This window comes from Lithobates pipiens, unplaced genomic scaffold (genome assembly GCF_037356315.1).
Source record: "Lithobates pipiens isolate NorthernLeopardFrog02 unplaced genomic scaffold, aLitPip1_a1.2 Scaffold_18, whole genome shotgun sequence".
In the NCBI taxonomy this organism is placed as follows: domain Eukaryota; kingdom Metazoa; phylum Chordata; class Amphibia; order Anura; family Ranidae; genus Lithobates; species Lithobates pipiens.
In genome coordinates, this window is record NW_027507758.1 from 243,687,711 (window position 1) to 243,759,799 (window position 72,089).

Here is a 72,089-nt window from a genome sequence, read left to right on the forward strand (position 1 = left end):
TACTTACAAGATGGAAGAAATTGTAGCAACTAAACATGAAAACAGCACAAATTTTAACAAAATCTGGCAACCATGGCTGGCTTTCACACTTTCTCCCGAATTCCGAACACTTATTGGTTAAACTCCCCAACATCTTTTGATCCTTAACATGGTAGGAGCTAAGTCCAGACCGACAAAGATTATCTGTAATACTCTGTGTTATATACTAATGTAAGGGGCACATCACACCCTACACCCCCCTCCCCTTGTCCCCTAACAACAACCCCCCCCGCCCATATACCCCATTCAATACTCACCCATCCTTATATATTGTATGCTAACTTATGTCTTCAATTGTGTAACAACCCCATACTTTAACAATAACCAAATCAGAACACAGTAGAGATGTAATTATATTTCGTATTGTTTACAGATTAACTACAAAAATACGTGTATTCAAACAATGACTGTAAATCTGACTTTGTTTTCAATAAAACTTTTGATTGTGAAAAGAAAAAAAAAGTAAAATTTTAGTCTCATCAGACCAGGACACCTTCCTTCATACATTTTGGGAGTCTCCCACATGTTTTTTTGCAAACTCAAAACGTGCTATTTTATTTTTTGCTGAAAGTAATGGCTTTCTTTTGGCCATAAAGCCCAACTCTATGGAGTGTACGGCTTATTGGCATCCTATGTACAGATACTCCAGTCTCTGCGGCCATCTCTTGGCAGGTTTGCTGTTATGCCATGTTCTTTCCATTTGGTTATGATAAATTTGATGGTGCTCCTAGGGATCATCAAAGATTTTGAGTTTTTTATAACCTAAACCTGACTTGTACTTCTCAACAACATTGTCCCTTACTTGCTTGGAGAGTTCCTTGGTCTTCATGGCAGTGTTTGGTTAGTGGTGCCTCTTGCTTAGGTGTTGCAGCCTCTGGGGCCTTTCAAAAAGGTGTGTATATGTAATGATAGATAACGTGACATCATTTCACTAATTATGTGACTTCTAAAGGTAATTGGTTCTACCGGAGCTTTTTTTGGTCTTCATAACAAAGGGGGTAAATACATACGCACATGCCAATTATCATTTTTTTATTTCTGAAAAATTGCATAATGTATATATTTAATGTAATGTAACAAAATAGGTAAAACGCCATAATATTTGGATGAAAAGACTGCTATGACAGGAAAAATAAACTAGGAAGGGAATATTAATAAATAGGGGGTGGGGGCTGGAGGAATGGGGGATGTATAGGGCAAATAGAAGTATTAATAGGACATTTTTCAAGAAATCAATTACAGTGTAATTGGCTAATTAATCAATTAAAGATTGAAAATAAGGGTTCAACTATGTTATTTAAATGAAACTTTTTTGGTGAGAATGGCACAAAAGAATGGGGCAACATTGCCGAATTCTGCAGAGCTAAAATTGGCAAATTCAAACATGATCTAGAGGATTACAATTCCGATAGGAATTTTACGTGGAATAAAAAGAATTATCCCAACATAACTGCCATAGCATTTATACCTCCAGCCCCTACTCACATTCATCAACATTATTCTAATATCGCTAGATCATCATGTTCTTCCACTGTCTCCTCCCCTGATAAATCTACGACCCTTTACTCCGATTGTCCAGATATCAGAGGATAGATCCACTGCCTTCAGTTTTACGTACTAGATCGCCCAATTTCCTTCTCTTATTTTTTCAGCTTCTTTTTTTGTGCTCAGTCCTCAAAGCTCTTGACCAGCTAATACATGCACAAGATGTTGTAATAAAGTCTGCAGACAAGGCATGAGGGATTGTCCCTCAAGACAAGATAGACTATATAGAGGAAGCAAATAGACTCCTTTTGGACAAAGTAGCATATATTAAACTTAAAATAGACCCTATGGCTGACTTTGCCAAGGAAGCCGATATATTGATTTTGAAATCATCCCCAAGACAGAGAGTTCCTTTATATGAAAAGCATTCTACAACATACCTTATTTATCTTATTTCTACCATCTCCCAAAGATACACAAAAGCATATACCATCCCCTGGGCAGACCCATTGTAGCTGCAATGGATAGTATCACAACAGGTTTTAGTTTACACATAGATCAATTTCTACAACCTATGGTACATCAACTTCAATCATATATCAGTGATGGTACACATCTATTGGAACTTCTGTCCCCCTACAGATGGGAGCCAACTTATGTGTGGCTCTCACATGTCAATTCTCTCGATAAATCTATTCCCCACAGTTTCAGCCTAATGGATTTGGAGAAATTTCTGACCATGGATCCACCAATAAACCCTCCCAAAGACACTTTTATTGTAGAGCCTACAAAATGTTGTTTGACGCACAACTACTTCATCTTTGGTGAAGATTTTTGCTTGCAACAACAAGGACCTGCAATGAGGGTAAACTTTGCCCATCATATGCAAACCTGGCCATAGGTTTTTGGAAAATTACGGTAACCATATCCACAAAAATAATCCCTTTTCAGCAAATATTGTTTTTTTCGAAGTACATAGATGAGATTATCATCATCTGGGATGGTACTTCTGGCCTCATTACTTAATTTGTTCAGTACTGCAATGATAACATTTATGGACTATCATTCACTTTTCAATAAGTGGGATTTTTCCATTAGTCGTAGTTCTGGCTGTTGGCCACTAGGGGGTGTGGTGTGCACCTTTGTGATGGCCGAGTCAGGTGATCTGGCAATCAGCCACACACCTGTCTGGGATGTGTATATAGAGCAGCCCTGTCTAGCTCTACACTATGGCATCCTTCACAGGCGGTCGGTTGGATTGTTGCTGTCTGTTGCTTCCAGTTGCTTACAAATTTTCTGCAGATCAAGGTGTGTTGCATTGTGTAAGACTTGCAGGTTTGTACAGCATGGTCAAAAATCCTTCAGCACAATGGGTAAAACTTACCCGCTTAGGGAATTTTACAACTGTTTATCAGACTATGGTGACTATGGCCTCACCTGCCCCTGTGGCTTGGTCTTTGTTGGCTGAAAGATCTGAGCCTTGCGGTGGAGGTTTGGTGAACTTAGTTCATTGAGGAGGGTGAGGACCCACACAGTGTCTCAAAACACCTTGCAGAGGTTCACAATAAATCCACTGTTGGATTAAATGTGGGGGTTAGCGACCCCCAGATCATTTTCTGCAGCCGAAAGATTAAAAAAACTGTGTGCTAGAGAGACCTACTGGATATACAGTCTAGATGTTCTCTCACCAGGAGGTATCAATAAGGGAAACAAAAGCTACCTATTTAGATACCTATACTTCTCAGGTTGATCTTCCTCTGGGGGTGGCGGGCACTCGTAAGTATGTGTCAGAGGATCAACAGACATCAACATCGGTGCTTCCCTGTGCGCCTGCGGGGTAGACCAGTACAGAGGCGCAAACGGGTGCACGATAGGGCGGGTTTGCACATCACCTGATCACTCTGGCAGGACTATAAAAGGCAACCATTTGCTCTGTGTCTTTGCTGGTTTGTCTCCTCAGCTCACCTATGTTCCTCTGCTTCCTGTTCCTGTTTACCACTTCCTGTTGTGACCTGGATTGCCTGAAGACTATTCTGATTCTATCCTGACCTGACCCCTGGCTTGTTTAACGGACTTCCTGCTCTTAGCCTTGCTGGCTCCCGGACTGATACCTGTGTTTGACCCTCAGCCTGCCTCTGGAATATCCTCTACATTCAGCCTTGCTGGCTCCTGAACTGATTACTTGTGTTTGACCCTCGGCCTGTTTCTGCACTTTCTTACCTGTTTTACCTTCTGGTCCAGTCCATCCTGCACGAGCCCTCTTCCAGACCTTCACACATGTCAGGTGTTAGACCCCCTGCTGGGCGCTCTCTTCAAGTATATCCCAAGGCCATCTGCACGGGCATCTCTTCCTTCAGAAGACTTCCTGCATACCAGTCACCTGCTGGAAACCCGTGCCCCTTCGTGCCCTGTACCCGCTGTTCCACCCTCAGGGGTACTGTGCACCCAGTTGCAAGGGAAGCCGCTCTCAGCACTTCGGCCCCTGGTGAGTACCTGACAGTATGGTTATGTCCAAGGCTTAGCTCTCTCCCTGTTTAGGTGTAGCCACCTTTCCTGGAGGGGACAGAAACCATGTTCCCAAACACTGGAAAGACACAAGGAGAGAGGCACCTCTGGGTGCAGATATAGAACAAGTTTTAATAACACTTTTTTAATGTATTTATTCCATTTTCACAAATTATTATTACATACAAAGAAAGAGATACATAGAATCTTACAACCAAGAGAAAGCCAAGGAGATACAGATAAAAAGGGATACCAACATATTTATCCCCGTGGATATTTTAAACTAGTCCTTTAAATAGGGGCGGGGGACTTTCCCCCAAACCCTTCCACGCTATTATATCCATTCCTATCTCCTTTACTTTACATTCTAACAAATATCTCTATTCTTCCCTTCCCCCTATCCCTACCCTCTACCTCTCCCGGCCCTCCCGGCCCTCCCATCCACCCCTCAATTTAGGCAGATGAGAGGGAGGGGAGCCCCCCCCTCTCTCCCGCCCCTGAACCTTAGCATATTTCTTTGTCAATTTGAATTTCTTCCATGCCTTCCACTTCCTCTGAGACTTCCTACCTATGTCTTCCTCCCTAAGTTCTTCCTTCCTATATATTTCTTCGATTTTTTTTCCCACCATTCCCTTACTTTTGGGGGTTCCACTTCCTTCCATTTCCTTGGGATTAAGCCCTTTGCCGCGTTAATAATGTGTATTATGAGGGACTTTTTATACACTTTCAATGGTAAATCTATACAATGGAAAAGGCATGCCCATGGATCTTGAGGTATTTGTTTTTTGGTTATTCCCTTAAGGTTTTCTAATATCTCTCTCCAATATTGCTTAATATTGGGGCAGTTCCACCATATATGTCCCATAGTCCCCAGGTGTCCACAGCCCCTCCAGCATTCTCCAGATTGCTCTATTTGATATTTTGCCACCATGTCTGGTGTCCTATACCACCTTAATAGGCATTTATAGTTCATTTATATCATCCTATTATTTATTGAGGACCCATGCACCAGTCTCAATATTCTATCTAAATTTTGTTTAGCACCCCGTGGTCCTATTTCATTTTCCTACTTTTTTATGAATGTCGGCACTTCCATCTCCTCTTCCCAGACTAAGATCCCATATATCTGTGAGATCCCACCCCGTGCCATTTTTCCTTCACAGATCCGCTCGAATGCTGTCAATTTCTCTCCGTCTCTCAACGGTCTTGGGATCCTCGAGACAAAATGTCTGAGTTAGGCCGCGTACACACGGGCGGACTGTTCGCCCAACTTTGTCCGCTGAACAGTGTTTCAGCGGACAGTCCGCTCGTGTGTGGGCTTCAGCGGACAGTTTCAGCGGACAGTCTGACGAACAAAGTTTTTCGGAAATCCCGTAAAACTGTCCGCTGAAACTTGGTTTGAGCGGACAGTCCGCTCGTGTGTAGGCTTGTTCGTCAAACTAAGTCTCGCGCATGCTCAGAAAGAATTTACACGCCGAAGGTTGCATTGCAGTGTATAGGACGTCGTTTTTCTAGTCCCGTCGTACGTGCCGTTCACGTCATCGCGCACGGTTTCAGCGGACTGTTCGTTCATCGTGTGTGGTCAAGTCCGCTCATGCTAATTTTGAGCGGACTGTTTGTCAAACTGTTTGACGAACAAGGTTGGGCGAACAGTCCGCGCGTGTGTACGCGGCCCTAGAGGTACTGCCATTCATTCAAGTCAAACATATCTTTTTTTCTTTTTAATGCTTCAAATGTGTAGATTTCCCCCCTTTTAATATGTGTCTTAGTTGGATGTTTTATTTTTTTATCCAATTCCCGCCTATACTATTTTTACCTGGTGGAAAGAGATCATTCTCTTATAACTCTCCACTAATTCACTTAAATTTCCATTTATTGTGTTTGTGCACCCCATCCCACACTCTTATAACATTTGTTGTCAATGTGAGCTTCCCCCCCCCCCCCAGTGTTCTATATTGTGGCGGTGTCCATATGTTTCTCCCTAAATTTATTTCCGCTGAACTATACTCTATTTCTACCCATCTTTTTTTACTGTCTGGTTTTGGCCATTCCACTACCCGTGTTAATATTACTGCTTTATAATATTTTTTTAAGTCTGGTACACTTAACCTTCCTTGATCTTTTCCCCTTTGTAACATCTTTAAAGATATTCTGGGTCTCCTATTTTGCCAGATGTATTTTGTAATTAAGGTTTTGATGATTCTAAAATACGCCAGTGGAATATAGATCAGTAGCATCTGAAGTTTATACAGTATTTTAGGTAGTATTATCATCTTAAGGGTGTTTATTCTTCCCATCCAAGAGACAGGTTTTCCTATAATTCTCCTTATTTCTTCTTTTAATTTATCCAGAAAAAGTATAAAATTAACCTGGTAAATCTTGTCAATTGATGATGTCAGTTTTATCCCCGGATATTTAATTTCCCTCTTCCATATAAAGGGGAATTCCTTCTGGATATTCTGTTCTTCTTTTGGTTCTATATTGACATTTAATACTTCTGATTTCCCCAGGTTAATTTTAAAATTGGATAGTTCTCCATACACTTTGATTACTTTTAACAGATTTGGCATTGAAATTCTGGGGTTAGAGAGGTAAAATAACACATCATCTGCAAATGCGGCAACTTTATGTGTCTCTTTCCCCACTTCTACTCCCCTAATATTGGGGTTTCTCCTTACTACTTCCAGAAGAGGTTCAAGTGCCAATACAAATAGTAATGGCTACAACGGTCACCCCTGTCGGGTTCCGTTGTACAACCTGAAGGGTAATGAAAGCATTCCATTAACTCTGATTACAGCGGTTGGGTTTCTATAGAGTGCTTCTATCCAGCTCAAAAACCTGGGGCCAATCCCCATACCTACTATCCAGAACCTCAGGAAATTGGGTCTCCAAACAAGAATCGATTAAAAGCAGAAAAGGACAGCAGGTATCCTTTATAGAGAATGGCTACGGTTAATTTTGTGACCTACAATGTTAGAGGATTAAATATCCCTGCAAGGAGAGCTAAAATCTTGAAAGAGATTGAACAGTATGATGCAGGAATGATATTCTTGCAGGAAACTCATATATTGTATGAAAGTAAGGTTAGATTGTACTCCCCGCGGTACCCTAGGTGGTACTATGGAGACTCAATCACAAGTAATTCTAGGGGAGTAGCTATAGGGGTAGGCAGGGAGGTATATTTTTCAGTGGAAGGTAGGTTGTCTGATCCGGAAGGAAGATTTTTATTCTTAAAGGGGGAGCTGTGGGGAACAAAATACACCATAGCCAATGTTTACTGCCCTAATAGGGGGTCAATGATATTCTTAAAGGAACCTTTGGAAAAATTATGGGAGTTCAAGAGTGGGATGGTGATAGTTGCAGGGGATCTGAACTTCTGTATGAACCCAGAATGGGATAGTATGTCGCGAGTCCAGGGGACAGTAAATATGCAGCTGAAAGTAATTAAGCATCAGCTCTATGAGTATCAGTTGGTGGACGTGTGGAGAACGCAACACCAGAAGAGTAGAGATTTTACGTTCTTTTGCCCTGTACACGCGGCGTACACAAGGATCGACTATTGGTTGGTGGAACACAGGATGTTAGATCGTGTGGTGTCTACAAATATAGAAATAAGAACTATCTCGGATCATGCCCCAGTGACTATGAAACTGAGAATACCAGGCCTCTAGAGACCAATGCTCTCTTGGAAATTGGATAAGGAATTATTGGATGAAGAGGGGAGGACAGAATAAGAAAAGAACTAGAGCTCTTTTTTCATGTTAATGAAAGGGGGAAGACTACAAACAATATGGTATGGGAGGCCCACAAGGCCTACGTTAGAGGAATGTATATCTCATTAGAAGTTTTAATAACACTTAATACAAATAACTCACATTTGATAGTAGGCATAAATAAGTCCCAAACATAAGGGTCATCAGTTTGTCATTCCATTCCTGCAATGCGCTCTACAAACACCGCTGGAGGATAAAAAAGCCAGCCAGTTCTCAAAACGAGGCTTGGGGCGCAGTTGGTATGCAGGCAAAGAGGGATGACGTCACTGTAAAGCGTCCCGTTTCCTGAGCGTACAGGCTGTGTGTGATGTGACAGACGTGCTTCTTCTTCAAGCTAACGTATTGGACTCGGAAACCACAATATAAAGTGTACAAAGGGGAGGGAAGGGCCAGTATAAAGGATCCATAGTGATTGGCAGCACACCAAGTCAAATGGCTCAACTGCAGTCCAGCACTATGTAATGGCAAGTGATGACAGATACAAATGACATCAAGGGGCAAACAAACAAATGGATCTTACATGATTGAATAAAAGCATTAATATTAAATGGCTAAATAAACAATATGTGGATGAGTTCCTCCATCTCTTCTTCTTTTATTTAATCAAGCAAGCCACTCATATGTCATTGGAACATGTGTTGATCTCCAATCAACCTTGGAATAAGCAGTCACATTAAATTTACCATATGCATAGCAAGAGAGTTGGAGTATTCCATTTAGAAAAGGATGTGTAATATAAGAGATACAGTATAAAGCCTGGAAGGTAGGAGGTGACACTAGATATGGTATCATGAACAGTCTTCCAATACGGTTGCAAGAGCTCACAACTCTACCAGATATGTAGCATGATGCCTTCCTCTTGACCACAGCTCCAACAAATATTGGAAGAGGCTGGGTAACACTTGCATAAAATAGATGGGGTTCTGTACCATGTGGTTCTAATTTTGTAGGAATTTACTTGAATCACAATGTTTAAAGATCCTTTATGGCCATATTTATTAATAATATCCCAATAATCATCGGAATGAGAAAGTTATAACTCTTTTTTCCAAGCTTTTTGAGCTGTATTAGTGTTCCACAAAGGTTCTCTTTTAGAAGTAGAGAATAAATGAGTGAAATCAAATGGTGTTGGGGCATCCTACTGTGCATAAGGCTTCGAAAGATGTGAGAGGCCTTATCCATGGTTTTTCCAAAGCCAAGAACTTTGGAGAAGAACATGGAGAAGAAATCCCACCAAGGAAAACCGCTTTAACTACAAAGGTCTCACTGAGAATTATCGCAAAGAAAGCCAAAAAGGATCACTTCTTATATACAATCTCAATGGCCGTAAACCAACCACGGGAACTGTTTAAACGAGTCAATCAATCAATGAATCCGCTATGCCTAGAGCCCCCCCAAAATGAATCCCAGGATTACCGTGACAAACTGTCGGATTTCTTCATCGATAAAGTCGAAACCATCAGGAAAACAATTTGTCAGAAGAAAAAATCCAACCTCAGCCAGCAAATACATAAAGAGGATGTCTACACCAACATTTCGCAACCGCAAACAATTTTTCACTAACCCCAATTACCGCAGACACCACAAAAAACATCATTAATAAACTTTGTGACAGTACCTCACCAATTGACATCCTCCCCACAAAACTACTGAAAGAATGCTCCGACACTGTGGCTCCAACCATAACGCACCTCATAAACCGATCATTCCACGAAGGGATTGTTCCCAGCATCCTCAAACAAGGTATCGTCAAACCTCTACTCAAGAAACCAAACCTGGACCCTCAGGACCCAAACAACCGTAGGCCAATTACAAGCCTCAACACCATTTCAAAGATCATGGAGAAAGCAGTAGTACATCAGCTACAACACCACCTGGATACTCACAAACTCCTGGACCCATTGCAATCAGGCTTCCGCCCGAGTCATGGCACAGAAACAGCACTCCTTAAGATTTGGACGAAGCTCTCGGAGCAGCAGATGACGGAGAGCCATGTCTCCTTGTACTGTTAGACCTATGCACAGCGTTTGATACAGTAGACCACAATACTCTACTCGTCCGCCTCACAGAAGTAGCCGGAGTCCAAGACGTAGCTCTCCAATGGTTCGCGTCCTTCCTAGGAAATTGTTCAGACAGTGAACTAGGAAAATTCCTCTCTGAATCTCGGGCAGTCACCTGCGGTGTCCCTCAAGGATCTCCTTTGTCTCCCGTTCTCTTCAACATTTACATCCGCCCACTCCTCCAAATCATCAGATGTTCAGACCTTTGCTTCCACTCTTATGCTGACGACACGCAACTCTATTTCTGTATCAATGGAAAAAAAGATCACCAACAACAACTTGAAACCTGCCTCAAATCAATAGAGGACTGGATGACCACTAACTCCCTTAAACTCAACGAATCAAAGACAGAGCTTCTTATCTTACACCCAAATCATAATCCCGTAACCAAAACCCCCTGGACTCCACCCACCGTCTTTGGGCAGACCATCTCCCCAAGGACCAACGCCAACAGTCTCGGGGTTATTTTAGATGCACAAATGTCAATGGATGCACAAATAGGAGCAATAGTCAGTGGCTCTCACCATCTGCTATGCATACTTCGCAGGCTCGTCCCTTTTATCCCAAAGAATGAGAAAGCAGTGGTAGTTGGAACAGTCATTAATTCACGACTGGACTACGCAAACTCGCTTTACATAGGATTACCACAATATCAACTTGGGCGATTACAACACAACAATGCTGATAACAGGAAAAAACCCCTGGGAATCCATCTCTCCTTCCCTGAGGAGCCTACATTGGCTAACCATAAAAAATCGGATCACATTCAAGACCCTTTGCCTCACCCACAAATGCGTGCATAAAGAAGCTCCGCAATACCTAATGGAGAAAATAAATCATACACTAAACTGCAGTCTTCGATCAGCCAACAAAAACCTCCTTCTCGTGCCCAAAGCCCATTATAAATCCAAAGGGGATCAGAGATTCGCTGTCCAAGGTCCTCGGCTATGGAATGCTCTACCAATCAACATCTGTCTGGAAGAAAATCACCTGGCTTTTAGGAAAAAACTCAAGACCTTCCTCTTCTAGCTGATCAAAGCTCGTAACAGCGCCTTGAGGTGATTCATTTTGCATTGTGCGCTATACAAGTATTTCATTCATTAATTTATTCATTCAACCCCAGGAAGTATTTAAGTTGCCTATATGTCCACAAAGGAAAGGATCCTGTGGAAGACATAGATTCCAGTTGGGCCATGGAAAATAACTTTCCTCCAGAAAAGAAGTTATGTGCCAAGGTGGGGTCACTCACTCATCAAAAATTGACAACATAAGCCTGGAGGAAAGTCTAGCTTATGTCAGGGAAGATGAAAAGGATGTAGATTTATATGCAATTCAAAAGCATCATAGAGATGGGCCAATAAGCGGATGTTCCAGAATTTACTTCGTAAGATGATGGGGTGGAAGGCAAGGCAAAAGGCACAGGGATAGATTAAGCATTTTCTATGGATGCCCATGACTTCCTCGGAGAATGGATGTTCCAATCCACATTGCAAACCAGGTAGCACTCCAGATTATATTTATAAAGATCTGGCAAGCCCAATCCTCCTTTTGATTGTGGGAGAGATGAGCATATTTAACCTGTGGTGTGTCTTTTTCTATATGAACAATGAGCAGGCGCCTTTATACATGAAAAAGAAGTTGGACAGATTGATCAGGATAGTTTTTTATTAAAGTGGTTGTATAGCCATTTTTATAAGTTTAACCTACAGGTAAGCCTATAATAAGGCTTACCTGTAGGTAAAAAAAAAATCTCCTAAACCTGTACGGTTTAGGAGATATTCCCCTCGCAATGCGCTGCTGACTGCAGCGGCGCATGCGCACTGGGGATTCTCGGCTGAAAGTCCGGCAGACGCGGACCCTGCCGGAAAGAAATCTCCAGCGCGCATGCACAGGAGTGAGGATATCGTGGCCTCAGCAACTCACAGTGCCGGAGCTGCGATACCCTGAAGACACACCGAGGTAAATTGTCAGCTTCCTTGACGTGGATCGGGTCAGATGTCGGGGCCTCATTCTAAGGTAATTATTTCATAATGAGCTAGTATGCGGTGCATACTAGTTTATTATGCCTTTTCCTTTGTAGGTCAAAAAAATGTTAAAAAAAACCTCAGCGGGTTTACTCCCGCTTTAAGTATAATAGTGTAGGAAGCACATTCATTTTATTCACCACAGAACATCCAAATCAGGGAAGGTTGAGCCCATCCAGCCTTTTAGGTCATCTTGGATTTTGCAGAGAAGAAGGTGAAAGTTCCTGTCAAAGAGTTCAGTAAAGGAAGAGGGGATCTGAATGCCTAGATATGTAATTGCACCTGCTTTCCAGATAAACTAAAATTATCTTCACATTGAGACACCACGGATGTCGGAAGGGAAATGTGTAATGCATTGTATTACAAGTAATTGATTTTCAGATTCGATAGGTGACTAAAGTGATCTTAGTCTTTATGCAAATTGGGCAAGAAGACCTGTGGCATAGAAAGGAAGTAGGGGGCGTGTCCAGCCGCGGATGAGTGCGGACGTACAGAGACAGAGCTCCGGGATGGAGATTGCTATCCGCCGCCATCCGGAGCTCGTACGACTCGGACAAGCGTCCATCCTGTGCGGGGCTACTATTGTGGCCATCGGACGACTCCTCTCGGGGTCATCTGGCAACCGGGAACGGTTTTGGAGCTGCGGGACGCCGCAAGGCATAAGGACGACCGGACGCCATCTTGAAGCCTACGGGCAGGCCGCATCGCGCCACACGCCACCAACGAATACCGGAGCCTCCGTATTCCATCCCCGCATGTCCGCGACCCGCCAACTAAAGGGGACTCTGAGCAGGCGTGGATCGTAGCCGACGGGCCCCTCTCTACACCCGGGGGCGGCGTAAACGAAGTAGGCCGCAGTAGACTTCCACGGGCGCCATCTTGGGGCCTATGAACCGGCCGTTCCGTGCTGACCTCCACCGCCGGGCACCTGAGCTACAGGCATCCCACATCAGCAGACCCTGAGCACCCGACGACCGCTGTTGAGGAGCCCCAGGATGCAACCAGGACCCGCGGAAACGCCAGCCATGACTTGGGCCTTCCACCTGGGCACACAGTGAGTAATACAGAGCCCATCTCACCCCCCTCACCCTCACAGACAACGTTGCCCAGCACCCGGTTCCCCCTGTCATCCCTTCCTACAAGCCCTGGGTCATTTGGGGAACAAGAGCCACCAGTGGGACAACAAGAGCCAGCAGGCCTATTGACAGAATACCAGCGGCCATATTGCTACACCCTGAATGCTCACCCCACTTCTAAACCTACCTGCAATAGACTGACCTGGCTGTCCGGGACACAAAAGTACACCTGTAAGGATTGTACATAGGATACACTCCCCTCAATTGCTAGTCTGCCACATATTTTCAGAACTGGCAATAGGGGCAGCGGCCTGGTGTATAGCCTATATGCTATTGATGTAAAACAACCCTGGTGACCTGGGGACCCGAGAAGTGAAAACGGATCATCTTGACTATGTCAACGCACTCACGGAGAAGTACACATACCCATACCCTGCGCTCTCTGGGGACCCCGCAGAGCAAATCATCATCCGCAAACCTAAGCAAATTTAAATACTCGGGCAGCGGTAAACATTCCAAAAAGACGCCCCCACAGGACAACGGTATTATAGAAGACATGGAGGACGACGAGGTCTCTCTACCTGCCTCTGAAGACTCTACTGCTGGGGCCAATAAGACTGACCACCTGCTCACCTATGCGGCCATGACTGACATTGCGGCCGACATTAAAAGCTCCTTCACAGCTGCAATAACGGACATTTAAACCGAAATTATTCGCCTAACGGAACAACTGGCAATAACCGACCGGGCAGGGAAGAGAAGAGACAGAGCCCTGATAAGACTGGATGACATCGCAGCCACACATTCCCAACACCTGATTGACATGAATCGACAAATTGAAGATTTAGACAATCAAGGACGCAGAAATAACATCAGAATTAGAGGAGTACCTGAGACTGGCCCCCAAGAACAAATCAAGCCGACTCTCACGGCCATATTCAATACCCTCATGGAAAGGCCGGAACAATCACCTATTGATTTTGACAGGGCGCATAGGGCCCTCAGGCCTAGAGCACAAGATGGAAACCCCCCGAGGGACATCATTTGCTGTTTACCCAACTATTGCCTGAAGGAAGACATTCTTCAAAAGGCCAGGGCCAGAGAGCGGATAGTACATGAAGACGCTGTGATCCAACTCTTCCAGGATCTGTCGCCAATTACACTCAAAAACAGGAGAGCCCTGAAGCCACTCCTGGAAGTACTACGGCACAAAGGAATTAGTTATAGATGGAAATTCCCGTTCGCGCTTCAAGCAAACTTCCTGGGGAAACAACACTTACTCAAAGTACCAGGGGACCTCAACAAATTTTGTGATGAGCTTCAGATTGACACCGTAGAGCTCCCAGAGTGGTATACCGAGTTCCGCCCACCCCCAGAAGTGAACAATCCGCAATTCTCGTCGGGACCGTCACATACGCAGTCGCCCTACCAACCTGGTAGACACCGCAGGAACCCGGACAGGAACAGTTTCGAGCACCCGTACCCCTCCAGAAATGCCAGAAGCCCAAGAGGGAGAGACGCAAGGGACTACTGACCTGATGGGGCTGCTCATAAGTTCTGTCCCTGCAACCTGTGTTCTGTTGCCACCCATTGAACATTGTGACCACCGATTGCCTACGGACGACGTGCACAACTTCAACGTGAACGCTGCACTCATGTGTAAATTACACGCAGTATACCACTAGTCAGAGTGACTCACGACCGCACCTGGTCTTCTGCTTCCAACTGAACTGTAAGTACTAAATGCCACACCCGCTGCTGCCTCCCCGGTGCAGCCTGGTAGGGTATGTACCTGACCCGGACAACCGGGTTCCTCTTACAGCTTCCTGAACTTTATGCGGGCCACTCTGATCCTGCCATAGCGGAGACTTAAGATGTATACTCGGGACTGCAGCTGAACCGTATTAAGTATATATCTCGGGCCTACACTCCTGGTCAATTGGTTCAATGGGTTCGTTGGTTTGTTAAAAGGTTAAACTATTTACTGTTTGTTGTTACATACCGGGTTGCAGAATGTTATGATACCATTCTAGGCTGGCAGATGTGCATATCTCAACCACCTTTGACCTGAATTGCTATTGCCTGAGCTTGTTATAATAATTTTTTTTTTTTTTAGGTCCATTACCTTAGGCGATTTCATACGTTCTTCATGGTTATGTACTGTTGATAGAGGTTTTTCCTTAACATTAACGGTTAATTTGGGCAATGTCCATATGCAGTGTCATTACCCCAAGCGATACCACCTGCGGCTAATACTTCTCACCAACTTAGCCTTACATCTGATCCCAGACACCCTAATCTCAAAGGGGGAAACCCCCCCCCCCCAGCCTGAACTCTTCGGTCCTCAGGTCCCATCGGACCTTTCCATAGGGTTAACTACTTCTAGTACCACACTGCGCTGCTACACAGCGCAACTCATACCACTACCTGCTATTACACCTCCCACTACCCCCAACAGGGGAAGTACCACCGCACTTTGGAACGAGCCAGACGCTGGTCTGCCCATTCCACAGGGTGGGCAGATCGATCTGCCCCACCAAACCACCCTACCTGTTCCATCCCCCCCCTACTTACCCTTACTCCCTATTTACATAGACACCCCCTCGCTCCTACACTACCCCTACCCGTTTACACCTCACGATAACAGTGGGTCTGGATTATATTGACTGACTACTTTGTCCCCTCAAAACATATCACGCTAGAAGTCACACCTTCACCATGGCATACGCTTTCCTGGGAAAAGCTCCTACCATTCTCTCCCATAATGTGAACGGTCTAAATGTGCCCGAAAAGAGGTCTAAACTATTGAGGGAACTTAAAAAAGCCCGACCTTCAGTTGTCTTCCTACAAGAAACCCATTTTAAAAGCAGTAATATTCCTAGGCTCACTGACAACGCCTTTACCACAGTATATCACGCCACCAACTCCCTGGCCAAAACTAAAGGAGTATCCACCCTCTTCCACAAAGACGCTCCCTTGGTGCTGAAGCAACAATTGGCCGACCCCGAGGGGCGATTTCTATTCCTCAAAGGCTCATGGGAAGGGTCCCCTATAACCTTCGCTAATGTTTACTTCCCTAATACCTCCCATATATCTTTCTGCGACAAAATCGTAGGGGAACTCAAATGGTTTGCTGAAGGATGCATCCTTCTTGGAGGAGATTTTAATGTCCCTCTTGCACCCCTGAAGGACACCTCCACAGGACACACGCAAGTGCCGTATAGAACACTCAAAAGAATAAAAGCCCTCCTGCAATCATTAACACTAGTGGATACATGGAGATCCATGCACCCCACAGGCAGGGACTATTCCTTTTTCTCCGCACCACACAAAAAATATTCGAGAATAGATATGATATTCATTTCACAAAGGGACCTCGGTAACCTGCTCTCAGCGGAAATAGGCATTATAGCCCTCTCCGACCATGCACCTACGGCGGTTACACTGCAGCTAAAAGCGCCATGCAAGTCTGTATTTAACTGGAGACTGAACACTCAACCTCCTCACTGATCCAATTATAAAAGAGGACATCCTACACGCCATCAACACCTATTTTGTTCACAACATTGACACTGACACAACCCCTCTGAATAATTGGGAAGCACACAAATCTGTAATTAGAGGCGAACTTATTAAATGGGGTGCCAGGAAAAAGAGGGAAAGGGAAAATGAAATTAATAACCTCTCCCAGCAAATAGCAAACCTTGAATTGCAACACAAACAATCCCAATCACTCAAAGTAGAAAATCAATTAACTCAACACAGGACCGCCCTAAGACTCCTGTTAGACATGAAACTTAAACGCTCCCTGTTTTTTAAGAAAAGTATTTTTTACGAACACGGAGACAAGAGTGGTAAACATCTAGCCAAAGCTCTAAAAGACGCCACGCTGGCGAATCATATCCACGCGTTGAAAGATAGGAAAGGCACTTTGAAACACAACCCGGAAGAAATAGCACGTATATTCCATAACTATTATTCTGAACTGTATAAACTTCCAGCCCAACACAAACCGCCTCACCTTACACACACGAAATGGGATAACATACATGATTTTCTACGGAATAGCGGACTCCCATCACTGACAGTAGAGGATACAAACGCACTTGAGGACCCCATAACTGCCACTGAAATCTCAAACGCGATTGCAGACCTGAAAGCAGGGAAGAGCCCCGGACACGACGGCTTCACATCACAATATTATAAAACTTACACCACTGCCCTAATAAAGCCCCTCCGTTCAGCCTTTAATTTCTTGGCAAAAAACCAACACGACTCCCAATCCTTCCTCATGGCGCATATAGCTGTGATTCCTAAGCCCAACAGAGAACACACGGACTGCGCAAACTTTCGACCCATCTCACTCCTTAACATAGACCTAAAACTCCTAGCCAAAATCCTAGCCAATAGACTAAAACCCCTTTTAGCGAACATGATCGGCCCTGAGCAAGTGGGGTTCATGCCGGGGAGGGAGGCCCGTGACAACACCATTAAGGCCTTGAACTTGATACATTTTGCACGCAAATCCGGCACCAAGGGCATTGCAAGCGTACCTCAAAGACCCACACCAAAGAACAAAGCGGACCTCTCCTTGCCCCTCATCAGCTGGCATCTCCAACCCCACTAGACCTTCAGTCCTCTCTGAAACCTGCTCTGAGAGGAATGAAGGTGTAGAATTAGGTGTGTCACAGCCAAGTGCTTCCGGGAACTATGCTAGTGGTACATCCACATCCGATTATAGCAGGCAAATGTCCCTGCCCCAGCTGCTGGACTGGCGGAAGAAGTTTACTCCCAGCCATCCACATGCCCAGCGGTTGAATGCTAGCTTGGCTAAATTGCTAGCACTTCAACTGCTGCCTTTTCAGTTGGTAGACTTGGCCCCCTTCCGTGAGTTTGTACAATGTGCGGTTCCTCAGTGGCAGGTCCCCAAACGCCACTTTTTCTCACGGAAGGCGATTCCGGCTCTCTACCGGCATGTGGAAGGCAATGTCCTTGCCTCGCTGGACAGGGCGGTCAGCGGTAAGGTGCATATTACCGCTGACTCATGGTCCAGCAGGTATGGACAGGGACGTTACCTGTCTTTCACGGCCCATTGGGTCACTCTTCTGGCTGCTGGGAAGGATGCAGGACAAGGTGCAGTAGTGTTGGAGGTTGTTCCGCCACCACGCCTCCAAAATGCTACTATTGGTTGTGACACACCTCTCTCCTCCACCCCCTCCTCTTCTTCTTCCTCCATGGCCTCTTCCAGTGCTCTGTCCTCAGAACCAGCGGTGCTCCGTAGGCGTTGCAGGGGCTACGCAAGTACGCAGGCAAAACGATGCCATGCCGTGCTTGCGCTGGTTTGTTTGGGGGACAGGAGCCACACTGGGGCGGATGTTTTGTCAGCTCTGCAGGGGCAGGCCGAGAGGTGGTTGACGCCACGCCAGCTTAAGCCAGGAATGGTGGTTTGCGACAATGGCACCAACCTCCTCTCCGCCCTCCGACAGGGACAACTGACCCATGTGCCCTGTGTAGCTCACGTCCTTAACCTGGTGGTGCAGCGGTTCTTGGGCAGGTACCCCGGCTTACATGATGTCCTGAAGCAGGCCAGGAAAGTCTGTGTGCATTTCCGCCGATCATTTAATGCCTGTGCTCGGCTGGCTGAGCTCCAAAAGGAGTTGAACCTGCCCAAGAACCGCCTTATATGTGACATGCCCACCAGATGGAACTCAACATTGGCCATGCTGCAGCGGCTGCACACGCAGCAGAGGGCCATCAATGAGTACCTGTGCGATTACGGCACCAGGACAGGGTCAGGGGAGCTTGGTTTTTTCTCACCACGCCAGTGGGGCATGATCAGGGATGCATGCACTGTCCTGTCACCGTTTGAGGAGGCCACAAGGATGGTGAGCAGTGACAGTGCATGCATCAGTGACACTGTACCTCTTGTCCACCTCTTGGAGCATACGCTGCGTGGAATAATGGACAGGGCACTTGAGGCAGAACAGAGGCAGGAAGAGGAGGACTTCCTTGCCTCTCAAGGCCCCCTTTATCCAGACAGTGTTCCTGCTGTGCCACCCATCACACAGGAAGAGGGTGAGGAGGAGGAAGAGGAGGAGGAGGATGATTGTGTCAGCATGGAGGTGGAGGCTGGCACTCAGCATCAGCAGCAGCAGTCTTATAGGGATGATTTACAGTCCCAAGAAACACGTGGACTTGTACGTGGCTGGGAGGAGGTAGCTGCGGATCATGTTGTCCTTAGTGACCCAGAGGACTCCGGACCGAATGCCTCAGCTAACCTACGCTGCATGGCCTCCCTGATCCTGCAAAGCCTGCGGAAGGATCCTCGTATTCTTCGGATCAAGGAGAGGGACCATTACTGGCTGGCCACTCTCCTTGATCCACGGTACAAGGGTAAGGTTGCCGACCTTATCTTGCCATCGCAGAGGGAGCAGAGGATGAGACATCTCCGGGAGGCCTTGCAGAAAGCTCTGTGCAACGCGTTCCCAGAGACTGGGAGGTCACAAACTCCTGGTCCTGGACAACGTGTTGCTGAGGCATCAGTCAGAAGGAGCGGTGGAGAAGGTGGCCATCTGACTGATGCTTTCAGACAATTTTTTAGTCCGCAGCCCCAAGGTATGATTGGTTCCAGCACCCATCGCCAGCGTCTAATTTACATGGTGCAGGAATACCTAGGGGCAAGGTCAGACTTGGACACCTTTCCCACCGAAAATCCTCTGGCTTACTGGGTCTTGAGGATGGATCACTGGCCATGGCTTGCACAGTATGCAATTGAGCTACTGGCCTGTCCTGCATCCAGCGTTCTTTCGGAACGCACCTTCAGTGCTGCTGGTGGCTTTGTTACCAATCACAGGGTGCGCCTGTCCACCGAATCAGTTGATCGACTGACCTTCATCAAGATGAATCAGTCTTGGATCACCCACAGCTACCAAGCACCTGAAGCTGATGTAACCGAATAATTTTTTTTGAAATATCACATCCCTTCAAGACTGCCTATGCTGATGCTGAGTGACTGTCCTGTTATGTTGATTGTCTATCCTCTTCCTCCTCCGCTGATATGTTGGAAGAACATTTTTGGTTCTGGGTGATGCCAGCAGCCCAATTTTTCTGCCCCTTTTTAACAGGGGCGTTTAAGTACATTTTTTGATGCAATGCTTTGCAGCAGGGCTAATTCCTGCAATAAAACTAGAGTATATGGCAGAGGTTGCAGTGTGATGGCACCAGCACCAGTGCCTAAGGCCCAATTTTTCTGCCCCTGTTTAACAGGGGCATTTAAGTACAATTTTTGATGCAATGCTTTGCAGCAGGGCTAATTCCTGCAATAAAACTAGAGTATATGGCAGAGGTTGCAGTGTGATGGCACCAGTGCCTAAGGCCCAATTTTTCTGCCCCTGTTTAACAGGGACATGTAATTACAATTCTTGATATAATATTTCACAGGAGGGCCCCTTCCTGTGCCCACCCAGAGTAACGGTGAGGACTTATAGTGTTGTGGCACCAGCACCACAACCACCAAAGGTCAATTTTTCTACCACTGTTCAACAATGGCATGTAATTAGAGAGACAGAAAGTGAGATGAAAAAAGATGGACGACAAAACAAATTATACAGGGGTGATAACCCTTCCCTATGTTTTCCAAAAAGCTTAAAGATAGTTTTTTTGACTGGAGCTACACTTTAAAAATGTACCGGTTGAAAATGACAAACAGATTCAACTTAACACAACAAACCTACACAGTCCCTGTCTTGTTTGCACCGCCTGTATACTGCTGTTCTGAGTATATAGGGCCTGGGGGGCCACACGCATTTCCTTTTTTTAATATGGGTACAGGGTTCCCCTTAATATGCGTACAAGACCCAAATAGGCTGGTAATGGGCAGGGAGGGCTACCCATGCCATTTTTCTCAATGATTTTCAACCATATTGCAGGAACCAGATATAACATTAAACGGAAATAACACCATTTAAAACTGCTTGCGGTTTTAATGTCATTTTGTGCAGGGACTGTTCTAAACACGGGAAACACGTGGCACTTCACAGGCATACTACAGACACCCCCCAGGCACCATATTTAAAGGAATATTTCACTTTTTTTTTTCACTTTAATCGTCATTAAAATCAGTGCTCCCGCCAAAACGGCCGTTTTTAAAACTTTTTTTTGCATTGACCCATGTCCCCTGAGGCAGGAGTCAGGTCCCCAAACCCTTTTTAGGACAATATCTTGCATATTAGCCGTTAAAATTAGCACTTTCCATTTCGAACGTTCGAGTCCCATAGACTTCAATGGGGTTCTAACGTTCGTAACGAACGTGGGGTCCGTTCGAAAGTTCTGGTGCGAACCGAACCGGGGGGTGTTCGGCTCATCCCTAGCTGTGACACACCTAATTCTACACCTTCATTCCTCTCAGCGCAGGTTTCAGAGAGGACTCAAGGTCTAGTGGGGTTGAAGATCCCAGCTGATGAGGAGCAAGGAGAGGTGCGATTTGTTCTTTGGTGTGGGTCTTTGAGGTAAGCTTGCCAACGAGCTGCATGGCAGGTCAACATATGTCTGGTCAAGCATGTGGTGCCCAAGCGGCTGATGTTTTGGCCACGTGAGATACGCTTGAGACATGTTGCAAATAGCAGCGGTACGATCTGATGCACTCATCTCAAAAAAGGCCCACACCAAAGAACTTTTAGAATAACTTACAGAGGCAGCGCCCTGCACAGGTGGAGCTCTGCGGTGTGATTCAGTCTGTGTGCGGCCCATAAGCTGGCCCCCGGAGGGCATCCTGCCTCATTGGAGATGTGCCTCTTCTTCCTCCTCCTCCTCCTCTCTCTCCTACCAGGCACCCACGTGGAGTCAGTGCCCTCATCATCCCCTACCTCTTCATCACTGGAGCAAACCTGGCAGTATGATGCAGCTTGTGGAACATGACTGCTAGATTGCTGTCCTTCTTGAGCATCCCCTCTCTCTGCGCTCATGCTACTGCCTTCCTCTAGCTGAGTATCATCATCAGAGCCTACAAAATAGTGGGCATCTTCTTGGAGCATGTACCCAACACTGTGCTCAAACCGTTCGGGGGACTCCTCAGGAGGACGTGGTGGGTCTAGGGAAGGAGTCACTGATGATGACATTGAGACGAGGGAAGAGGATGCATTGGCAGCTGCTTTGCTAGTACCCTGAGCCTGGGTGAGAGAAGATGAGGAGGATGAAGAGGGCTTGGTTATCCACTCTACCAAGTATTCGTCCAGCTGCCAAAAATAAGGACAAGCGTGTCCCATGGCCACGTGCTGATGATGATGCACCGCATCTACGACCAGCCCTGTTGTCTCTAGACACAGAGCCTGCTTTCCCTCTTTTATTGGCTGGTGCCTGTCTGCCTCTCCTTGTTGGCCTTCCAGACATGGTAATGGCCTGCAGGGAGATGGGAACCAGCAATTGGGTAGTGTACATTGTGCTGGAGGCACAAAACACCCACTAACTCCTGCATATGCCTTTATTATAGAACACCAGCAATAAAGGGCACATACAGGTGTATACTGTGCTGTGCTGGAGGCACACAACACCAACTAACTCCTGCAGATGGCTCAATTAGAGAACAGCAATAAAGGGTAGATACAGGTGTATTCTTCGGTGCAGGCACCCAGACAACACCCAGTCACCCACTAACTCCTGCAGATGGCAAAATTAGAGTACAGCAATGAAGGGTAGATACAGGTGTATTCTGCGGTGAAGGCACACAGACAACACTCAGTCACCCACTAACTCCTGCAGATGGCAGATGGCTCAATTAGAGAACAACAATGAAGGGTAGATACAGGTGTATTCTGCGGTGAAGGCACACAGACAACACCCAGTCACCCACTAACTCCTGCAGATGAAACACTATACAAGGCTGCTGCGCTGGCGGCCTTATATAGTGTGGGGCGTGTACTACACAGACTGAGCTATAATTGGCCATAGACATCCTGCCTGTGGCCAATCATGGCTCTCCTCGCTGCCGGCGCTGTGATTGGCCAAGCATGCGGGGTCACAGTGCATGCTTGGCCAATCATGAGCCAGCAATGCACTGCAATGGCACAGTGCATTGTGGGCGGTGAGCACCACACGAATTTGGCGCAAACGCCCCACAGAGTTCTGGCATTCGCCAAATGGGCAAACAGCCGGTGTTCGAGTCGAACATGCGAACACCAAGCTCATCCCTAATGAAGATGAATTGAATTCTGTATTTGACAAATGCAGTCAAAACTTGAGATCTTTTTTCTGATATATTAAGACTAGGGATGAGCCGAATACCCTCCGGTTCGATTCGCACCAGAACCTGCGAACAGACCTAAAATTCACGTGAACTTTAGAACCCCATTAAAGTCTATGGGACTTGAACGTTCTAAATCAAAAGTGCTAATTTTAAAGGCTAATATGCAAGTTAATGTCCTAAAAAGGGTTTGGGGACCCGGGGCCTGCCCCAAGGGACATGTATCAATGCAAAAAAAAGTTTAAAAACTACCGTTTTTTTCAGGAGCAGTGATTTTAATAATGCTTAAAGTGAAACAATAAAAGTGTAATATTAATTTAAGTTCTGTAAAGTGGCGCATGTTTCCTGTGCTTAGAACTGTCCCTGCACACAGTGTCATTTCTGCAGGAAATAAAGTAATTTAGTAATACAGAGAACAGTCATTGAAAGTCATTGATAAAAAAAAAATGCGTGGGGTTCCCCTCAAATTAAATTACCAGGCCCTTCAGGTCTGGTATGGATTTTAAGGGGAACTCCATGCCAAATAAAAATAAAGGACCTATCCCAACAGTGTCTGTGTCTTTTTTTTACAATATTTTACACTTTCTTTGTGAAATGGTAGGGGTACAATGTACCCATTACCATTTCAAATGGGGGGACGGGATCTGGGGGTCCCCTTGTTAAAGGGGGCTTCCAGATTCCGATAAGCCCCCCACCCGCAGACCCCCACAACCACCTGCTAGGGTTGTGGGGATGAGGCCCTTGTCCCCATCAACATGGGGACATGGTGCTTTGAGGGGTCTATCGTCCCAATGTTGAGGGCATGTGGCCTGGTACGGTTCCGGATGGGGGGGCGCTCTCTCATCCCCCCTATTTTCCTGTGGCCTGCCAGGTTGCGTGCTCAGATAAAGGGTCTGGTATGGATTTTTGGGGGGAACTCCACGGCATTTTTTTTTTAAATTTGTAGTGGAATTCCCCTTAAAATCCATACCAGACCTGAAGGGTTTGTTATGAATATTTGGGGGGAACCCCACGTAATTTTTTCTTAAATGCGGGGTTCCCCTTAATATCCATACTAGACCTGAAGGGCCTGGTAATTGAATTTGGGGGGAACCCCACACATTTTTTTTTTTATCAATGACTTGAATTGTCAGGTCCCCGTAATACAGAGAACAGTCATTTAATTATAGCCGCAAGTGCTTTTAAATGAATTTTTTTCCTGCAGAAATTACACTTTGTGCAGGGACAGTTCTAAGTACGGGAAACATGCGCCCATTTACAGTCATACTATACACACCCCCCAGGTACGAAATGTAAAGGAATATTACACTTTTATTGTTTTACTTTAAGCATTATTAAAATCACTGCTCCTGAAAAAACAGCCGTTTTTTAAAACTTTTTTTTTGCATTGATACATGTCCCCTGGGGCAGGACCCAGGTCCCCAAACACTTTTTATGACAATAACTTGCATATAAGCCTTTAAAATGAGCAATTTAGATTTCTCCCATAGACTTTTACGGGGGGGTTCCATGGCTTTTCGAATTTGCCACGAACACACCAAATTGTTCACTGTTCGGCAAACAGGCGAACAAGCAATGTTCGAGTCGAACATGAATTTGACTCGAACGCGAAGCTCATCCCTAATTAAGACCTTTCACATTAACCACTTTCAGACCGGACCATTTTGCTGGCTTAAGACTAGACCACTGCGTGGCTTTTACTGACAATTGCGCGGTCATGCGATGTGGCTCCCAAACAAAATTGAGGTTTTTTTTTCCCCACAAATATAGCTTTCTTTTGGTGGTATTTGATCACCCCTGCATTTTTCATTTTTTGCGCTATAAACATAAATAGAGCGACAATTTTGAAAAAACACATTATTTTTTACTATTTATTATAATAAATATCCACCAAAAATATATAAAAAAACATTTTTCCCTCAGTTTAGGCTGATACATATTCTTCTACATATTTTTGGAAAAAAAAAATTGCAATAAGCGATTATTGATTGGTTTGCGCATTTTATAGCGTTTACAAAATAGGGGATAGTTTCATGGCATTTTTATTAATATTTTTTTTTTTTACTAGTAATGGCGGCGATCAGCGATTTTTATTGTGACTGCAACACTATGGCGGACACTTCAGACATTTTTGACACATTTTTGGGACCATTGTCATTTATACAGCAATCAGTGCTATACAAATGCAGTGATTCCTGTGTAAATGACACTGGCAGTGAAGGGGTTAACCAGTGGGTGGCAGTGTAGGGGTTAAGTGTTCCTAGGGGCGTGTTACTAACTGTGGGTTGCTGGGCTGTGTTTTAGTGAACACTGATCTCTGCTCCAATCACATGGAGCAAAGATCAGCGTCACTTGTTGCTAGGCAGAACGGGGAGATGCTGTTTACAACGGCATCTCCTCGTTCAGCCGACCCGTGAGATGATCGCGGGTATGCCAGCGGTGATCGAGTCCGCGGGACCCACGACTGGACTCACGGGGGTCCCGACTGGCGCGCTCGCGATGGCAGGGAGGCATTTAAAACTGGACATACCTTTACGCCAATATGCCTGCCCGTGCCATTCTGCTGACGTACATTGGCATGCGCCGGTCGGGAAATGGTTAAGAGATATGCATGTAACATCACTGAATAGTCAGGCTGGAGTTTCACCTTGAGTTCATCAGGTACAAGAATTTGAGGTGTTTGAAAGGGAACGTTCAAAGGGCTCATTACTAACTTCGCTCTTGTCTGCAATTTCAGCGAGATAGAAAAAACAGTGGTGCAGAGAGACCCACTATCCCACCTAAGACAGATCAAAAGGGATAAAGAAAGGGGTAAAGAAAGTCAACAAGCTCCCGATGGGACTGCTATATTGGTACATGAGAGAGATAGGTGTTATTAGTTACCTAACAACAGAGTAGATCAAGAGACTGTATAGGTGGGGATCTAAAGATAGCGTTAATGTGGGAGTCTATATATTCTTATATCTACATCATAACCTTAAAGTGGTAGTATGGTCATTTTTTTAACTTTTACCTACAGGAAAGCCTATAATAAGGCTTACCTGTAGGTAAAAAAAATATCTCCTAAACCTGTACGGTTTAGGAGATATTACCCTCGGTATGCGCCGCTGACTGCAGCGGCGCATGCGCACAAGGGGGTTCTCTCCGTGAAAATCCGGCAGCGCTCGTGCGGCCGGACTGAAATCTCCCGCGCGCATGCGCGGGAGTGACGATATCGCGGCTCCGGCCACTCACAGCGCCGGAGCCGCGATACCCGGAAGAGACGCCGAGGGAGCATGTCGGCTCCCTCGGCGTGGATCGGGCCAGATGTCGGGGCCTCGTTCTAAGGTAAGTATTTCATAATGAGCTAGTATGCGGTGCATACTAGCTCATTATGCCTTTTGCTTTGCAGGTTTAAAAAAAAAAAAAAAAACATTGCGGGTTTACTACCGCTTTAAAACGGAGTTCCATCCAAAGTGGAACTTCCTCTTTCAGGCCTCCTCCCCAGCTCCCGTTTGTGAAATTGAGCTTTTGGAGAGGAGGTTGGGAACAGGTACCTGATTTTGACAGGTACCCGCACCCACTTCTGTTCCGGTCACCTAGGCAATCGGAAGTGGAATCTCTCCCTCCCAAAGTCTTCCGGTACATATGACAGGTTCTAGAAGACTTCGGTCTAGTCATAGAGGCAGTGCAGTGGGCACCCCACTGTGAAGCCGCAAGCTGTCAAAGCCAGGTGCCCATAGTAGAGATGCCAGTCCTGGCACTGTTGAGGGAGGACATGGGGAGAAAACAGTGTGGATGAGCACAAACCGCTGGATCATGGGACAGGTGAGTGGCTGTTTATTAAAAGTCAGCAGCAATACTTTTTGTAGCTGCTGACTTTTAATAAACAAAAGTATGACTGGAACTCTGTTTTAAAAAAATTTGTAAGCGTTATCATAGCGTACAGAAGCAATTATATAAACAGTGTTGCTGGGCAGCAAAAACTTCTTTACCAATGACAATGGCGAGATCTGGTGTAAAAGGCCAAGGTTCACAATTGCCCACATAACAGCAAACATTAAGCTCTACTTGTACAATCTATGATCCCTCTGCCCTGAGAATCCAAGGAAAGACTGCAGTCCACAAGGGACATAGAGATCCAGCCCCGCCAGAGACACCAGCTTCAGACCCCATCAGATTTTACCACGGTAGTAGGGATGAGCTTTGAGTTCGAGTCGAACTCATGCTCGACTCGAACATTGCCTGTTCACCTGTTCAGCAAACAGTGAACAATTTGGGCTGTTTGCGGCAAATTCGAAAAGCACCCTGTACAAGTCTATGGGAGAAATCTAAAGTATTAATTTTAAAGGCTAATATCCAAGTTACTGTCCTAAAAAGTGTTTGGGGACCCAGGGGACATGGATCAATGCAAAAAATAAGTTTTAAATGTAGTTTTTTCAGGAGCAGTGATTTTAATAATGATTAAAGTGAAACAATAAAAGTGTAATATTCCTTTAAATTTCTTACCTGGGGGATGGCTATAGTATGCCTGTGAAGGGGCGCATGTTTCCCGTGCTTATAACTGTCCCTGCACAAAGTGTAATTTCTGCAGGAAAAAAACTGAAAATTTATATCAAATACGTACCGTAATTTTCCTTTCCTGATGGACTCCATGGCAGGCGACGTATGGGTTAACCCCGCCTCTCCTACCTCATAGGACTCCACTCCCATAAATCTTTGCTTCTGGTCAGAGACCACGTTCCGTAACTTAGCCTACTCCAGCAAATGGGAGGGAACTCCTGCTGCCATGGAGTCCATCAGGAAAGGAAAATTACGGTAAGTATTTGATATAAATTTTCCGTTTTCCTGACAGACTCCATGGCAGCCTACGTATGGGAAATGACTAGCCATACACACCCGGGTGGGCAATTGCTGGATAAAGAAAAGAAGGTTTAATTGGCACCGTCAACAGATAAGACATTCACACCAAAATTAACTGAGGATAAGGAAGCCGGTTCTACACAATAGTGTGTCATAAAAGTATTAATTGACGACCATGAGGCCGCTTTACAGATCACTTCCGGGGAAACGTGACGGGAAGCTGCCCATGATGTAGAAACGCTCCTGGTAGAATGAGCAGTAACCGCTTCCGGGGGAGCCAGACCCTTAGCCTTATATGCCCTTTGGATAGCTTGGACAATCCAAGGCGCTATAGTTCTTGAAGAAGCACGTAGACCTCTGTTATTCCCATAAAAGTAGATGAATAAGTGGTCGGAATTCCGGAAAGGAGCTGTGGCTTCTAGGTATTGCTTTAAGACTTCTCCGACGTCCAGAGGATGAACATTGGAGTCTTCATCTGCCTGGAAAATTGGAAGGACAATTTCCTGATTTTCGTGAAAAACAGTTGTTACTTTCGGATTTGAACCTAACATAGGAATCAGGACTGCCCGATCTGGGAAAAAGGTGAGAAATGGCTCCTTGCAGCCTAGGGAACTAATCTCAGAGACCCTTTTGGCCGATGTTATGGCCACAAGGAAGGCAGTCTTAAGAGAGAGATCTTTAATAGATGCTTGACCCATATGCATTTCTGAGAAAAAATCCAAGACGAAAGGAAGATCCCATTTTGGAAACCTCGGCTTTCTCTGAGGTCTGAGTCTTCTTGCTCCTCTGAAAAACTGCCTAGTGAGAGGATGCTTGGCCCAGGAAACACCTGAAAATGCAGAGATCGCAGAGACCTGGACCCGCAAGGAACTTACAGATAGTGACAAGTCTAGACCCTTCTGAAGAAAACCGATAACATCTCGTATCTTCGGATCTCTACATGAGCCGTTGAATGTAGACACATAGTCCACAAATTTCGCCCAAATCCTCTGATAAACTTTGTTGGTACCTGGTCTTCTGGCATTTAGTAGAGTAGAAATGGCTGTATCAGGACAGCCTAATGCCTCCAGCCTTTCCCTTTCAAAAACCAAGCCATCAGATGAAGCTGAGATGGGCAAGGGTGATAGATTGTTCCCTGTGACAAGAGGTCCGGCCTGAGAGGGAGCGGAACTGGATCCCGGTAGCTGAGTTGTAATAAGAGAGGGAACCATGGTCTGTTGGGCCAGTATGGAATAACTGCTACTACATCGACTTCTTCCCACCTGAGCCTGGACAGAAAACGGAGAATGACTGGAACCGGGGGAAAGGCATAAGCCTTGTGGAACCTCCACTGGTCTGTCAATGCATCCACTCCGAATGCCTGGGGACAAAGACATCTCGTGTAATACTTCTCCAGCGTGAAGTTGCACGGGGAGGCAAACAGGTCCACCTCTGGTGGAACTCCCAGAGACAGAACCCAGTTGAACACCTCAATGTGGAGAGACCACTCGTTGTTGTCCAGAGAAAATCTTGATAGAAAGTCCGCCTGGACATTTTGAATTCCCGGAAGATAGACTGCCGTTAGATTCAACAGATTTGACTGGGCCCAAGTCATGATTGGCTTTACTTCCCTCAGTAAGGAAAGACTGCGGGTGCCCCCTTGTCTTTTGATGTAGGAAACAGCCGTCGTATTGTCCATCCTTAGAAGGACTGAGGATCCTGATGTCAGATGGAGAAAGGCCTGTAAGGCACGGAAGGCGGCCCGAAGTTCCAGTACATTTGAGACTACCTTCTGGGACGGGAAGTCCCACGTGCCCTGGGCTACTTCCGACAAGCATAGAGCACCCCAACCTCTGTTGCTGGCATCCGTTGTCACCGTTATCCAGGAGACCGGGGCTATTGAATGGCAATTCAGAAGATTCTTCTGCTGTAACCACCAAGGAAGACTCTCCCTCATTGAAGGGGTTATCCGAACCAGATGATCTCCGGAGTTCGGATCCCACTGCTGGAGAAAGCCCCTCTGAAAGGGACGCATTCTCCATTGCGCCCACTTCACCATTGGAGCTGTGGCCACCATGGTACCTATTATCATCATACACTGTGGGGCCTTGAGAAGGGGAGATGACATTGCAAGATAGACTGTCGCGAATCACCGGAATCTTCTCTAGAGGTAAGGAGATTGTACTCTTTACTGTGTTGAATCGGGCTCCAAGAAACGTTAAGGACTGGGTTGGAATTAGATGACTTTTCTCCTTGTTCAGTAGCCACCCGAACTCCGTGAGGGTAGAAATGACCTGGTCCCGATGTGCCAAAAGATGGTCTCTGTTTTGAGAGAGTAAGAGCAGATCGTCCAAGTAATGGTGCAAACGAATCCCTTTGACCCGGATTAGAGCTACAATGGCCAGTAAGAGCTTGGAAAATACTCGAGGCGATGTTGTAAGCCCGAATGGGAGACATGTAAACTGAAGGTGCGTTTGACCCACTGCAAAGCGGAGATACTTCTGAAACTCCCTTGCGATCGGAACATGAAAGTAAGCGTCTTTCAGGTCTATGGAAATAAGCCAATCGCCTGGTTGGATCGTCTGGCGTATTGTTAGCAATGTCTCCATCTTGAACCTTTCTTTCTTTATAAATGTGTTCAGGTGTGTTAGATCGATGACCGGCCTCCAGGAACCACTCTTCTTGAGGACCATGAAAAGGGGGGAGTAAATGCCTTTGAACCTTTCCTCGGTTGGAACCCGAACGGCGGCTCCTTGGGCCAACAGGGAATCTGTATAAGATAGGAGAATTTGTCTCTTTTCTTCTGAGTGTGGCAGAACCGTCGGAACAAATCGGTGTATGGGTGGGCTGCTGAACACCCAGGAATGGCCCGTTGACACTGTTTTGATTGTCCAATAGTCTTTGACTGAGGCTGCCCAGACGTGCTGGAAAAGGAGTAACCGGGCCCCAACCCGCTCCGCCTGGACAGGCTCTATATCAAAAAAACTTGTAAGGCTCCTGTCCCCCAGATGTGGCTGACTTTGAGGCCTTCTGGCCAGAGGGCTGATTTCTCCTCCAATTTTTTCTAAATTCGCGACCAGGCCTGTAGCGACGGGCATCTCTAGCGCGTTCTGGATCTGATCTATATTGAGATCTCCTCTGACCCAGGAGACGGCGATCCTGGGGTAAGAACCCCGACTTACCACCTGTAGCGCGTGTAATGGCAGAATCCAATTTATTCCCAAAAAGGGAAGATCCCTCAAAGGGAATTCTGCACCATGCCTGTTTGTAGGCAGGATCAGCAACCCAGGGACGAAGCCATAGGGCACGTTTAGCCGTAACAGAGGAAAGCATAACACGTGCTACAAGGCGAATAATATCAAGGGGCGCTTCCCCCAGAAAGACCGAAGCGAGTCTCAGCTCATGTAATGGTGATCTCCTGACCAATTCTTCGGACATACTGCCCAGGGATGCACCAACTTCATCCGTCCAGGCCTCCATAGCTTTTGATAATGCTGCCAGAGCTAAGGCTGGTTTACAAGCCTTACCTGCTGTTATATAAATACGTTTCAAGTCCGTATCAATCTTTCTTTCCAGGCCATCCCTGAAGGACACAGTATCTTCCAGAGGAAGTGTAACATGTCTCACTAGCCTCATCAAGGCTGCATCAATAAGAGGGGCCGACTCTAAATGTTTCACCTCATCGCTCTTAAATGGGTACATTTTTGAAATTTTCGAAATCAGGGAGTTTTTTCTCTGAACTTTACTCCACTCATCCATAATAATTTCACCAAGTTCACCCAAGAAGGGGAAGTTTGGGCGCTCCTTTTTGAGATGCTTAAAATATTTCCTCTGTTTAGAGGGAGCTTCTACAGGATCTTCCCATCTCAACGTCTCCTTGACCGCCCTGACCAACTGCGGAACTAAGGAAAAGTCAAAACCGGCACCAGGTTCCAAACTTTCAGTTTCACTGTCAGAAGAGCCGGAAAAAGAGGGATTATGACGAGACGGACTGGGAACCTCTGAATCCGAAACATCAGTGGCTAGAGCCGTACCGGAAGGAGGGATAAACGGTTGATCAGAATCTGTTTTATTCAGTGATTCTTGAACTACTCTCCTGACCAGAGATTCTACTTGCTGGTCCCCAGCTCCTCTCTCCTTTATGGCTCTAGCATAACATAGCTCACAGAGAGATTTACCCTCTGGGACCTGAGCATTACATCCCCAGCAGGCTCTTTTCTCTGAGCGGCTGGTATGGCGGTGAGAATGACGACCAGACTCAGACCTAGACCTTTCTTTATGTTGTCTGGATGGTGACCTGGTAAGTCTAGAACTTGACATGGAATGGTGATGTTGTGAATCCTTGTGTGCTGATAACTGAGGTTCAGACCTGGAAGGGCTGTAAAGAAAAAACATGCAAAACAAAGTCATCCTAATCCTAACCCAAGCAATACAGGCAGAATGAAAGGAAAAAATTCATTCCTACCTGCGGCATAAGGGTTGGCCACTGGGGGGCGGCGATACGTCCATAGCAGCAGACTCAAACAGCTAGGAAGTAAAAATAAATACAGTGCTTACAGAGTATGAAAAGCAGAGTAGCCCCAGCTGATCATGAGAATGAGGGAGACATACCTTGAGAAGACAGAAAGCAGACACCGGGATCACAGCAGAGCTCAAAAAACATCCCAATCAGATAGCTGTCTCTGACAGCTATTTGAATCTGCCGCAGAGTGATGACGTCATCACGCCCACCGCGCCGTCGTACAGCGCCCGCGCGCATGTGTGGCCACCGCCATCTTGCCCCGACCGCACCTGTGCAAACCAAGCCTCGGTTTCAAACGAGACTCGGCAGCTGTGCAGAACGAAGCAGGAAGCGGCGAGATGGAACGCAGGAGCGTCCCAGCGCCATAACCAGGAAGACCACAGACAAAACGGTACAAACAAACAAAAACTGCTGCCATAGATAAAATATGAATACATTACCAGTCCCGCACATCACCTGATCCGACCTGGTACTGGGAGCTTGAAGGGCTCATAGTGCATTCGGGGCATCATAAATGGGGGGGGCCTCCTGCTAATAGCAAGGACGTTTGGCCAAATTGCCGCTTGCCAGCCAATGGCTGGTTAGTAAGCTCTTCATGGCATCGCATCAAAATTGCCCGTGCCCACCCTGCTAATAGCTGGGTAATTGGGCTCCAGAAGAACCGCCATCCTGAAATCGTGCACAAACCAGCCGGCCTGGATCCAACTTCACAAAACCTTAGTCCTAGGAGGAGGACAAAAAAGGAACGTGGTCTCTGACCAGAAGCAAAGATTTATGGGAGTGGAGTCCTATGAGGTAGGAGAGGCGGGGTTAACCCATACGTAGGCTGCCATGGAGTCTGTCAGGAAAAGTATTTTAAAATCACTCGCAGCTATTATGAATTGTCGGCTCTGTAATACAGAGAACACTCAATGAGACAATTCATTTATTGATAAAAAAAAAAAGTGTGGGGTTCTCCTAAATTCAATTACCAGGCCCTTCAGGTCTGGTATGGATATTCAGGGGAACCCTGTCAAATTCAAAAAAATTACGTGGGGGCCACAGGAAAAGAGGGAGGGATGAGAGAGCGTCAGGCTCTGAAACGTACCAGGCCACATGCTCTCAACATTGGGAGGATGCTTTGGGGGTCTGTGACCCCTCAAAGCACCATGTCTCCATGTTGATGGGGACAAGGGCCTCATCCCCACAACCCTGGCCGTGGGTTGTGGGGGTCTGCGGGCGGGGGGCTTATTGGAATCTGGAAGCCCCCTTTAACAAGGGGACCCCTAGATCCCACCCCCCAGATGTACCCCTACCATTTCACAAAGAAAGTGTAAAAAATGGTTAAATAAGACAAACACACTTTTGAAAAATTCCTTTATTAAAAATAAAAAAAATAAAAAAAAGATTCCAGCGGTGGTAATCCACTCTTGCTATCCAGCGACGGATGATCATTTCTCCTGGGTCCAGTGATGGCTGATCTGATCCAGCGACGGGTGATTTTCAGTCCAGCGCAGTCCATCCATGCATCCATCTTCTGTCTCCACTGAGGAGACACTGCAGGGATCCCAGCGCCTGACGTTTCTTATATTAGGAGGGCGGGGCCACCCGTCACCTGAACCTGCCCCCTCTGATGCTAGTGAGGGAAGCCAGGGGTTCCCCAATGACGTATGGGTGATCCCGCCCCCCTCTGATGTAACGCAGGTTTCCGTTACATGAAATTATACTTTTGTACCCCCTTAATATTTCAAACAGTGGGGCCGGGATCTGGGAGTCCCCTTGTTAAAGGGGGCTTCCAGATTCTGATAAGCCCCCCCGCCCGCAGACTCCCACAACCACCAGCCAGGGTTGTGGGGATGAGATCCTTGTCCCCATCAACATGGGGACATGGTGCTTTGAGGGGTCACAGACCCCCAAAGCATCCTCCCAATGTTGAGGGCATGTGGGCTGGTATGGTTCAGGAAGGGGGCACTCTCTCGTCCCCCCTCTTTTCCGGCGGCCTGCCAGGTTGCGTGCTCGGATAAAGGGTCTGGTATGGATTTTTAGGGGACCCCCACGTCAATTTTTTTTTTTATTTGATGCGGGCTTCCCCTTAATATCAGGTCTGGTATGGATATTTAGGGGGAATCCCACATCAATTTTTTTTTATTTGACGTGGGGTTCCCCTTAATATTCATACCAGACCTGAAGGGCCTGGTAATTAAATTCAGGGAAACCCCACGCTTTTTTTTTTATCAATGAATTAATTGTCGGCTCCCGTAATACAGAGAACACTCAGTGTTCTCTGTATTACGGGAGCCGACAATTCATTATAGCTGCGAGTGATTTTAAAAGACTTTTTTTCCTGCAAAAGTTACACTTTGTGCAGGGACAGTTCTAAGCATTGGAAACATGCGCCCCTTCACAGGCATACTATAGACACCACCCAGGTATGGAATTTAAAGGAATATTACACTTTTATTGTTTCATTTTAATCATTATTAAAATCACTGCTCCTGAAAAAACGGCAGTTTTTAAAACTTTTTTTTGCATTGATCCATGTCCCCTGGGGCAGGACCCAGGTCCCCAAACACTTTTTAGGACAGTAACTTGCATATTAGCCTTTAAAATTAGCACTTTGGATTTTGAACATTCGAGTCCCATAGACTTTAATAGGGTTCTAAAGTTCACAAGAAGTTTAGGTCTGTTCGCAGGTTCTGTTGCGAACCGAACAGGGGGGGGGGGGGGGGGGTGTTCGGCTCATCCTTACACGGTAGAGACAGGGAGGTGGGACCCTGGTCTATCAACTGTACCAGAGCCACTGCAAGAAAATAACTTCCTGATCCTGGAAATAGCAACTCCATAAACTGCTCAAAGTGTACCAAACCACAACCTCCACCTCTGGCCAAGCATCACTCTGGAGAACTATTTCACAATCAATCCCTAAAACCGCTCCATTATAGTAAACTCCAGGAGACACATGGCCAGTCAACAGAATGGTATCATCCAGAGCAAGACACATATACCTTTTAAAATGACAGATACATGGCAAATACACATGCCAGATAGAGTAACAAGCATGTTCAGGAAACAGGGAAACAGGTAACAGCATCAGGATGTATAATTTCACCCTTGAGTAGATGGACAGAGTGTCTCTCTTAGAAATGTAGGGTAAGGGACATCACATCCTTCTTTTTTTTCAGCTTACCACAACCCTATGGGTAATAATGTATTTTACAGTCATGCGGTTCTGCAGAGGAAAGGTTGTGACCCCTGTGGAGGAAAACAGCCAAATCCCAAGTAGGGCACATTTGTATGGATTAACCTATGTCTGGCATCCTATCTACAAAGGGCCTCAGAGCGAGAAGCCCCTTCTTATTACCGATAAAGTTCACAGAAGTGGAGGTCTCAGTGTGCTTTGGTTCAAGCAAGATCTTTGGATGGTGTCCAGTAAAGAGTTCAGATTGCGTCATCTGTCTCAGGCCAACTTGACAAACAAAAGGAGGAAACAGGCCGTATAATCATAGCAATTCAGTTCACTATGGAAAAAAATAGGAGAGGTCCTTGTGGACTCTAAGCAGTCATATCCAGCTGCCTTGACAGTCATTTCCTCATATGTGGGGCATGGTTGGCACAGTTAGAAACTACTATTCATGTGCTGTATAGGAGAAACTAGCTATAAAGAGGTTTAGGAAGCATTAATGATATCTCCATCTTTAGCATACAGTATATTTGTGCTCCATACCAGGGCTCAGATGTATTATGAAAGGCTGTGAGGAAATAGTTTGCTCTGCCTCTAAACTGTGTGGCAGAACTGAGGGCACAGGTAGGAAATACAGTAGAGGCAAAATAACATCAAAAGAGGATGTATGGGTGAACAAGTGCTCAGGGCACAGATCAAATTCAGCTGCCATTTAAAAAAAAAAATCTTGAGAGAGAGAAGTGTAGTGGTCGTCGCCAAAGTTCCTGAATACATATGTGGAATGTGGAAATCATTGCCTAATTGTACTTCTAGCAGAGGCTGTTAGTCTAGGTGTGCCAAATGAAGAACACTGAAACTTTAGCCAATGTTGCTAATACCAACAATACCAAGAACATAAGAACAAGTACATATCTGCGATCCAGAGAGGGAAATGGTCAGCACTTTAAAAGATAAGCAGGTGACGTGCCTGTGCTGCGGCAATCCAGCTTGCTGTTGGAAGAGCAAGAAGCAGGTGATGTCGGATCAAGCCGTCAGCAATGGGAACCATGGCCTTTGAGCCTTAGGTGAAGGGCTGTGGGAAACAGGTTTCCACAGCTCAGCTGGAAAATAGAATGCGTACCAGTCAGGTAGATCAATCACTGGGATGTCAAGTTGTTTGCAAAAGACTGTAAGGTGAATACTGTAACATGCAAAATCGAAATTGTCATCTATATGAAATGCCCTGTGTTCTAAAGACATTCAGCAACTGGTGCAATGCATGTCTATTTTGCAGAGTCAGTTGAAACAAGTCCTGAAATAGGTTTATAAATACAAAAATGGTGCACTTTTAAATCATATTAAATGGGGCCCTTTCCCCCATCAATTTAAATCAATTTTAAATCAATCAATTTATCAAAATGCAAATTGCATGCAAAGAGAAAATAAAATGCAATTGTTAATGTGCTGTGAAAACCTATGAAAATATATCAGAAAATATGAAAGTAATATGCAAACAATATATCAATCAAACATATGTGGTTATATAAAATGCAAATCCTCTTTCTGCCCTTGTACATTATTTCCCTCCTTAAGTGGAAAGTTCACCAAGCAGCAAATAGCATCCCCCTGTGGTTCAGACTCTGAGGGCTCGATGTGTCACAAGTTAGCCTGCAGTTTCCTGCTTGTGTATATTTACCTTGTTGCAGTGCTTTTTTACCCCGATTACTTTCACATGTGTGGTTTGACTGTGTTATGGGCCTATGGGCATTGACTGCTATTGTGTGGGCTTTTATTTCTGTCCCTTCCATCACTTCATAGCCCACCTCTAGTTTGCTTGCCTTTATAAGACATGCTTAGTGTAGCCCACATTGCCTGTTCAACTTCACAGTTCTCTGATCTCCCATTCACTTATTACTTGTGTATCCTGTGCCTGAGTACCAGGGTACTTACCCCAACTTCGTTTACCATCTGTGCTTGTCTGCTGCCCATCCTGACATTGGTTTGTCTACTTGTTTTCCTGTTGTCCCCTGCTGTTCGTACTCTGCACACATGAGTAGTCTTAGTAGTATCCTCAGCTGGACGTACCTGGGGGCCCCAACCAGCTTGCTGCAATTCAATCCCCACCATCATGGTGCTCTGATAAAGAGCCAGCCTGGGCTTAGACTTAACACCATGGGGAACCCCAAATTGGTGATTTACAAGGGCTCATTACCACAGAAGCTTGACATGATTTCTCATCTCCATCTCAATAGGGAAATCGAATCTAGTATCTGGTCTAGTAGCACATAAATGAATTAATTGTGCTGAGTTCCATTTGTAGGGCAACAGCTTCTACCGACTCTGGGATTCCTTGCACCTTAAATCTTGAAAAACTGCGGTACGAATATATATTAATGCAAAACTTATATGTAAAATATTGCTGCTGACACCATAAAGTGTTTACACCTATGTGTTGAAAGATGATATGAAGAAACGGTGCAGTGCAATAGATTAAATATGGATAAAATTGACAATTACTACAGTGTCCGGTGTGACATAAATAACATCAACAGTAAAAATTGTGCATTAATTCATCATGTACCAACTGTTCATTTTAGCATGGATAAAAATACCATACAATCAATAAAGGGCAATCCATGGAAACCAATAATAAGCAAATATAACGCATTTTACACACACACACACACACATATATATATATATATATATATATATATATATATGTATATATAATATTTAATATAAGTATATCCTGTGTCAAGTGTCTAATCAATACACATATGTTCTGTTTTAATTCTATTGTCCTTTTCTCTGAAGTATAAATAGTCCTCTCCACCAGTGCATGCAGAATCACCTTCTAGTGCGTTTGGATATGACTTGTGCATACACTGTGTTTTCCCATCACCAGTGTATTACCATTACCGCTCCTGCCTTCTTAAGTGGGCCCAATATTTATCAGATCATCAACACCTTTTCCCTTTTGACATAGGGTTTCTGCATTCCTCTGTATGCCTCCTTTACCATCAGTGTGAGTACTGGAAAGTTAATCCACTGCCATCCTGGGACATCCCAATGTATACTCGTGTGTTGGACCCTAAAGAGCGTAATACTCCTAGTGCTCATTGTATATCAAGCTTTATCCATGGTAAAATATAAAATATTTCACTCCATTCCATTGTATATATATATAAATAAAAATTGCCTGTATATGCCCTTAAGGATGCAGCTGTGTCCCTCCAACAAAATGGTGTTAAGTACACTTACGGTTGCGGCGTGAGGTCACTGGCTCCTCCTACCGAAGCTTTATGTCACCATATCACGTGACGTTGTCAGGGGCCCGTCTTTCTGTTTATAGCTGCACACAGTTGCACGTGCATGCACATTTACTGGTGCATACTCGCACACTCGCCACTAAGGTTGGCACCAATTGGACTATATAAACTGCAGCAGTTCTATTAGCCAGTGCTGTCTGATCTGCAGCTATTATACATGTTCCTGTATATGTTTCTGTGTTGACTTCTGTTATTGTCCCAGCTTGCCCTGACCTTGCTTGAACATTACCTGCCCTGGCCTTAGCCTGTCTCTGGATTTGCTCTGCCTCTTGTTTATCTCCCTGACAGTATGTTTCTAATGTTTGCTTGTATCCTGACCATTCTCTACCTATTGACCATGCTTGTATCTGACCATCTGTTGCTGACTTGGCTCATCTGACCTTGCATCTAGTTATCCACCTGTTCTACTCGGCATACCACCTGGTACCTGTTTGTTCTTCATCTCCTAAGTTCTACCAGTCCTTCCGCTCCTGCTACTTATCAGCTGCCTGTCAAGCACCTGCGACCTGCTGTCTGCCCAATCCTGGCTCTGCTGTCATCTGCTGTTCCAGCGATCCGACCTGGCTCTGGTGATGCCCTTGCTACCTATTGCCACAGCTGATGGGACATCTTACAGGCACTCATACTCTCATGGCCACTATCACAACATCGGTGGTGGTCTCAGAGCCAAGGCTGTATGAAAGGCCTCCTTCCACATGTCAGGCTCTGCCACAACAAGGTACGTGCCACCCTGCTGCAGATTTACCTGCACTTCCTGTGTCATACAACATTGTCCCTATAACAGAAGATCATAGTCAAAACTCTTTAAGAAATGCCTGGAAAGCATTAAAACCTAAAATGGTCTTTTCCCTATCGTTTCAAAATGAAAAAAAAAAAGGTACAGATGTAATTTAAAGATTTAATGCATACTCTAGGTTCCCAACTCTACTCATATACTATATCTATCACTATAGGATTGTGGTCCCACTGTTGCAAACTTAATTTATTTTTCATTAATAAGAATTCTGCATGAGGAAAAGTCCACAGCACTCTAGAAAGGTGTAGCTGGAGCTAGCCTAGCAACCTCCTTTGGATTTTCTTTTACAAAAGTTTTTATTATTATTAAGCGCATTCGAATACAATAGGCTTTCATACAAATCACAGTTCAGGTGTTTCACAGTATAATATTAAGTAAAGCAGGCTGTTGCCCAAACGGTGCCAACATTTTCTGTGTCCGGGTGGACCCGGGTGTTCACATGACTGCAACAGAAGCTTGTCGTTCAATACTTTGACAGCCCATAGTAACCATCTACTGTAAATTGGAAAGAGCAGAGAAAGAAAGAGAAGAAAAAGGGGGGGGTCGAGGAAGAGAGAGGGGAAGGGGGGAAGAGATTGGGCTCACAGGGTATGCACGGCCGATCCTTACAATGACAATATAGCGACATCGAATCTAGGAGAATAATGATACGCGATCCAGGGCTGCCAGACACGTAGAAACTTGGCATGAGTGTCAGAAAGAACAGAAGACAATTTTTCGTTGACCATAACATCATTTAGCCGATTCTTAACTGCCTCGAAGCTCAGGGCTGGGGTTCTCCATGCTCTGGCTATTGTCAATTTAGCTGCAGTAAAAAGATGTTGCACCAATTGGCGCTCTGGGTGCAATAGCGCATTGATTGGTTTGCCAAGGAGCGCCTCAAACGGATCCCTTTTAAGATTTACTCGAAGCAGGCTACGGAGCAATGCATACACCCTGACCCATAGTCTGCACACCCGCGGGCACGTCCTCCAAATATGGGCCATAGTGCCCTCTTGTGCACATTCCCTGAAACAAAGAGGGGAATAGGATGGGGCAAAGCAAGCCAGGCGCGCCGGGGTATAATACCACCGGTATAACACCTTATATGCATTTTCCAGAATTACTACGTTGCGTGAGCAGTTGGATATGGTTAGGGTCATTGCCCGCCAGTCCTCCGGATCCAGCTTCCTCCCAAACTCCCTCTCCCATTGCAAATGATAAGTCCGCACTGGAGGTCTCCTCTTAGAGATCAGAGTTGAGTAAATCATAGATATCAGACCAGGAGAATGGGGCCTGGATCTGCAGATGCTCTCAAACGGTGTCAACCTGTAAGGGGCGTCCTGCGATTTAAGGAGACTCTGGAGGAAATGACGGATTTGCAGATATCTGTAATATTCTCGTAGCGGTAGGTCATGCGACGAGCGCAGAACATCATATGTTAAGATCCTAGTGGGAGTAAGCAAGGAATGTACGTCGCCAAATCCATTAATGGTCCACCACTTGAATTGCGCTGGGTGATCAAGACCCGGAGGGAAAAGCGGGCACCGCAAAAGCCGCAACAGTGGGAGATGGGGAGAAGCCAGCCCCGCCGAGTATTTCACCGAGTCCCAAACTCGCAGCGTATGAATCATACAAGGCCCCGTTATCTTAGGGCGATGTACAGGTGGGAGCCATGGTAATGAAGAGATTGGGATGGGGTCAGTCTCAAGCAGATCAATAGCCGCCCATAGCGGGAGTTGATACGTCTCATGGAGGTGAGAGAGCGGAGCAATGGTGGCAGCTACATAGTAGTCTCTTATATTCGGGACCGAGAGGCCCCCATCACGTCTGCTGGCGAACAGGATTTGTTTATTAATACGGGGGCGAGACAATCCCCAGATAAATTGCAGGATCCTACGCTGATGGGTATTGAGGACGTGGGAGGGAATCGGGACGGGGAGAACCCTAAAGTAGTAAAGTAGTTTCGGAAGGTACGCCATTCTGACGGCCGTTATTCTCCCAAACCACGAAAGAGGCAAAGAGGACCACGCCGACAACATATCCGTTAATTTCGTGAATAATGGTGTGGATAATTCGCCTGATATAAAGCCTGATATGTCTTTGTGAGACGGATTCCCAAATAAGGCAAGGAGGAGACCCACTGGTAAGGAAAGGCCGATTGCAAGTCCCTCAGTAACTCCGCAGAGAGGTTAGTCGACAATGCCTTCGACTTAGATGAGTTAATCTGGAGTCCTGAGAGAGACGCAAAGGTTTGCAACAATGCGTGTAAATTTGGCAGGGAAGTTCTAGGAGAGGTGACAGAAAGAAGAATGTCGTCAGCAAATAAGGAAATCTTGTGGGGGCAACCTGCTATTTCAATGCCCTTTGATATCTGGATGAGCTCTTATTGCCTCCGCCAGAGGTTCCAGTGCCAACACAAAAAGAAGGGGAGACAGTGGACACCCCTGGCGGGTTCCCCTGCTGACATTAAATATGGGGGATTCAAATCCATAATATTTAACTTTTGCTCGAGGGGAATCATATAGGGCAGACATCCAAGCCATAAAGGAAGTCCCGAATCCATAACGCCGTAGGACAGACATGAGATAGGGCCAGGATAAGGAGTCAAAGGCCTTATTTATATCAAGGGAGAGAAGCATGGTTTCCAGAGAGCGAGTCTGGGCTATATGTTGGAGTTGAACTATACGTCGTATTGCATCTCCCGCCTGTCTCTGAGGTACGAAGCCCATCTGATCTTTTTTTATTAACCGGGGAAGAAAAGAGTTTAATCGATTCGCCAGGATTTTTGTCAAGAGTTTCATGTCTACATTAATGAGTGAGATAGGCCTGAAATTGGCCCAAGATGAGTGGTCACGGTCCGGTTTAGGAATCATCACCACGTTTGCTGTCAGAAGATCAGGGGTGAGAGGATAGCCGTTTTTCACCGAATTGTACATTGCCACCAGGTGGGGAGCTATCACCGATGCCAGCTTCCTATAAAAAAGCGCGGTATACCCGTCAGGCTCAGGACGTTTGCCCACCTTGAGTTCTTTTATTGCTTGTAGAACTTCGGGGAGCTGAATATCTCTGTCCATGAGGGTAACGTGAGCCTCCGTTAAGGATGGGAGCGAAAGGCTTTCCAGAAAGTCCGCCGTGCCCCGAGCCACACTCCCCCCTGGTGCCTCGTATAGCTTCGCAAGGCGAAACACGAATTCCTCCAGGACATGCTTTGGGTTTCCCGATAGGACATTGTGTCGATCCCGTAGGGTTATCGGGGTCAATCTAGGAGCAAAGGTTCGGAGTCTGTTAGCTAACATACGGTTTGGCCTATTTGCTCTCACATACCACCTCTGGCGGGACCAGCGCAGTACACGCTCAGCGGCCTCCGTGAGGCCGCGTACACACGCGGGGACTGTTCGCTCAACTTTGTCCGCTGAACAGGGTTTCGGCGGACAGTCCGCTCGTGTGTGGGCTTTCAGCGGACAGTTTCAGCGGACAGTCTGCTGAACAAAGTTTTTCGGAAATTCCGAAAAACTGTCCGCTGAAACTCTGTTTCAGCGAACAGTCCCCTCGTGTGTAGGCTTGTTCGTCAAACTAAGTTCCGCGCATGCTCAGAAAGGATTTACACGCCGAAGTTTGCATTGCAGTGTATAGGACGTCGTATTTTTCGTCCCGTCGTACGTGCCGTTCACGTCATCGCGCACGGTTTCAGCGGACTGTTCGTTCGTCGTGTGTGGGCAAGTCCGTCCATGCTAACTTTGAGCGGACTGTCCGCTGAAACTGTTTGACGGACAAAGTTGAGCGAACAGTCCCCGCGTGTGTACGCGGCCTGAGACACAGATCAAGCTCCGATCTAGCTAATTCCAGCAACTTACGGTTGCCCGGAGTGGGGGATTGTTTAAAGTTCTCTGATAGAGACACCAATCGGGATTCAAGCTCTTTTTGCTTTGCTTCTCTAGCCCTCTTACGGGCCGAAGCCAGACCAATTATCCGACCCCGCAACACCGCTTTATAAGCCTCCCAAAGGACCACCGGAGACTGCACCGAGCCCAAATTTTCACGAAAGTAGTCCTCCGAAGCCTTAACAATATCTGCTGTCACCCCCGCATGTGAAAGAAGGGAATCATTCATCACCCAGGGAGAAAACCGAGGTCTATCTAGGATAGAGCGACAGACTACTAACACTGGATCATGATCCGACCAAGGGACAGCCAAAATTGAAGCCGATACCACCAATGGAAGATGACGTCTGAGCATAAACATATGGTCTATCCGTGAGTGAACCTGATGGGGGAGAGAGTAATGGGTGTAGTCCCTGCCCTGTGGATGACACTCCCTCCACAGGTCGACCAAGTCCAGCGCCAGTAGGGAGGACGCGAATTTCTTAGCCCCTGCCGATTGTCCATTTCTCTCAGGCGGATGCTTATCTAGTTTGGGATTTAATATAAGATTAGAGTCACCTGAAAGAAGGAGGGTGCCCCTGCAGTGGGACATAAGCAGGGCGCAGACATGGGTCAAGAAGGGCCCCGGATTTACATTCGGGGCATAGTACGTAAGTATGGTAACCTCCGTGTCATGAATGGTGCCTTGGAGCAAAAGGTGCCATCCGTTAGGGTCTGCAATCTGTTTAGTGCAACTAAATGGAACAGATTTTCGAAAAGCCACGAGAACCCCCCTTTGTTTAGTGGGAGCATTTGCAAAAAATACCTGAGGGAACTGAGCATCGAAGTACTTAGGATGAGAGGTCTCGGAAAAATGCGTCTCCTGTAAACAAGCAATGTCAATTTGTTGCTTGCGCAGATATTCAAAAGTCTTCACCCTCTTATGGGGTGAGTTCATGCCCTGAACATTCAGGGACAACCAGTTAATCGTCATTGGGACAGCACTGGATGGCCATCAACCTTGAACCAGAGCACACGCCCTGCGAACCCAGAGGGGAAGAAAAGGGATAGAAGCAGTGAAGATAGAGAGGGAAGAAAGAAGTAATGTATCACATCAGGAAAGGTAGTAGAGTCATGCAATGCTGTGAACAAATAACTCTGTAACATTAAGGTTGCTATGAGTCGTGGGTTAACCATCCCACTACCTGGTCGGGTGTTGATTCGAACGTTAGTTCGGATCAAGTACCACATCATAAGGGTGCAGTGGTCCGTCAGAGACCACTTGGCTTAACTGAAACCATAACCATGAATATACTCCTTTGGATTTTCTAATATTCTAGCCTCTTCAAAGGTATACTATAGAAAGGCAACTGGCAATGTATTCATTTAAAAAAATAGTTTAATGTTCTTTATTAATTGCAACTATTGCATAACCATTAAATAGTATGGTACATTTTGTAAATTGATCAAAATGCAAATAAACACAATAATAAAAATATTACCTCTGTTAACCTTCTCTTAATCTTTTGTATTCATATATCAACATAACATACATTGAATGTACTCCATATTCTTAGCTAAGTTAACACATTTTCAAAATACATTTAAGTATGTTCATGAATTATGTGTATACATTAAACCTTTGTTTTATAAAGAATACTCATAATGTTAGTTACAGTTTGTCTTACTGCCATGGGGTTTGGAATCCAATGCCGTGTACACACGACCGAATTTTCCAACAGACTAGGTCCGACGGAATCAGTCCGTCGGACAATCCAATTGTGTGTGAGCTAATCCAATGGTTTTTCATAAAAAAAAAAATCAGACGGACCATACCTTTTCCAATGCAGCAGGTATTGTATGTTCCCACGGAACCTATGGGAGTCAACAATGGACTGTACTTCATACTCCTCATGGTCCGCAACATGTACAGAGGTGGTAAAGCAGTTGTAGACCAAAGGTTTTAATAAGGAGACATAAAATAGATTTGAAATATGCATATTAGAATGAAGATCGAATGCGTAAGCCACTGGGTTAATCCTGCAACAAATATGGAAAGTTCTAATAAACCGAGGTGCGAAATTTAGAGAGGAAACACAAAGTCGGAGGTTGCGAGATGACAACCAGACCCTGTCCCCAACCTGGTAGGAAGGTGCGGTTAGCATGGAGCCTGTACATATCATTAGCATGATGCAAAGTCTCCTGGACTTGTGCCCTAGTGGAACGAAGACCACAAGGATGCTTCTCTAATGCAGGAATACTCTGTGGAACAAATGAGTCAGGCAACATGGAAGGTTGAAAACCATAGTTCACCATAAACGGGGACAATCGGGAAACAGAATTCAAGGCACTATTGTAAGCAAACTCCACCCACGGTAAGAGGTCTGATCGGTTGTATGATAGTCAGAAATATAGAAATGTAGTAATTGCTCCAAGGACTGAATGGCATGTTCTGTGGCCCCATTAGACTGCAGGTGATATGCAAAAGAGAAAACAATCTGAATTTCCAACTGTACACAAAAGGCTCGGCAGAACGGGAACACAAACTGACTACCCCTGTCCGAGACAATCACCTTGGGTAGCCCGTGTAAGTGGAAGATCTCCCGAGCAAAAATGGAAGCCAGTTCCTTAGAAGTGGGCAACGTCTTAAATGGAATACAATGGGACATTTTCGAGAACCATTCAACCACCTTAAGGATAACTGTGTTACCCTGGGAGTTGGGTATCTCCACAATGAAATCCATAGACAGGTAGGTCGAGGCCCTTTCTCTATTGGGTATGGGTTGTAGGAGGCCCACTGGAAGGTGTCATGGAGTCTTACTCTAAACACACGGAACAGGCAGCCACGAAGACGGTTACATCAGCATGTAGACTAGGCCACCAGAATTGTTTGGAACTGGCCCAAAAGAGTTGATTGTAAGTCTGGAGTACGGCAGTATGGAGACTCTCTGGGACAAAGCAGCGGTCACAAGGTTTCTCAGGAGGAGCATGGACCTGAGAAGCAAGAATTTTGTCACCCAAAGGAGAAGTGAGACTGGTGTGAACCATAGCCAGAATACGTTCAGGAGGAATCACAGGAAGCGGAACCGACTCCAACTTGGAAGTGGAGCAAAATTGTTGTGACAAGGCGTCAGCCCTTACATTCTTAGTATTGGGTAAGAATGAGACAATGTAACTGAAACTAGACAAGAAATTAGCCCATCGTGCCCTTCTGGGAGAGAAACGTTTAGCCTCAGACAAAAATGTGAGATTCTTATGGTCAGTAAGAATCAGAACTGACACATTAGTACCTTTTGAGGAGATGTCTCCATTCTTTCAGGGCTAAAATGATCACTAACCTCTCTCTGTCAAGGATAAAAGGTAACATAGGATCAGGATGTGCCAACACAGGAGCAGAAACAAAGGCAGCCTTGAGACTCTCAAAGGCCTTAATGGACTCCAGAGACCAACTCTGTGGGTTACCGTCCTTTCTGGTCATATCAGTCAGGGGCTTGAAGACAAGAAAATGCTGCAGAGGCTATAAACACATGGATCAGGGCCACTGTAGGACTTCTGAAAGTTTCTCTGGGTCCATCGACAAACCAGCAGTGAAAATGACATAACCCAGGAATTTAACCTGTTCACAATGGAATTCGCACTTCTCCAATTTACAAAAGAGATTGTTCTCCCTTATTTTCTGAAGCACATGACATACTTCTGTGTGGTGGCTCTCCAGGGATTTGTAAAATATGAGTATATCGGTAAGATAAACCACTACACATAACTGCAACAAATTTCGGAGGGCATTGTTAATAAATTCCTGGAAAACTGCAAGGGCGTTACAAAGGCCAAAAGGCATAATAAGGTACTCATAATGACCTGTTCTGGTATTAAACGCAGTTTTCCATTCGTTGCCCTCCTTAATTCTCACAAGATCATATGCCCCTTTTAAATTAAGCTTCATGAAAACTGTTGCTCCTTTGAAGTGGTCAAATAGCTCCGTAATCAACAGAGTCAGATAGGCATTCTTATTCAAGAAACAATTGAGATCCCTATAATCAATAAAAGGTCTCAGTTCACCACTCTTCTTTTCCATAAAGAAGAAACCAGCACCAGCAGGAGACGAGGATTTGTGGATGAAATCTTGAGAAACTGCGTCTGCAACATACTCCTCCATGGCCTTATCCTCCAAGACCGACAAAGTGTAAACCTGGCCATGAGGGGGGTATGTCACCAGGTTGAAGGTCAATTGCACAATCATACGTCCAGTTTGGAGGCAAACTACCGGATTGACCTTTGTCAAAGACATCACTAAATTTGTGGTACTCCTCTGGCAGGGAGGAGAGTGAAGAGGTGCACAGGACCTTGGCTACCTTCTGGAAGCATGTCTTACTGCATTGTGGTGACCAGGAGAGAACCTCAGCATGGAGACAATCAAAAGAGGAGTTGTGCCTCTGTAACCAAGGATAACCAATAACCAGTGGAAACTTAGGTGAGGAAATAACTTGGAATTGGATTATCTCATGCTGAAGAGCCCCTACGACCATGGACAATGGAACAGTCTTATGAGTCACATGGGCAGGCTGTAGAGGTCTTCGGTCAAGAGCCTCAATGAAAAGTGGAGTGTCCTGCAACTTCAGTGGAATTTAGTGTTTTTCGATACAAAGCCTGCATCAATGAACAGGCCTGCATACCCAGAGTCGATTAGAGCTTTTATCTCAATGGACCACTCAGCCCAAGAAAGGATAACCAAAACCAGGGGCTTATCCTTCTGGATAACTAGGGACGAAGCAACGCCTCCTAAGGTCTGTCCGTGACACTCCTTCCTCATAAGGGTTTTCTTATCTGCAGAGAGATGCGTGAAGCCAAAGTGCATGGGTTCATCTTCACAGACAAACTCAGTACCAGGGCGCATGGGAGGTGAGGGAGGCAAGGGTGGGACTGCAAAGTTTGGAGACAAATTTACAGGAGGATTCTGCAAGCGCTCCTTAAAAGGGAGTCTTTCTCTGAGTCTGGAGTCAATGAGGAGGGCAAACGTGATCAACCTCTCCAGCTCAGTAGGTATATCTCGGGCTGCTTTCTCATCCTTGATGGTATCTGAGAGACCATGAGAAAAAGTAGCCATGAGGGCCTCATTGTTCCAAGCCATCTCTGCTGCCAGAGTATGGAATTCAGTGATGTAATCGGCAACAGTTCACGTACTCTGGTTGATGGACATGAGGCACTTGGGAGCAGAAGCAGAACATGCAGGAACATCAAATACCCTTTTAAAAGAAGTCACAAACTTTGCTCCTGTCCATGGGAAATGCCTGGGGCAGCATTTCAAAGTACATCTCAACCTTGTTGAGAAGCCCTCTGCATTGGACTGGATCACCCCCAAATCACAGGGGAAGCTGAGCGGAAAAAAACATACCTCTTATAGAGGTAATACTCGAGGTGTGTGCCTACACAAAGACTGGAACAGCAGCCGGGATGGCCTGCAACACAGGTTGTACCAGAGTAGCTACAGTGGGAGATTCCAGGTGAGCCATGTGACCCAGGAGCGTTTGTAATGCCATGGCAAACTGATCCATGCAGTGATCCTGCTCATCCAATCTGGAAAAAATATTACCAAAAGGTTGATTGACTGCATCTTCTGAATTCATGGCCTTTGCCTACTGTCAGAAACCATGAATCGGACTGAGACAGAAGTACAGTTAAATCACTTTTGCTTACTAATTAAAAAAAGTAAACATAGTCAAAACATAGCCAGAGTTCAGGAATCATAACAGATGGTCAGACAAGCCAAAACATCAGGAAACCAGAGATGAGCGTATTAGAACAGCAAGCAGGATCTGGAGACAGAAGGAATGTCAGCGAACAAGTCTTTAACAGGAACACAAGAGAGTGTCTCTAGAGATGTGACCAAGGCAGAGATCGTCTGAACTGGTTGGCTTAATTAGGCAGGACTGATGAGCAGGATATCATCAACAGGTGAGTCACTGAGGAGAGATAGGAGCTGGCAATTAGCCAACAGCTGAGCGCCAGCTTTGAGAAGGAAGAGCTGAGACCAGCCCTGACACTAAGGCTAATTGCCTTACAGAAATAATATAGCTTTGCTCTGAGTTGATGAAAATAGCTCTGCAGATAGAGAATGATTCAGAAACATGTACTCATCATTACAGAAAAGCAAAGGAAGACAAATAATTCACTAGCTTTCATTGTTAAATCAACAAAGAATTGTTCTCAGCTATATAACTGAACAAAGAAGTATTGTATGCAGGTTGAATTTCTGTACATTTTAAGTTATTTACTGTACTGCAAAGATTTTCATTTATAGTAGTATCCTATGATGCCTTACAGCATAATGTTAATTTTAAGATTTAAAGTTTGAATGAATAGTTCAAAGGAGTCACAAAGGTTTCATTAATATTAAAAGAGAAGCTGAATTGTACATAACCAGCATGCCTGTCTGGTATGTATACGATTGTCGATAAATTTGACGATAAATTTTGTACACCGGTACCATCATTTTTTGTTTGCTGATATACTGTAGGGCAGGAATATGCAATTAGCGGACCTCCAGCTGTTGCAGAACTACAAGTCCCATGAGGCATAGCAAGACTCTGACAGCCACAAGCATGACACCCAGAGGCAGAGCATGATGGGACTTGTAGTTTTGCAACAGCTGGAGGTCCGCTAATTGCATATCCCTGCTGTAGGGGATGTCAGCTAAAAGGAACAGCTCCCAGAAATCAATGTCCAATGTCCTGACACATATGTGTGATTGTTTTTAGGTAGTTCATGTTATACATTGACATAAACAACCTTAGACCAAGCTAAGTTGAAGCTACTTTATGTATTTGTCTTGCAACACTCTATCATCTCATTATTTTTATCTCTTTATGTCATTCTCGTTCTCTCCTTCTGTTTTGTCTTACTATAAACTCAAGTTTAGCACTAAGCACTAAGAGCACAAATCAGTTGTTTCTCCATCCTTATCCTTTTTAAAAAGCATAGATAGATGTACAGTATCTCCCTTGCCAGATATTGGGGTTGATTTACTAAAGGCAAATGGGCTGTACAGTTTGCAAAGTGCTCCAGAGCTTAGTAAATGAGGAAAAGCTTCACTTTGCAAAGAATACTCAATCACATGCAAGGAAAATAAAAGAAAACAGCATTTTTTTTCTTGCACATGATTGGATGATGGAAGTCAGCAGAGCTTCCGCTTGTTTGCTAAGCTCTTGAGCAACTTCTCTTGCAGAATGTAACTGCACTTTGCAAAGTGCCCAGATTATTTGCCTTGCATGTGAAGGCATAGTGAGCTTGACAATGGGGTTGCTTTACTAAAGACAAATCCACTTTGCACTACAGGTGCACTTGGAAGTGCAGTCGCTGTAGATCTGAGGGCAAAATCTGAAATGAGGGGAAGCTCTGCTGATTTTATCATCCAATCATGTGCAAGATAAAATGCTGTTTCTTATTTTCCTCGCATTTCCCCCTCAGATCTACAGCGACTGCACTTCCAAGTGCACTTGTAGTGTAAAGTGGCACGTGTTCATGTGCATAAACAAATATTTAACATGGCTCATTAATCAATGAAAGGGCATTTTTCATGTGGCTTTAGGTCCACAATTAAAATAACACAAATAATTTAAATGATATGCTTTTGTGATGCCTTAAAACTGCGTGTGCTGCTACTAAATAATAAAATATAAAAATAATAAAAGTGTATGGGGCTTTAGATGAGGCAGGGTCAAATGCAACTTTAAGAGTAAAAAATTTTGTTTTAATGTACATGAGTGTCAAATAGCATAACGTTGTATATAACACATAATTGCTCAATGCATGTGCAGACATCTTGAAAAGTACATAGCATACATATAAACAGAGTGTAAAACATGATTGCCATAACAGGGGAACAGTTGTACATATTTTATGAGTATGACTTGTAATATACAGTAAAATTCATAAACATGTTGATGGGAATGTGAGGGGTTACATCCGCAAAAGCTCAATGTTTTTTGTTGGTAAACGAATATTAAATATCTGTAAATAATAGAAATGTTCTAAATCAAAAAAGGGGCCCATGATATGGAAAGTATTATATGTAAAAAAGTATATATATAATGGAGAGATGGTCAAGACCACAAACATATATCCCACTGGAATACTGAAGTTCGAATAATCCTGGTATGCAGGAGTCACTACATCAAGCCTCCCCAGGAGCTGAGGTATAGAGGTCCACCCATAAACAGGCCCACACGAAGTGTCCCCAACCAGGGAACAAATGTAGTATATTGGGTATTGTGCCAATAATGGCAAGTAAATCTGTAAGATAATTAAAAGTATTGTATATGGTACACCCGGTAGCACTGTCAAGCACAGAAAAAATAGGAGAACATGAACAAAGGAGGGTGAGAGAGAGTGGCAAAGAAGTGCAAGGTAGGGTGTAGGTAAGGAAATACCTACTGGATAGTGCGCAAAACAGAGATGTGGGTTAAATGTAAAGAGGACCAGTGAGAATTGTGAAAACGTATAGATAGGCAAAAAAATATATAAACAAGTAACAATAGGAGCATGCTGAAGAAAGATACATCTATTGGGTGATGTTCATTAGAGATCAATATAGGTGTAGAGAGAAAAGAGTGAAAAAAGTAGAGTATAAACCAACCGTGACATATAGAATTACCCTGTAGTAACGGGTATAGGTTAAATGTGTGCAGTGAAGCAAGCAGTACACCTTTAATATATATTTAGAAAAAGTTTTGAAGGCCACAATAGAGGAGTAACTCTTAAAGAAACGTTAAAACATGATATATTTATTTAAATATCAAAATGTTAAAAGAGCATTGTTGTCAACATAAACCTCTACAATAAAAGAAGGAAGGATACAAAAGCCACATTTAGCAGTTTCCTGAATGAGGTTATGTAGCAAGAAAAGGAACGATAGTAAGTGGGTTCTCAAGTGAATACACATTTCGCCACTCTTCATCAGGGCCTATGAAGCCCACACAACACTGATCTATGAAGGAGAACAGTACGATTCATAATCATATTTCAATATACATGTCATACATTACATAAATTGTGTATTACAACATGATCTATAACAGCCATATGTGAGAGTGCGAGATCCACCTTGTTGATGAGCCACACACACATACCTGCTCCCTGGGCGGGCGCTGTTGTACATAGAAAGATAACAACTGGAGAGAATTGATTTCTATAATATTTATTGACCACCAATATACATATTGTTCTTTAATGTTAACCTTATACCTACACATAGAAGTTATGTAGAATAGACCACTTACTGTAAAACAAATGTCTTGACAGAAAATTTTCTTTTATCTTTTTATCTTTTTTTATAAAGATCCAACAGAGCTTAATACTGGTTTGGTAATCCCAGGTCTACAACCAACAGATGGATAGTGGGTGTATATCAGCATGTAGAAGGTACTTGGGAAGTCTTAAGGGTAAAAAAAAAGGGGGAGGGGGCATGGCTAAGTATTATGTATTGCATTATATTTCATGTTCTATCATATTAGATATTATTGTTGGATGATGGTTACCTTTCACTCGTAGTTAGAACGTATGTAAGGGATAGATCCAAAGCCCCATATACAGCTGCAGGGTACTTAAATACCCTAAAACAGATACAGGACATAGTATCTCACAAAAGTAAGCACACCCCTGACATTTTTATTAATATTTTTTATATCTTTTTATGTGACAACACTGAAGAAATTACAATTTGCTACAATGTAAAGTAGTGAGTGTACAGCTTGTATGCCAGTGTAAATCTGCTGTCCCCTCAAAATAACAAAACACACAACCATTAATGTCTAAACCGCTGGCAACAAGTGAAAATGTCCAAATTGGGCCCAAAGTGTCAATATTTTGTGTGGCCACCATTATTTTCCAGCACTGCCTTAACCCTCTTGGGCATGGAGTTCACCAAAACTTTACAGGTTGCCACTGGAATCCTCTTCCACTCCTTTATTATTACATCACGGAGCTGGTGGTTGTTAGAGACCTTGTGCTTAATTTGTTTTTTCATTTTAGTTTTTTGGGTCATTTGTTATGAACGCAATTTGTGAATTCGTAAATAAGAAAGAAAATAAGAAAATTTGAAAGAATGACTAACTAATAAATTATAGGTATTGGAATTTCCTTTGAAATGTGACTGTTAGTGAACGTAATAAATACAAATTTATCAAATGTTATGAATTATCAGAAAATAATGAATGCCACATCTCAACAGATGGAACAGGACAAATTAATAATAAATCATTATTATTGTTATTTATTAATATTCATTTGTTACGTTCCATTTGTTTAGATGTGGAATTTGTTATTTTGGATAATTCGTAACTTTGGATAAAATCGTATTCGTTACGTTCAATAACAGCCAAATTTGAAAATGAATTCCAATACCTATAATTTAATAGTTAGTAGTAATTAAGTTAGGATTAGTTAGTTATCATTTGAGATTTTAGAATTTTTTCGGGTTTCGAATTTCGAATTTACGAATTTTTGAATTTATGAATGTCCGAATTTATGAACTTACAACTTTTTCAATATTCAAATTCAGGAATATAAAAAAAAAATTGTCATTGTTTCATTAATATCGATATTTCAGAATTAACGAATTTGTCAAAATTTGTTAAAAAACGAATTTGGAACAAAACAAATTGTATGTGTCTTTTCACACCTGAGACCTTGTAACACTAATGCCGCATACACACGATCAGACTATCCGGCGGACTTAGTCTGGCGAACAAACCGCCGTAAAGTCCGCCAAATTTCTGAACGAGCGGACCTGCCCACACACGGGACTTTTCCGGCGGACTGCCGTACTTTTGAAATGAACGGACTTGCCCACACAAGGAGGAAAGTCTGTTAATTTTCAATGTGGCTCCAAGTAGCTGGGACTAGCGAAGAAAGTCAATGTCGCCGCCTTTGGCAGCGAGATTGACACGTCGCTGGTCCCGTCACCTGGTATAGACTTAAAGGGGAAGCCCTACGCCGAAAAAATGGCATGGGAGGCCCCCCCAAGGTCCATATAAGACCCTTATCCAAGCACGCAACCCGGCCAGTCAGGAAAGGGGTGGGGACAAGCGAGCACCCCCCCCCCTCCTGAGCCGTACCAGGCCATGTGCCCTCAACATGGGGGGAGCGGCCCACCCACCCCAAAGCACCTTGTCCCTATGTTGATGAGGACAAGGGCCTCTTCTCGACAACCCTGGCTATTGGTTGTCGGGGTCTGCGGGAGGGGGGCTTATCAAAATCCGGGAGCCCCCTTTAATAAGGGGCCCCCAGATCCCGGCCCCCCACCCTATGTGAATGAGTATGGGGTACAATGTACCCCTACCCATTCACCTGTGAAAAATTTTAAATAAAACACAACACACAAGGGTTTAAAATAATTTATTGCACAGCTCTGGGGGTCTTCTTCCATCTTGGGGGGTCTTCTCGCTGGACTCCTCCTCTATCTTCTGCTCTTTTGCTAGCTCTTTTACTAGCGGAGAAGCCAGGCTTTGTTCTTCGTTGCCGCCGCCCGGTCTGAAAGGTCTGGTATGGATATTTGGGGGGAACGCCACGTAATTTTTTTTTATTTGACCCAGGGTTCCCCTTAATATCCATACCAGACCTGAAGGACCTGGTAATTGAAATTGGGGGAGCCCCACATTTTTTTTTTTATCAATGAATTTCAATGATTGTTCATTATAGTCACGAGTGATTTTAAATGACTTTTTTTCCTGCAGAAATGACACTTTGTGCAGGGACAGTTCTAAGCATGGGAAACATGTGCCCCTTCACAGGCATACTATACACACCCCCAGGTACGAAATTTAAATGAATATTACACTTTTATTGTTTCACTTTAAGCATTATTAAAATTACTGCTCCCGAAAAAACGTCAGTTTTTAAAACTTTTCTTTGCATTGATACATGTCCCCTGGGGCAGGACCCAAGTCCCCAAACACTTTTTTATGACAATAACTTGCATATAAGCCTTTAAAATTAGCACGTTATATTTCTCCCATAGACTTGTACAGGATGTTCTACAGCTTTTTGAATTTGCCACGAACACCCCAAATTGTTCACTGTTCGGTGAACAGGCGGACAGGCACTGTTCGAGTTGAACATGAGTTTGACTCAAACTCGAAGCTCATCCCTAGTGTACATCCATTTCTCTCTCCGAGCTGGCATGGTGGCTGCTCACCATCTCTCCCTAAATATCCCCTCTGCCTATTACTTAATTTCCACCTAGACACCTCGTTCAGCTGGCGTCCCTGGCCAGGGACACTCACCTGCCATGTCATCCCTTTGCACCGACATAGCCGCATCGCGCACATAGGGTCCCATGCGCCAATGCTGATCACGTCATGCGCAGGGGCCCTAGGCAGAGTGGTCAATGCTGCTGAGCATTATGGGTGCAATACGCCCCAGCATGGACACAACGTCACTGATCATATGATTGGCTGACAGAGCAGAGCAAGAGCAAAGCAGCTAAACATCCAGGTCCTGGCTCCCTCCATATCCTGGTCAAGGATGGTGGTAATGGGAATGCTAGATGGAGGGGGAATCTGTGTTCCCTTTGGACTCAATTATGATAGCCTTGCACCAAATGCTCACAACATGGGATCCCCCACATGCATGCATCCACCATGGATCCCACACCCACATAGCACACATAATGAGACACAATCAATACAAAAACAAAAAAAGAGAAATCAACAAAAGAAAAGAGGCATATATACCATTACAAATATATTGAGTTTTTTCTGTAAGAAACTTTACCTAAAGATAACATCTTATCATATTAGACCATTATATGTTACATGTTGTATACCTCTCAGGATATTATAATAACCATCCCCACCTTACTGGGTCATATTCTACCCAGTAATGAGTGTCGTCACGGGCAGGATTATTGGCTAGAGATGTAACATAGCCTAAAGGGTTTATAGTTCAACATATCATTTAACCCCAGAGGGGTAGTAGCTCTGAGGTTATATATCCACCTTAATTCTTTACAACGCACTCTTTGATTCAGATTACCCCCTCTAGGGTCCTCCGGGATCACTTCAAAAACTTTCTTCAAAATTATGTCGTACTCTGACGTGACCCCCAATAGGGGTGTCAGGAATCAGCGGCTAAAGAGACCAGACACATAGCTACACAAGGGAACTGAGACCAAACAATGTATTTACCATTAAAGTGATATTTATTTAAACCCACACCAATAAACATACCCAGCAACCTGTGAAAACATAAACCACTCCAGCAAACAAGAACAAAAATAACTAATGAACCTAACTACTACCTATACACAATATCTATAAACATAAGGGACAAAGGTAACAGGCATGCAAGGAAGGGAAACACGACAGGGTACAAGAGCAGGGAGCAAGGCTGAGGGGTGCAGGAGGAATCAGGACACAGGAAGGTTCAGGATAGGTATCAGGCACAATCTGGTAGCAAGGAGGAGATCAGACAGGATAGTGACATCCTGGGGGAAGGGAGGAGCAGCCTTAAATATTCACCTGGCAGCTGGAGCCAGATATGGCTGATCAGAACCTGCTGGCTTCTGAGAGACACCTGCTGGTGGACACTGGAACTGCAACCATTGGCCCAGTGAACCCAAGTGCCACTAGCAGGTGAACTCAACCCTGACTATATGAAATAGGATTTGAAATCCTTTTCCAGAAGGGCCTAATAGTTTTCCCCATGTAAAAAAACTCCACGTGGGCAAAACACAATATACATTACTCCCCATGTTTGGCATGTAATATGTTGTTTAACAATTCAAGTTTTGCCATTTGGTAGTCTGAAGGAAGGACCCTCCAGAATCCAAGGGCAAAACAAACAACTTCCATATTTAACCACTTGAGGACCGCCGTATTGCCATTGTACGTCAGCACAATGGCACAGGCAGGCACAATCACGTACATCTACGTGATTGCCTTCCAGCGGGTGGGGGGTCCGATCGGACCCCCTCCCGCTGTTTACGGCGGTCCGATTCGGTCCAGGAGTGCTCCGTGATGAGGGGATGGCCGTTGGTTTTCGGCCACCCCCTCTGGATCGCTCCTGGCCAATGAGAAGCTTCCTCCCCTGTGTATTGTTTACACAGGAAGGAGGAAGTGATGTCATTCTCCTCGGGGCGGTCTTTTTGACCGGACTACGAGGAGAAGAGTAAAAGTAAGTGTGCACCAACACTACACTGACATGTAGGTACACACAGGCACACAAACCCCCCCCGATCCCCCCCCCCGATCGCCCCCCGATCCCCCCCCCCCCAGTCACAGTGTCACTGATTGCATTGATCATTTCTTTACTGATCAATGCATTCAGTGTCAGTTGTGACAGTAAAAACTGTCAGGACAGTTAGTGTTAGGTCCAGGGTAGCCCCCTATCACCCCCCAATAAAGATTTAACCCCCTGATTGCCCCTAGAGTTAACCCTTTCACCCCCTTTTGCCAGTGTCACTAAGCAATCATTTTTCTGATCGTTGCATGTGTCGCTAGTGTCGCTAGGTAGCTAGTTATTTTTTTAGGTTCACCGCCAGGTTTTTATATCGCTAGGTACCCCGATATACTACCCAATAATGTTTTTAACCCCCTGATTGCCGCTAGTTAACCCTTTCACCCCCTTTTGCCAGTGTCACTAAGCGATCGTTTTTCTGATCGCTGCATTAGTGTCGCTACAGTCGCTAGGTAGCTAGTTATTTTTTTAGGTTCACCGCCAGGTTTTTATAGCGCTAGGTACCCCGATATACTACCCAATAATGTTTTTAACCCCCTGATTGCCGCTAGTTAACCCTTTCACCCCCTTTTGCCAGTGTCACTAAGCGATCATTTTTCTGATCGCTGCATGTGTCGCTAGGTAGCTAGTTATTTTTTTAGGTTCACCGCCAGGTTTTTATAGCGCTAGGTACCCCGATATACTACCCAATAATGGTTTTAACCCCCTGATTTCCGCTAGTTAACCCTTTCACCCCCTTTTGCCAGTGTCACTAAGCGATAATTTTTCTGAACGCTGCATCAGTGTCGCTAGTGTCGCTAGGTAGCTAGTTATTTTTTTAGGTTCACCGCCAGGTTTTTATAGCGCTAGGTACCCCGATATACTACCCAATAATGGTTTTAACCCCCTGATTGCTGCTAGTTAACCCTTTCACCCCCTTTCACCAGCGATCACAGTATAAGTGTCACTGGTGACGCTGGTTAGCCAGTTAGTTATTTAGGTTCCCCGTCAGGTTTTTATATAGCGCCAGGGACCTCCATATACTACCTAATAAAAATTTGAACCCCCTGATTGCCCCTAGTTAACCCTTTCACCACTGATCACCGTATAAGTGTTACGGGTGACTCTGGTTAGTTTGTTTTTTATAGCATTTTATATTCAAATCCGGAAGGCAGTGCTTGGTTTTCGGGGTCCCGTACGTGGCTAGGCTCCCAAAAAGTCCCCCACATGTGGTATCCCCGTACTCGGGAGAAGCAGCAGAATTTATTTTGGGGTGTAATTTGACTTCTGCCCATAGCATGTTTGAGCAATATATCATTTAGTGACAACTTTGTGCAAAAAAAAAAAAGTTTGTAATATTCCCGCAACTTTTGGCAAAATATAAAATATTCCATGGACTCAACATGCCTCTCAGTAAATAGCTTGGGGTGTCTACTTTCCAAAATGGGGTCATTTGGGGGGGTTTTGTGCTATTTTGGCATTTTATGGCCTTCGAAACTGTGATAGGTAGTGAGGAGTTAAATCAAAAATTTGCACCCTTAGAAATCCTGAAGGTGGTGATTGGTTTTCGGGGTGCCGTGCGCGACTAGACTCCCAAAAAGTCCCACACATGTGGTATCCCCGTACTCGGGAGAAGCAGCAGAATGTATTTTGGGGTGTCATTTCACATATGCCCATAGCATGTGTGAGCAATATATCATTTAGTGACAACTTGGTGCAAAAAAAAAAAAGTTTGTAATATTCCCGCAACTGGTGGCAAAATATAAAATATTCCATGGACTCAACATGCCTCTCAGTAAATAGCTTGGGGTGTCTACTTTCCAAAATGGGGTCATTTTGGGGGGTTTTGTGCTATTTTGGCATTTTATGGCCTTCGAAACTGTGATAGGTAGTGAGGAGTTAAATCAAAAATTTGCACCCTTAGAAATCCTGAAGGTGGTGATTGGTTTTCGGGGTGCCGTGCGCGACTAGACTCCCAAAAAGTCCCACACACGTGGTATCGCCATACTCGGGAGAAGTAGCGGAATATATTTTGGGGTGCAATTCCACATATAACCATGGCATGTGTGAGCAATATATCATTTAGTGACAACTTTTTGTAAAAAAATTTTTTTTTTTTTTTTTTTGTCATTATTCAATCCCTTAGGACAAAAAAAATAAATATTCAATGGGCTCAACATACCCATCAGCAATTTCCTTGGGGTGTCTACTTTCCAAAATGGGGTCATTTGGGGGGGATTTGTACTGCCCTGCCATTTTAGCACCTCAAGAAATGAGATCGGCAGTCATAAATTAAAAGCTGTGTAAATTCCAGAAAATGTACTCTAGTTTGTAGACGCTATAACTTTTGCGCAAACCAAAAAATATACGCTTATTGACATTTTTTTTACTAAAGACATGTGGCTGAATAAATTTTGCCCTCAATGTATGACTAAAATTTAGTTTATTCGATTTTTCTTATAACAAAAAGAAGAAAATATCTTTTTTTTTCAAAATTTTCGCTCTTTTTCCATTTATATCGCAAAAAAAAAAAATCGCAGAGGCAATCAAATACCATCAAAAGAAAGCTCTATTTGTGGGAAGAAAAGGACGCAAATTTCGTTTGGGTGCAATATTGCATGACCGCGCAATTACCAGTTAAAGCAGCGCAGTGCGAAATTGCAAAAATACCTCTGGTCCTTAAGGTGTTTATTGGTCCGGAGCTGAAGTGGTTAAATAGTCCAGGATTGTCATCATTGTTCATATTTGGTCTACTATAATGGCTGGTGACCATCCATTCCCTCAGCGGTATAGTTCACCTGTATATAATTTACGGTGAGTCTCCCAAATATTTGCTGAGAATAGGGTCACTAGTTAATAGACTCCAATTTTATTGCAGTATACTACCATTTGCATATGTTGGTTTGAATATGTGGTTTAATTTTGCTTTGTTAAAGGCTTTTTGTAGTATAGTTTGGTTAAAATCTCTAGTGAGTAGCCAGTTACACAATTTATTAGCTTTCTCTATTATGAACATATCATCATCAGAACAGTTATGCCTTAGCCTTAACTATTGTGAATATGATATACTGTTAATTAGTGGGTGTGGATGTGCACTCTTGGCATGTAGTATAGTATTTCCTGACATAGGTTTTCTATGGAACACTAATTTATGAATGAGAACCACAGCTGTATGCTTCATTCATAGATGAAGAATTACTGTTCTGTTACATTAAAAGCCTAGCCCTTTAGATTACATTTGTAGAGCAGCTCTTACAGTACCACATGGCCACTTTTCTTTATTTATCAATAGCTCACAGTGAAGAAAAAGGTTTTGCTCATTACACTGTAAGATCATTTTGAGAGTCTGATCCTGCAGAGTGGAGGAGATGGTTGGGGCAATGCAGGGTCAGGATGACTTCTGCCAAAGCTGCACCCTATCCTTCCCCACAAGGCCTAAGGTGGATGTTTCTCATGCCTCAGAAAATAGTATATAAGAGTAGGGATGAGCTCGGTGTTCGAGTCAAATGCATTTTTGACTTGAACACCAACTGTTCGCCTGTTCAGCGAATCCAGAACTTTGTGGGCCATTCGCGCCATATTCATGCGGCGCTCACAGCCCACAATGCACTGCGCCATTGCTGGCTCATGATTGGCCAAGCATGCACTGTGACCCCACATGCTTGGCCAATCACAGCGCCGGCAGCGAGGAGAGCCATAATTGGCCACAGGCAGGATGTGGGTGTTGTGTGCCTCCTGCACAGTATACACCTGAAGATACCCCTTATTGCTGGTGTTGTTCTGTTTCTATAACACAGGCATCTGCAGCATTTACAGTGTGTGTATTGTGCCTCCTGCACAGTGTACACCTGAAGCTACCCCCAATTACTGGTGTTGTTCCGTTTCTATACCAAAGGCATCTGGAGCAGTTACAGTCTGTGTTTTGGGCCTCCTGCACAGTATACACCTGAAGGCCATCAAGGAGAGGCAGACAGTCATGAGCCAATAAAAGAGGGCAAGCAGGCTCTGTGTCTAGAGGCAAAAGTGCTGGTCGTGGACGCAGTGCACCGTCATCAGCACTTGGCCATGGGGCACTCTTGTCCTTATTTTCAGCAGCCGGACATGTTGAGCCGCAACATGCCAAAGACTTGGTAGAGTGGATGGCCAAGCCCTCCTCATCCTACTCATCCTCTCTCACCCAGGCTCAGGGTACTGGCAAAACAGCTGCCAACGCGTCCTCTTCCCTCGTCTCAATGGCATCAGTCACTCCTTCCCCAGACCCACCATGTTCTCCGAACTGTTTGAACACAGTGTTGGGTACACGATCAGCGTTTTGAAGGCTCTGATGACGATACCCAGCTAGAGGAAGACAGTAGCGTTAGCCCAGAGAGAGGGGATGCTCAAGAAGGACAGCAATCTGGCAGTCATGTTCCACCAGCTGCAGCATACTGCCAGGTTTGCTCCAGTGTTGAAGAGGGAGGGGATGATGAGGTCACTGTCTCCACATGGGTGCCTGATAGGAGAGAGGAGGAGGCACATCTCCAACGATGCAGGATGCCCTCCAGGGGCCAGCTTAAGGGCAGCACACCGACTGAATCACACCGCAGAGCTCCGCCTGTGCAGGGCGTTGCCTCTGCGCGTTATTCCAAAAGTTCTTTGATGTGGGCCTTTTTTGAGACAAGTGCATAAGATCGCACCGCTGCTATTTGCAAAATATGTCTCAAGCGTATCTCGCGTAGCCAAAACATCAGCTGTTTGGGCACCACATGCTTGACCAGACATATGTTGACCTGCCATGCAGCTTATTGGAAAGCGTACCTTAAATACCCCCAACAAAAAACAAAGAGGTGTGTCACAGCCAAGTACTTGCGGGCACTCTGCTAGCTAGCAGTACACGACGTCCGATTGTACCAGGCAAATATCCCTGCTCCAGCTGCTGGACCCTTGAAAGTAGTTCACTCCCAGCCATCCGCATGCCCAGTGGTTGAATATTAGGTTGAATACTAGGTTGGATAAATTGCTAGCACTTCAACTGCTGCCTTTTCAGTTGGTAGACTCGGCCCCCTTCCGTGAGTTTGTGCAATGTGCGGTTCCTCAGTGACAGGCTCCCAAACGCCACTTTTTCTCACGGAAGGCTCTCTACTGGCATGTGGAAGGCAATGTCCATGCCTCGCTGGACAGGGCGGTTAGTGGTAAGGTGCATATTACCACTGACTCATGGTCCAGCAGGCATGGACAGGGACGTTACCTATCTTTCACGGCCCATTGGGTCATTCTTCTGGCAGCTGGGAAGGATGCAGGACAAGGTGCAGTAGTGTTGGAGGTTGTTCCGCCACCATGCCTCCAAAATTCTACTTTTGGTTGTCACACACCTCTCTCCTCCACCCCCTCCTTCTTCTTCCTCCATGGCCTCTTCCTGTGCTTGGAACCTTCTTGTTCTCTAAACCAGCAGTGCTCCCTAGGCATTCAAGGGGCTACGCAAGTATGCAGGCAAAAAAATGCCATGCCATGCTTGCGCTGGTGTGCTTGGGGGACAGGAGCCACACTGGGGCTATTTCGTCAGCTCTGCAGGGGCAGGCTGAGAGGTGGTTGACGCTATACCAGCTTAAGCCAGGAATGGTGGTTTGCGACAATGGCACCAATCTCCTCTCCGCCCTCTGACAGGGACAACTGACCCATGTGCCCTATGTGGCTCACGTCCTTAACCTGGTGGTGCAGTGGTTCTTGGGCAGGTACCCGGGCTTACAGGATGTCCTGAGGCAGGCCAGGAAAGCCTGTGTGCATTTTTGCCAATCAGATAATGCCAGTGCTTGGCTGGCTGAGCTCCAAAAGGAGTTGAACCTGCCCAAGAACCGCCTTATATGGGACATGCCCACCAGGTGGAACTCAACGTTGGCCATGCTGCAGCGGCTACACATGCAGCAGAGGGCCATCAATGAGTACCTGTGCGACTATGGCACCAAGGCAGGGTCAGGGGAGCTCAGTTTTTTCACCACGCCAGTAGGGCATGATCAGGGATGCATGCACTGTCCTGTCACCATTTGAGGAGGCCATGAGGATGGTGAGCAGTGACAGTGCATGCATTAGTGACACTGTACCTCTTGTTCACCTGTTGGAGCATACGCTGCGTGGAATAATGGACAAGGCACAATGGACAATGGACTTGAGACAGAACAGAGGCAGGAAGAGGAAGACTTCCTTGCCTCTCAAGACCCCCTTTATCCAGACAGTGTTCCTGCTGTCCCACCCATCACACACAAAGAGGATGAGGAGAAGAAGGATTGTGTCAGCATGGAGGTGGAGCCTGGCACTCAGCAGCAGCAGTCTTTTAGGGATGATTTACAGTCCCAAGAAACCCGCGGACTTGTACGTGGCTGAGAGGAGGTGGCGGCGGATCATGTTGTCCTTAGTGACCCAGAAGACTCCAGACTGAATGCCTCAGCTAACCTATGCTTCATGGCCTCCCTGATCCTGCAAAGCCTGCGGAAGGATCCTCGTATTCTTCGGATCCAGGAGAGGGACCATTACTGGCTGTCCACTCTCCTTGATCCACGGTACAAGGGTAAGGTTGCGGACCTTATCTTGCCATTGCAGAGGGAGCAGAGGATGAGACATCTCCGGGAGGCCTTGCAGAAAGGTCTGTGCAATGCGTTCCCAGAGACTGGGAGGTTACAAACTCCTGGTCCTGGACAACGTGTTGCTGAGGCTTCAGTCAGTCACAGAAGGAGCTGTGGAGAAGGTAGTCGTCTTACCAATGCGTTCATACAATTTTTTAGTCCGCAGCCCCAAGGTGTGATCGGTTCCAGCAACCATCGCCAGCATCTGATTTACATGGTGCAGGAATACCTAGGGGCAAGGTCAGACTTGGACACCTTTCCCACCGAAAATCCTCTGGCTTACTGGGTCTTGAGGATGGATCGCTGGGCAGAGCTTGCACAGTATGCAATTGAGCTACTGGCCTTTCCTGCAACCAGCGTTCTTTCGAAATGCACATTCAGTGCTGCTGGAGGCTTTGTAACCAATCACAGGGAGCACCTGTCCACCGGCTCGGTTGATCTACTGATCTTCATAAAGATAAATCAGTCTTGGATCACCACCAGCTACCAAGCACCTGAAGCTGATGTAACCGAATATTTTTTTTGAAATGTCACATCCAATCAAGACTGCCTATGCTGATGCTGTCCTGTTATGTTGACTGACTATCCTCTCCCTCCAAAATGATCCTGCTGATAGCTTGAAAGAACATTTTTGGTTCTGGGTGCCTCCACCAGTGGCTAAGGCCCAATTTTTCAGCCCCTGTTTAACAGGGGCATGTAAACACAATTTTTGATGCAATGCTTTGCAGCAGGGCTCATTCCTGCACTCCAACTAGAGTATCTGGGAGAGGTTGCAGTGTTGTGGCACCAGCACCAGTGCCTAAGGCCCAATTTTTCAGCCCCTGTTTAACAGGGGCATGTAATTACAATTGTTGATATAATATTTCCTAGCAGAGCCTGTTCCTGCCCCCACCGAGAGTAACTGTGAGGACTTACAGTGTTGTGACACCAGCACCACCACCACCACAACCACCAAAGGCCCAATTTTTCTACCACTGTTCAACAATGGCATGTAATTACAATTATTGATATAATAGTTCACAGCAGGGTGCTCCAGCGCCCACCAAGAGTCACTTTGAGGGCTTACAGTGTTGTGGTAACACCAACACCTTAGGCCCACATTTCTGCAGAGCATATAGGGCAGGCCCCAACTTTCAAACATCCAACGTACAAATGTCTCCTACTTGCAAATGGAAGGAGACAACAGGAAGTGAGATGAAAAAAAACGGACGGCCAAAAAAAATAGGGAAGGGTTATCACCCCTGTATAAGTTTTCCAAAACGCTTAAAAATAGATTTTTTGACTGGAGCTACACTTTAAAAATGTACCAGTTCAAAATTACAAACAGATTCTACTTAATACAACAAACCTGTACAGTCCCTGTCTTGTTTGCACCGCCTGTATACTGCTGTTCTGAGTATATAGGGCCTGGGGGCCCCACGCCTTTCCTTTTTTTAATTTGGGTAGGGGTTCCCCTTAATATCCGTACAAGACCCAAAGCGGCTGGTGATGGGCAGGGGGGGCTACCCATGCCATTTTTCTCAATTATTTTCATCCGTATTCCCGGAAAAAAAACACACACACACCGTTGGGAAAAGTCCTTTATCAAAAATAAAAAAATAAAAAAAAGATTCCAGTGGTGGTAATCCACTCTTGGTATCCAGCAATCATCTCTCCAGCGTTGGGTGATCTGATCCAGCGATTGGTTGATCTCTTCCTCCAGTACAGCACATCCATTCTGTTTCCACCGGAGACACTGCGGGAATCCCGGCAGCCTGACACTTCTTAGCTGAGGAGGGCGGGTGCACCCGTCCCCTGACCCCACCCCCCTCTGACACAAGGGGAAAGCAGGGCTTCCCCAGTGATGGGCGGGTGAACCCCCTCTCTGATGTAACAGAAACCTGTGTTACATCAGAGGGGGCGGGGTCACGCATACGTCACTGGGGAAGCCCGGATTTCCCCTTGCGTCAGAGGGGATGGGGTCAGGTGACAGGTGGCCCTGCCCTCCTCAGCTTATAAGTGTCAGGCTGCCGGGATTCCTGCAGTGTCTGTGGTGGAGACAGGATGGATGCGCTGCGCTGGAGGGAGAGATCACCCATCCCTGGATCAGATCACCCATCGCTGGACCCCGGAGAGATGATTATCCATCACTGGATAGCAAGAGTGGATTACCACTGCTGGAATCTTTTTATTTTTTTTATTTTGAATAAAGGACTTTTCCCAACGGTGTGTGTGTGTGTGTTTTAACATTTTTTACACTTTCTTTGTGAAACGTTAGGGGTACTTTTGTACCCCCTTACCATTTCAAACATGGGGTGGCTGGTATTTGGGGGTCCCCTTTTTAAAGGGGGCTTCCAGATTCTGATAAGCCCCCCACCCGCAGACCCCCACAACCCCCAGCCAGGGTTGTGGGGATGAGGCCCTTGACCCCATCAATATGTCGACATGGTGCATTAAGGGGTCACAGACCCCTAAAGCATCCTCCCAATGTTGAGGGCATGTGGCCTGGTACAGTTCAGGAGGGGTGGCGCTCTCTCGTCCCCCCCTTTTCCTGTGGCCTGCCAAGTTGAGTGCTCGGATAAAGGGTCTGGTATGGATATTTGGGGGAACCCCACGTAATTTTTTTTTTAATTTGACGTGGGGGTTCCCCTTAATATCCATAACAGACCTGAAGGGCCTGGTAATTGAATTTGGGGGAACCCCACACTTTTTTTTTTTTATCAATGACTTTCAATGACTGTTATCTGTATTATGGCTCTAGCCGCGAGTGCTTTCAAATTACTTTTTTTCCTGCAGAAATGAAACTTTGTGCAGGGACAATTATAAGCACGGGAAACATGCACCCCTTTACAGGCATACTATAGACACCCCCCAGGTACTTAAAATCTTTGGTATTTGGGGGAGAAGGGGGCATCACAGCACACAAAGCCCCTAAAGTTCCCCCACAATAAAAATAGACTCCAAACATCCTACAAAAATATATAGTAGACCCACGAATGGTCTGTGTGCATATTTTTCTTTTAAAAAAGAAACAGGAGGGAGATGTAATTTGCTGGCAATTTAAAATAATTTTTTATTTCCAAGTCCACATGGGTTGTCTCATCTGACCAGCACTACATGAGAATTGGTAAGTTCCATCTCTTTTATCAGATATCATGGCACCATTAAACATTCTTTCCCTGAATGTTCAGGGTATTAAAGCAGAGGTCCACCATACAGTGGACCTTCCGCTCATTGGAATCCTCCCCCCCTCCGGCGCCACAATTGGCACCTTTCAGGGGGGAGGGGGGGTGTAGGTACCTGTACAGTACAGGTATCTGCACCCACTTCCGGCATAGCTATCTGCGGAAAGGGGCGTATATTCTGCAGAATCTACGCCCCTTTCCGAAAGTCCCCCACTGCCTGCTGGGAAACACACAGATCCCAGAGGCAGTGGGACCATCCTTATTGCGCAGCGCGACTCGCGTATGCGCAGTAGGGAACCGGGAAATGAAGCCGAAAGGCTCCACTTCCTTATTCCCATACCCAAGATGGCGGCGGCAGCACCTGAAAGACGATCGAGAGATCGGCTTCGGGTGCCGACATCGCGGGCGCGCTGGGCGGGTAAGTGTCCTTATTTTAAAAGTCAGCAGCTGCAGTATTTGTAGCTGCTGGCTTTAAAAAAAAAAACGGCGGAACTCCCGGCGCACTCCCGCTTTAAGATTCCTGAGAAACGCACTAAAGCATTCCAAACCTTTCATGCTTGGAAAGTACACATAGTGTGCCTACAAGAAACACACTTTACTAATAGCTCCACTACCAAATTTATGTCTCACTTCTATCCACAAATTTTTACAGCCTCAGCTACCACCAAACAAAGGCTTTTCATCGCTCCACCCCATTTACTCTTCAATCTGGACAGAGTCAGGTTGGTTAACTGCTTCTTTAATCGCAAATTAAAGACCCAGAGGGACGTTATTTAATCCTTACTGGACATATAATGGATACCCCAATCACTATTATCTCATACTATGCACCAAATAAGCAACTAACGCATTTTTATCACACCTTTTACATGTAATACACAACCACAAATTAGGAACAATTATAATTTGTGGTGATTCCAATCAAGTCCTCCTTCCATTTCTAGACAAATCTCCATACACCTCACACAGAAACCCACCTAAATTATCCTTCTCCCAACTCATATCTAAATATAACCTAGTTGATTCTTGGAGAGAAAATAATCCAACGAAACAAATATATACTTATTATTCACATCCTTGCCAAACATTTTCTCAAATCGATCACATATTTTTAACTACTGGCATGCTGCCAGAAATACTCACGGCTGACATAATTCCAATCCCATGGTCGGACCACAATGCAGTGTTTACCACTATTGCTTCCACTATACCTAAAGGACATGATACCATTGGTATCTTCCAGATATTATGCTTAAACATCCAAACCATCGCAAACTTATTGATCAAGCTTTAAAAGAATATCTATCAATCAACACTAGCCCAGATATCCCATCACTAATGCTCTGGGAAGCTCACAAACCTGTGCTGGTATAATTCAGAGGCAATTTGCATTATTTAAACGTGAACGCAAAATTCTTGCTCGTAAATTAGAATCTGAATTCAATACCGCTTTTACATCTTTTCAAGATAATCCATCCTCAATAACGAAAACTCGACTAGATAAAGCTCACATAGCGTATGATCTATTCCTAACAGAATCTGTAGATAAATCTTTTAAACGATCTAGACATAACTTTTTCATGAATTCTAACAAACCAGGGAGATACCTGGCGCGCACTCTTAACTCATTAAATAAATCGTTTAAACCAATCCGCTTGAAACTGTCAAAAGATGTATTCACTAGTAATCCTATCAAAATAGTTCCCAAATTCCACTCTTATTTACCATCTTTGTATGCTTCAACAAATTATTTTGATTCAAACGCAGCAGCCACCTTTTTCTCACAAATAAACCTACCAGAACTATCCCAAGACCAAAAAAGTTTACTTGAAGAACCTATTACGCCAGTTGATGTAGCCAACACTATTAAAGAATTAAAAATTAACAAAAGACCAGGTCCTGATGGATATTCGGCTTTATACTATCAAACATTTGCAGAAACCCTTTCTCCCATCTTAGCCGAAGCCTTTAATGTAATATTAGATGGACGTTCCTTTAGGCAAGAATCATTAACGGCCATCATTTGCCTGATCCCTAAGCCCTCCACCGATGACACATCTTGTACAAACTATCGCCTCATCTCTCTTCTAAATTTAGATATAAAAATTTTAGCAAAAATCCTAGCAAAATGCCTTTTTTTTATTTATTTATTTTTTATGCCATCTCAGTCAGTTACTTTGTGCTAGCGGATTCTAATCAGCTTGACGCTCAGAACTCCGCTTAATCTCCTTAATATCATTGTGGCAATCTTTCTTTTCTTTCCTTTCTTTCCCTTCCTCCTTTATTTATCGATTTCCTATTTATACAGACAATACATCAAATTACTTATACGAGTCTTTTTTTTTCTTCCATCGAATTCCATTTCCCTCACCCCTCCCCTCCCTTAACCCTAGGGCAAACACAAAAAAAAAAAAATATATATAAAAAAGAAAAGGGAGTGGGGAGGTCTGCCCCCCTCTCTCCCCACTCTGTCACCCCCCTCTCTGTCCCCTTGTCCCTCAATTATATCACGGCAGTCCCCCCTCTCCAAGAATGGCAGCCATTGTTGCCAATCCCCGTGACCTTCTCCCTCTGTATCTTGTAATTTATATAACGATTCTTCCATTACCCTAATTTGCTCCACCCTCTGCACCCATTCCGTTATTTTTGGGGTCTGTATAGATTTCCAATAGCGCTTTGGCTGCATTCAATAGATGCTGGACTATCGTGTGTCTGTATTGCATTACTCCTAGCTCAGTGTCATGAAATAGGCATGTCCAAGGGCTTTTCTTAATCTTCTTTCGTGTCACCAAACATATAATTTCTACTATTTTGTTCCAAAAAGGGGATATTTTAGGGCAGTCCCACCAAATATGTATTAGAGAGCCCTCCTCAGAACACTCCCTCCAGCACATTGCCTGCTCTGCCCTTGTGAACCCCTGCATTCTTTGGGGAGTCATGTACCATCTCGATATAAATGTATAGGACATTTCTATCATGCAGACTTCTCTTGATATTAAATGTGTCATTTTAAGTATTTTTATCCTATGGTCTTCATTCTTTAGTGGTCCTAGTTCCTCTTCCCATTTCCCTAAATATATCGGTAGTTCTAAATCAGCTTCACGTCTTAATATTTTATATATTTTCGATACTCTTTTAATTAAACACTTTCTTTCCTCCAATAAGTTCTCCAGTGGTCTCAGATTCTCTAATCCCTGTAGCGGCTGTGGCAAACTTTGGGTGAAGTGTAATATTTGAGCATGTCTCCATTTATCTAACAGTTTGTGCCCCCACTCTTGTGTGAGTTCCCTATATGTATATACCCTATTCCCCTTAATAACTAGTTTTATTTCCTCTTTACTTGCCCATCTACTAAAATACAGCCGCTCCTCCTTGCCTGGCAAAAAGTAATTTGTGTCCAAAAGTGACATTAATGGTGAATTGTGGGTCCAATTGTGTACCCTATTAATTTTATCCCATAGTCTTAATGCGTATCTAGTTAAGGTGCTCGTGTCTGCTCCTAAGTTCCGCTGATGAGATAGTATCCATATCATTTTTTCCAAACACGTCCCACTCAGTCTAGTTTCCAGGTCTACCCAACTCTTTTCTTTCTGATTGTATATCCAATCTGCTACTCTGGATATTATTATTGCCTCGTAATATTTTTTGAATTCTGGTAATGCTACTCCTCCCCTTTCTTTTTCCTTCACTTTGTATGCTATACGCGGTAGTTTCAGGGGACATATAAATGCCATGGCCAACGATTTAAATTTCCTGAAGAAACTCATTGGGACCCGAACAGGTATCATTTGAAATGTGTAATTTACAATTGGCAATATAAACATTTTTATTACATTTACTCTGCCGATCCAAGATACTGCTTTATGCCTCATATTTTTCATTAACCCTTTAATTTTATTTAAAAGGGGAATATAGTTTGCCTCATAAAGCCCATACCTTTGTGCCGTTAATTTAATCCCTAAATAGTTTAATTCTCCCTTACACCATTTGAAAGGTAAGCTTGAGGAAAGGGTACTCTGCTCTATGTCGGTTAAGTTCAAATTTAATATTTCTGTCTTCGTGAGATTTATTTTGAAATTTGATAATTTTCCGTAATGGTCTAATTCTTTTAGAACCAACGGGATCGATGTTCTAGGGTTAACTATATATAGTAGTACATCGTCTGCGAATGCAGATAACTTGTATTCTATCCCTCCGACCCGGATTCCTTGAATATCCTGGTTCCTACGAATTGCTACCAGGAGGGGTTCGAGGCTCAGCACGAACAACATCGGTGACAGAGGGCATCCCTGTCTCGTCCCGTTGAATAACTCAAGGGGATGAGACCGGGATCCATTAACTCTTATTCTAGCAGTCGGCTGGGTGTACAACGCCTTGATCCATCTCATCATTCTTTCCCCTACCCCCTTATAGATTAGGGTCTCATACATGAACTCCCAGTCTACTCTATCAAAAGCCTTTTCGGCG